The sequence below is a fragment of the Morus notabilis genome, unplaced genomic scaffold, assembly GCF_000414095.1.
Source record: "Morus notabilis unplaced genomic scaffold, ASM41409v2 Scaffold256, whole genome shotgun sequence".
Lineage (NCBI taxonomy): Eukaryota > Viridiplantae > Streptophyta > Magnoliopsida > Rosales > Moraceae > Morus > Morus notabilis.
Window position 1 is genome coordinate 324,589 of NW_010367627.1, and position 62,442 is coordinate 387,030.

At 32.4% G+C, this 62,442-nt stretch overlaps 6 protein-coding genes across 7 annotated transcripts; 1 reads left to right on the forward strand and 5 right to left on the reverse strand.

Annotated features, from left to right (window-relative positions):
* Positions 1-1,967: 1,967 nt before the first annotated feature.
* On the forward strand, positions 1,968-4,035 carry LOC21404164. The gene is made up of 3 exons (XM_024175465.1): positions 1,968-1,979; positions 2,114-2,269; positions 3,456-4,035. Exons 1-3 carry the CDS (start codon positions 1,968-1,970, stop codon positions 3,909-3,911), a joined length of 624 nt encoding a protein of 207 aa, XP_024031233.1. The 3' UTR covers positions 3,912-4,035.
* A 1,132-nt stretch (positions 4,036-5,167) lies between these two features.
* LOC21404165 (putative E3 ubiquitin-protein ligase XBAT31) lies at positions 5,168-9,361 on the reverse strand. Its single transcript, XM_010113179.2, has 8 exons — positions 9,006-9,361; positions 8,800-8,859; positions 8,340-8,411; positions 8,094-8,215; positions 7,309-7,449; positions 7,108-7,215; positions 6,576-6,834; positions 5,168-5,850 (listed from the first exon to the last, which is right to left on the reverse strand). Exons 1-8 carry the CDS (start codon positions 9,195-9,197, stop codon positions 5,461-5,463), a joined length of 1,344 nt encoding a protein of 447 aa, XP_010111481.1. The 5' UTR covers positions 9,198-9,361; the 3' UTR covers positions 5,168-5,460.
* Positions 9,362-27,572: 18,211 nt separating this feature from the next.
* Positions 27,573-29,061, reverse strand: LOC21404167 (dof zinc finger protein DOF5.1). Its single transcript, XM_010113181.2, has 2 exons — positions 28,973-29,061; positions 27,573-28,691 (listed from the first exon to the last, which is right to left on the reverse strand). Exons 1-2 carry the CDS (start codon positions 29,033-29,035, stop codon positions 27,621-27,623), a joined length of 1,134 nt encoding a protein of 377 aa, XP_010111483.1. The 5' UTR covers positions 29,036-29,061; the 3' UTR covers positions 27,573-27,620.
* A 7,330-nt stretch (positions 29,062-36,391) lies between these two features.
* LOC21404168 (transcription factor-like protein DPA) lies at positions 36,392-43,878 on the reverse strand. 2 transcript variants are annotated; one of them, XM_024175491.1, is made up of 10 exons: positions 43,731-43,878; positions 42,450-42,701; positions 42,289-42,356; positions 42,040-42,083; positions 41,842-41,907; positions 41,601-41,741; positions 41,415-41,483; positions 37,575-37,673; positions 36,933-37,003; positions 36,392-36,837 (listed from the first exon to the last, which is right to left on the reverse strand). In XM_024175491.1, exons 2-10 carry the CDS (start codon positions 42,623-42,625, stop codon positions 36,657-36,659), a joined length of 915 nt encoding a protein of 304 aa, XP_024031259.1. In that variant the 5' UTR covers positions 42,626-42,701; positions 43,731-43,878; the 3' UTR covers positions 36,392-36,656. The 2 variants fall into 2 exon arrangements, with proteins under 2 accessions (XP_024031259.1, XP_024031258.1); XM_024175490.1 differs by having other exon boundaries at positions 42,289-42,359.
* A 1,513-nt stretch (positions 43,879-45,391) lies between these two features.
* Positions 45,392-49,362, reverse strand: LOC21404169 (beta-glucuronosyltransferase GlcAT14C). The gene is made up of 4 exons (XM_024175479.1): positions 48,608-49,362; positions 46,947-47,022; positions 46,721-46,836; positions 45,392-46,204 (listed from the first exon to the last, which is right to left on the reverse strand). The coding sequence occupies exons 1-4, from the start codon at positions 49,161-49,163 to the stop codon at positions 45,690-45,692; spliced, it is 1,263 nt and encodes a 420-aa protein (XP_024031247.1). The 5' UTR covers positions 49,164-49,362; the 3' UTR covers positions 45,392-45,689.
* Positions 49,363-56,441: 7,079 nt separating this feature from the next.
* On the reverse strand, positions 56,442-57,398 carry LOC21404170 (RING-H2 finger protein ATL33). Its single transcript, XM_010113184.2, has one exon. It carries the CDS (start codon positions 57,236-57,238, stop codon positions 56,642-56,644), a length of 597 nt encoding a protein of 198 aa, XP_010111486.1. The 5' UTR covers positions 57,239-57,398; the 3' UTR covers positions 56,442-56,641.
* Positions 57,399-62,442: the final 5,044 nt, after the last annotated feature.

The following is a 62,442-nucleotide window of genomic DNA, read 5'->3' on the forward strand; positions in this document are numbered from 1 at the left end:
TCAAACACAAGAGAATTCGTTTTCTGATTTAGCTGATTGCATTCTTGACATCAAAATGTGGTTTGTTCAAAGCAAGTGCTTTAAATCAGTACTAGTTATACTATGCTAGGTATTCACAATTGCAATAAGGAAAGTGCCTAACTAGAAGACATAAAGATTACTGATGTGAACAAAATTTATCCGTTTAATTGAAATGTAAATTGCAAACAACATGATTTTTTCCCCCTTTTCTGGGTTGTAATAATTGCAATAAGTAGGCTGCCCGTAATCACATTTTGAAAGAGTTTAATAGGTGAAAATGATTTTTTTTAAAAAATTTAATTTGTTCTTTTGTTAGTTTGAATCATAACTCAAGTTTTTATTATAGTGGTTTGTCTCACAAAAATTTAAATTTAACTTTTTATGCTATAATATTTTTTCCTACTTGAATTCACTTTTTAGTTTAAATTTTTAACTTAAACAAGCGAAACGAACGAGATCGTAATAGAAGCTTGTAGTGTCTTATGAAAGAGCTATCTTAAGAAGTGAAATGAACGAGATTGTAATGGAAGCTTGTAGTGTCTTATGAAAGAGCTGTCTTAAGAAGCCGCATATTGTGGCTTTGGCCAAAAGCTCTTATAGTAAATCATCTAAACATTTTCAAAAGCATCTTTTGGATCTAGAAAGCCTAAATTAATTTCTGAGAGCATCTTCAATACAATGTTATAATTAATGTGCTAATTATACATTTAATATGTAAGTGTAAAAAAATACTCTTTAATATAGGAAAATAGTAGAAAATACGCCAATATGAAAAGTTTAAGAAAGTATATAGGCCAATTTTTAGTTATAGAAATTAATAGGCTATAACTTGTCAAGTTATGGTTTATGACCAGATAAGTTATGGACAAACTTGTCAAGTTATGGTTCATAGCCAGACAAGTTATGGACAATTATAGACAATAACTTGTCAAGTTATGGTTCATCACCAGACAAGTTATGGACGAAAACAGTAATTTGACATATTTATTAACTTATGTAAACTATTAACTTATTAATTTTAATTCATCTTAAATCTTGACCTATTTCTTTCTTTCTTCTTTTAATATAATACTATTTATTCTGTTAAATTTTTTGTATACTATACTTCTAATAAATTTCTCACCAAATATAAGCAGACACGGATGCACCTAAGGCCCAGTGGGGCACGTGCTCTCACCGGAAAGCAAGTAAACATGTTAAGAATTACATGTCATGATGATTATATGTAGGTTTTAAGAGGTGCCCCCACTGAATAGTGCTAATTAGTATGTTGTGCTCTTTAAAAGATTTGGGCTTTTCAGAGAGCACTGTTCTTTTCTTTTGGGCTTACCGGACTTATTTTAAGGCTAAATATAGCATTTCACTGAATTTAGGGAACATTTTGTAAATTCTCTGTTTTAATCTCATCACTAACTTCCATTGCTTCTCTGGTATGGACTAAAAAAAAATTGTTAGAAGTTGAGATACAATAAAAACCATGTTCTTATTATGGTTGTGAGGGGCATTATGGTCAATCCAAGGAAAGGAAGGAGCCTTCCTCTGGGGCCTCTGTTGTGTTTGGTGCAGTGTGCACTCTCTTAAATCTGACGTTTCTACAGAATTGTTCTCCTTTCTTCATCCTTACCATCTATTCTGTCTACAATACATGGTAATATGTCACTCTCAAATCTCTCTCTCTCTCTCATATTCTCATTCTCTCTCTATCTTTGTGTTTTGGACGTCTCATTGTGGCCCTAACGAGGCAATGCCAAGTTACACTCAATTGTTTTTTCAAAATCCAAACTTGTTTCTCCTTTTTGGTTTGTGTCTTTATTCAGCGTTTACCTTATTTTTGTTGGCTCTTTTTTGGTTCACAAGAATCTATAGCAAGGAGAGCATAAATATTGGTCACTTGTTCAACAATCTCAATAAAGCTTCTTCTTCTTCTTTGTACAAGTTTTTTAATCATGGCCCAACAGGTACTTACTTTCTCACTTGAGCAAATGCTCACTAGCATTATATAACTTTTTGACGAAGATATATAGATACACACACACACACACACATATATATATATATATATATTGTTGTAAGTTAATTTAAACGAGTGTAGGACGAAGGGTGGCCATTGGGACTGAGACCACTGAATGCAAGGCTTGGATTGATGAGAAGTCTGGATTTCTCTGTTGGATCAGTTTCCTTCAACACTTTGCTTACTGCTTCTCCTACTAACTCCTCAACCATCTCTTCATCAGATCTTGATACTCAGGTCTCTCTCTCTCTCATGTAGAAATGTACACAAACATTTGTTTCATCTATACAGAATTTTCACGTCTATTATTCTAGGCAATTTTATTTTCTGGGGCAATGCCTAATCATAGTTGCAGCCTCCTTGATTAGTAATATGACTCTTTACTTCTACTTGATAATGGGTTCAATTCTTGCACACAAGTATAAATATGATTTATATATATAGTGCATATTGTCTGTATATATGTGTAATGATATGTTTAAGGAGGTTACTATTTAGTGATTTCTCAAACTACTTGGTTCTCTCTTCCCCAGTCGGTGGTTTTCCTTCGTAGACTAATAAACAAGATTAACGAGTATCAAATGAATTACTTTCATTTTTTAATTGAATTTATAAGTAAATAACTTGGATATGTAAATATAAAGGAAGACTTCTTTTACAATAACAAAAATGCAAAGCAAATCCATGGCTCAAAATGCCTTTTAAAAAAATAAAAATAAAAATAAATTATCATAAATAATAATAATAATTTTTTTTTTAGAAAATAATAATAATATTAGGTGAGTGGAAATTTGGACTATGGATAACATTGGAGGTGAATCATTATGTCACAAGAAAAATGCTCCATTTCATTCTTGTGGTCCCCATCCCCATACTGATAATTTTCCTATCCATGCTCAATCATGCAAACTAAATCAAATGAAAAAACAAGTGCCATCAGTGATCATAGGACCAATTGAATCCACCATTAGTATATACAAAGTAGGTGTTCATTATTGCTGGAGGGACCCCATCAATTTTGTAGATAGAGAGTTCTTTGATTGCGTGAAAAAAAAAAAAAAGCTTATTTCAATTCTAGTAATAGAAACGGTCAATTTTTAAATGAAAATAAGGTAAAAAGTAAGGTTTTAAATAAAAGCAAAATAAATCAAAATACACTAACTAAATCAAAGTTCGTTCTTAAGACCTAATTATCAATTAAAAGATTTCGCTTGTATAAGTCGCTATTGGATTTTTGATATCAATAATGGCAGTCGATATTCATCAAATTTCATTAAATTTATGTATTGTTTTTTATTTTGATAATGATCTAACGGTCTGGAATTATGCAATGTCGGTAAGGTACTTATGTTTGTAATATTCTTTCCTCTTTGTTTCTATTGAGTTCTTTCTTTTGTATTAATGACTTGGTTTGGTTTTTCAGTCCACTGGGTCTTTGTTCCAAGACAGGAGCAAAACACTTGGCAGCCTCATAGGGGTTTCAAGCATTATGGAATTATCAAGAAAATCCTCAAGAAAAACACCATCATCATCATCAGAGAAGTGCTTGAGAGATGATGAGAAAAAGAGTTTTAAGTTGTTCTCTCTCTGCTCAAACTTGACCACTGATGCTGTAACTTCAGCCACCACCAAATCCAATAGTAATACTCCATCTCTTGCCCACTTTCTTGAGGCAGAGAGAAGAAGAAGAGCCACTACAAATACAAGCAGAAGGAATCAATATGGGCCCACCACTGATTACTCTTCTTGTGTTGATTATAATCTGACATTTTCAGAGTCAAATTCACTGTTTATCAATGGTCTAGTTGCTCCTCATCAATCACCTGCTGCTTCTGGCCGCCCTGGGGTTGCAAATAATAATAGAATTTTTCGAAGATGATGGGAATGGTTTTTTACTGTTTCCATGTTTGTGTGGTCAACTCATTAAGTGATGGTATGAAACAACTTCAAATTTTGGAACACCACACTTGTATTTGGGTGTCTGTGGCCAATTCAGATTCCAATTGTTTCAGGAGGGTCCATCTTAATTTGCTTTGACTATTTGGTGGGTGGTGGAGCTGGTTTTTTACTTTTGAGGCAAGTTTTCAGGTCAACTGGTGTGTTGTGTTACTAGTACATAACATTGTTAGTTTATCAACTCATGTGAAAAGCTTAAACTATTAAGAGGTGAGTCAACAATAGTTTTATACTTTAACACTCTCTCTCACGTGTGGACTGGACAGTGAATAATCGTGTAAATAAATTAATTAGAAAGCTAAATACGTGAATATATAAGCCCAAAATATATTAAAAACTTAACACACGATGACAATTTAAATAAGGATAAAGAGTGCAATTACAGAGATTTAAACTCAGGACCTCCCATTCTGATACCATTTTAGTTTACTAACTTATTTTAAAAACTTAAACTATTAGGAGGTGGGCTAACAATAATTTTATACTTTAACAAACATAGTATTGTATCATAACAGTATAGCTCCCAAGTTGTGCCTTCCAAAAGATTCCTTAAGGTTCTGTTTTCTACATTTTGTGTTGGGCTCACTCTCACACTACTCACCACACATATGTCGATCAGATGGCGAGAGAAAAAAAAAATTAAAAAAAAATAAAATAATAATAAACTGGATCCCACTTTGCTATGCATCAAATCATTGCATATGTGGTTATTACCATCACCAACAAATAACAGTGGGACATATTTTCTAAGTAACGTTGTTGAAATAACACCTAACTATCAGTATTGTACTTGAATCAGACAAGCAACAAGTCTGCATTGCAGATAAACCCAAGATGTAATTTAAGGTGAACATAACTCCTGACTTACAGTCGCAAAAGAAGATAAATAGAAAAGAAATTAAAGAATGAAAATATGTATGCCCACCAAGTTTTCTAGCAAAAAGAATTCAAACGCAACCTAGTTTATATTGTCCCAAGCCAGTTAGGCCTGTTGGGTTGTTTCAATTTTCAACTTCCTTCCCCCCAAAATATAAATTTGTAAAGCTCAAAAACTAAATCCCAAAAGTGAGCTGAAATTAGGTAACTGTTGCAGAATTATAGCACATCCGAAAATGAGATTTAAGAACTTAATAATTGAAGCTGTATTTCCCCAGTGATTGTGGGCTTGTTTACACAAGATATTGAATAGCCTTGTAAGGGATATTACCTTTATATAATGTGGAATATATCTGTATCTGGAAAGAGAGTTCTTGAAAAAGGGCTGCTGCCTCAATCTAACGAAAAAGAAAAAAAAAAAAACGCCGCGAAACAAAATGCCACGGCCCTCATATATGCTTAGCACATTGAGATCTTGCCTAAATTTTAAACTCAAGACATGTATTGACACCAGCGCGAGGATCCTGGCGTCTAAGGAAATTGGGGAGAGCTCCATCGGCTGAACCATCAACTTTTGATTGAAACAGAAAGACCGTTCATGGCTTGTCAACATCTTCACTGCACTCAGCAGCAACTTTTCCAGAATTGCGCCCGCCCATCCTACTGAATGAGCCCACAGCTGATAAGCTCTTAAAGCTACTGCTTCCCTCGCTAAAGTTTGACTTTCTCGATTTCCAAGGTTTTGAAGCACTAGTTTCTGCTGTTTCCATGTCATTATTGGTGTTGGCATTTGCAACGACTAGTTGGCTAATATTGCTTCGGCAAAAGGGACATAACGGGGACGTAGGACAGGTAGATCTCGAATTGGGCTTCTTGTGGCAGCACAGGGCTAGAATGCAGTGCGCACACATTTGATGACCGCACGGTCTGACCTCGATCGTGCACATCTGGTCGAAGCATATGCAGCACAACTCAACTTCGCTAGCCTGTTTTATTTAGAATACTTCACAAAGTTAATAAGCGAAGCCCATGAAAGGGTTCTAAAAAACATACAGCTCAAACACCTCACTGAAGCTCATAACTTATATATTCGTCCACATTAAATTCATCTTTTTAGCAAAAGCCAAAAGAAAAGGTCATTGCAAAGTGCTACAAGTTACTCTAGCACAAAATGGATGCGTCTCGCCAGGGCAAGAGAACGGTAGAAAATTCCTTATACTTTCCACTTCCAGAAACAAAATTAAAACGTACGACTTTGACATAAAAATTAAGTAAAATAAAATGCACAAACATGCAAACTCAAGCTTTCCCTCTTCTTCTATCCAAATAACAGTTTTGAGCTCAGATACAGGGACCACAAATTAGAAGAAATGAACTGTCGAAAAGGCTTCCTGAAGCGGGTTTATATAGCTTTAACAGTGGTATAAGAATGTATTACAAAATGGCAACAGTTCTTTTCTGGTGTTAATCTCAAAAAACGAGCTTCAGTGTATTACTCGAAAGTAAATGCCTCTTTTTTATATCACAATCCCCTGCCTGCAAGCAATGTTATCTAGGAAAAGACATGTATATTTTTCACATACCTTCCATTAAAAAAAAAAAAAAAAAAAAAGAGAAAAACCTAAGAGATACTTTTCAAGTGGTAGTAAATAGAATGAGTTGAAATGAAAATCAAAAGCCAACAGCGGGGGGAAAAAGTCCACATTATTACCTCAGAGGCATTATCATCAGCCTCAACATCAGAATTTATAGGAGATGGAGCTGAGTAGACTGTCTCCTTTAATATTGCCTTCTCCCTCTCCATGTTTGCCTCCATTAAAGCTCTCTCTAACAGAGCCTTTGCTTCTGGATTAAGCTCACTGATGAACTTCAAAGGTGATGGCCAGACAAGCAGCTCCGCAGCTGACAGGTTCAGCAAAGCTGCGCAAGCACAGTTTTTGTGCCTCATAGCAACTGTATATGGTATTCTCCTGCAACAGTCATTCTTTTACAAGTTAATAAGACCTTAAACTTAGTCTCCCCTTTACCAAACGCAGAATTCTTAATGATATTAGAGCGAAGAACGTTTATATGTTAAGAACTCAATTAGTACTTAATTTCCAATCAGGAACCTTATGCTTTTCTTCCATTTGAGCACATTATATGCAATGGCTCATGCAGTTCCACAAAAGAGAAGAAAAACTAACTACATAGATTAACTTGTCGCGCAAAATAATATCAAATATTCCATGCAATGGAGTTACCCATTCGAATCTAGTTGAAGCCTATCAGCTCCCCAAGCAAGCAACTCGCGGACGCATTCCAAGGAACCACCGCGAGCAGCCAAGTGAAGTGGTGTGCTCCCAGGATAGCTGCAAATGGAAGTGGAACAATTAGATCCTTAATTGGCAGATCATCACTACATAGCTCAAAAGAGCATTATGCACTGACATAAACAAAGTTACCTATATCCACCAGTAGAAGCACAAGCAAGAGCCCCGTGGTCTAAAAGAACATGAACACACTCAGGCCGCCTTTGACGGGCTGCTAAATGCAGTGGGGTGGCACCACCTCCATCTCTTATGTTCACAAATCTTGCAAATCCCCTGCCATTACCAATACCATGAATAAAAAAATCAACACTAGGCACATTCACAAAACGGTTTTGATGGTCGAGATGCAGAACAAAAAATAACACTAAGAGTAGAATTTGTGACTTTCTTCAACAAAAGCAATGCAAAATACCGGGAAAAACCAAAGGTAATCAAACCTCATTTTTTGGTTGGTTCAGTTTGCTTCATATTGTTTAGGATTCTTATTTGGCTTCAAAATTTATGTTGCTTAAAGGCCCACTTTTTAAATAATCTCATAATAAAACAATTTATGATAAGAAAAATAAAGGTAAAAACACAACACAATAAACAAACGAGTATAACAAAATTATGACAACCAAATCCAATCCAGAGATAGATTAAACTACGACAACTCTACAATCAATTACCAATAATAATGCACGACAATTTCTAGTAAGATATTAATAGATTCGGTTTGGTTTGGTTTCCTCAATTTTAAAAATGTACAAACCGCAAACCAAATCAAAAGTGCAACTTGCAAAAAATCAAACCAAACCAAGCCGCATGGATCAGGTTTGGTTTTGGTGGTTAATGCTTTTATCTATTTTGGTGGTTTTTCTTCACACCCCTAATCAAAAAATAACTTAAAAAAAAGCGAAAAGCGAGAGGGGACTAACCATGAATTTGCAACAGGGCTGGATCGAGCTGCGGAGAGAATGACTTGCAAGCAATCTGAATGACCATAGTAAGAAGCATAATGGAGGCAGGTTCTTCCATTTACAGAATCAAACATCAATATCTAATACATTCATACACACAACCCCATAAAACATGATCAGTGCCTGATCAATAATTTAATCACAAAAATTCAACTAGAAAAACCTTCATAGTTAACTAAAAGTGAAAAAGGAGAATTCACATACGTTAGCTCCTGCTTCTAAGAGCTTCTGCACACAAGCGCCATTCCCATGCATAGCAGCCAGCATCAATGGGGTCTAAAGTACCAAACCATAACATAACCAATTAGACATCACATAAAAGAACCATGAAAAAGAAAAAGAAAAAAGAAAATTGACATTAATAAAAACAAAACAGTTTCAAAATAAAGCACACAAACTGTGTACTTCTCACCTTCTAGATTAGATATACATATACATACATAATTAACATTGATATGTAAATTAATACAAATGAAACTAAAAACACACACACACACGCACACACACGCACACACACGCACACACACATATATATATATGCTTAACATTGATATGTAAATTGAAGAAAACTTAAAGCTATCTAACCATTTAAAAATTGTAAAATACTAGTATATCTAATCAGAATCATGTAAAGAGATGAATAGTATAAAATATTCAATTGTACCTGTTTGTGGCGATTCAGAACATCAGGGTTACCAAACCGATCCAAAAGCATGGAAAGTAGCTAAATCACACAAAACCCAGAAAAAACCCATCATCAATACGACAGATATTTTCCCAAGAAACAAACAAACAAAAAGAAAAAAGAACAGAAAATCAGTCCGAAGACAAGAGTAAAGTAAAGAGCAATGAAGAAAGGCCAAAACCGACCTCGATCCGACCATTAGCAGCAGCCACATGCAGAGCAGAGAGCTTCCCTCGACCAAAAGAAAGGGTCTGGAAGGACTGAGTCTGAGTCTGAGTCTGAGTTAACTCGGTTACGTCATCCACGTCGCCGTCTCTAAGAGCTCTCAAGAGAGCTCTTTCATGGCGGTCTCCTCCGCAACTCAGCCCCTGACCCATTTCCACCACCCCACGCGCCACCACCACGCGGCAGGGCGCGTTTGAGAAGTGGTGGAGTATGAGAGAGAGTGAGAGGTAGCCAATCTTCTTCTCTTCTTATTATCGAAAAAAAAAAAAATGTCAAGCGTTTTCTCTCTTCTGTCTCTGCCTCGGAATTTGGACCTGCCCGCCGAGATCTCGGGCAGCTCTTTTTCTTTTCCTCTAAATTCTACAAAGATATTTAGAAAATTTTTATATTTTTTTAAGGGAGATATTTAGACTGTATTTAGAGTTATTTTTATTTTTATTTTTTATGTTTTTTAAGAAAAAAAATGAAAACTGAAGAAAAATAGTTATGACATAATTAAAGATTAAATAAATAAAAATAATTTTTTAATTTAGCATAAAATATAAGAGAAATAAAAAATGATTTTTAATCATTTTTTATTTTTTATTTTTGTTTTTTTCTCTTGAGTAGAAAGAGAAAGGCCTTAATGAATTTTTTTATATTAAAAATAATTTCTCTCAAGTAAAGAGAAAAAGAGAAAGACATTAATAAATTTTTATATACTAAAAATAATCTCTTAATAAAATTATTAAACACATTTTTAAAAATAATTTATGTTTAAAATTAAAAATATTTTTATTTTTATTTTTATAAAAAAAAATAAAATTATTTTAAAATAAATTCTAAACGCGTCACAATTTTATATTAGTTTTGTAATATTTTAGTTGTACGGGCAATGTAAGACAATTTTTTCAGGGTTTAATTTTAATTTTTTGTTTTTTTAACAAGATCCGACTGAAACACCATAAAAAAGAGCAAGATTATTTAAAAAATAATAATGATGAGAGTACTAGAGTACTAGTCCTACAAAGTAACAGTGTGCTCATTAACAATGTTTTTTTTTTTTTTTTTTCTGATCCATCAACAACGTATTTATTCTATGTAATAATGGATTGTAAATATGTAATAATTAATCTTAAATAAACGGACTTCTTGTTATTATACTTTACTTAACTTATTATTATGTAATCCCATCTTGATTTCATTGGCGTTGGCGTGTGTATTAGACTATCTCCAAGTTATTACTCTATTTTAAAGTTGCTCTACGTTCAAAATAAATAAATATTACTAATAAAAAATAAATATTCCCTAGAGTTTACTCAATAAGTTCATCCCCAATCAATTACTCTAGAGTTTACTCTAAAAGAAATATTCCCTGTATATTCCTTTTTATATTTATTTTTTTTATAAATGTTATCATAAGTAATGATGTTGATTAAAACAATATAAATTAAATAAAATAATGAAACTAATAAAAAAGATACAAGAATAAGAAATTTTGTTGAATAACATGCAATTGGGGTAAAATATGAATTATATATATATGTTTCAGGTCAATTTTTATTATTAAACCTAAAAGAAAAAAAATTAATAAAAAAATTATACAGTGTTTCTGTTGTGCAAGAAGTTCTACGGTTGCCATTTAATTAGAGAATGAAAGTCAATTTCATGTTTATTTAAATTTTTTTTTTTTTTTTTACTCAAATGATCATTTTGGAGTTGTGTTTTTCTTGCTCCAATTTGGATGTTTACTTCAGTTTGGTGTGTGATTGGAGATGGATGATAAGGGCCTGGGTGCTGCAGTTGTATGGATTCTTGGCAAAATCACTCCTTATATGGGCGAGTGTATGGCGGTTAGAGAAGGAACCCGTTTTGTCAGAATTGGAGGATTTCATGATTCGATTCTTGAGTCGGATTCTATTAATGTCATTAATGTTGTTCTTTCTTTCGGGCTTAAGAGCCTTTAAAACTTTATATTTAGTTCGTTAATTTAAATTTTTAATTTGAATTGATATGTAATTTTATATGAAAATTTTTTACTGTAATAAAAAAATTAAATATAACTGTTTATAAGATCTTCAATTATTAATGATACTCGTGAAGCTATTTTTAAATGCACATAATGGATCAATTTGCTACATGGCTCGTCAAAAGAATTTGGCAGTCTAATGTTTATGTAATTTTATTTGTTCGTCTTCTACTAATTTTGTGTGTTTCACCTTATTTTATTAATTCTTTTGTACTTGCTGATGTTACCCTGAGTAGTAAAATTTCAGTTTTCTCTAAAAAAAAATTCTTGGTACACAAATTAATGGAATATTCAACTTTTTTTTTTTCATTCCACCCGGTATTCTATATATTCAGAATCTCTTTATATTAGGGTATTTAGTGATTGTATGTAATTTGGAAAACTGTTAGCCTAATAGAAATCTAACGATGTATCAATAGAGTATTTTTTATATATTATTTTTTAAAACTTATATTTTACATATTATTCATAGTCTAGAGTCTAGACAAGAGCATTCTTTTGTCAAAATTGGAGTTCACACATGGCTGGTCGTTTTCTATGCAAATTTTCAACGCCTACTTTGTTTTTTTTTTTTTTTTTTTTAAATTCTTTGTAGCCCCCATTACACCTTTTGTCTTCTATAATAGTTTTGTTTTGTTGGTAATGGAGTCACGTTATTTTTTTATTTGAATTTTTCTTAAAAATAAATAAATAAAAAATCACACGGTCACACTTAACTGTGTTTTTTTCTATATGATTTTAACAAAAAAATCTTATAAAATGATTTAAATAACACAAATTCAAAATTTAAAGAATAAAATGAGAGTTTTAAAATTTAAAGAACAAAAAATGAGAATGCTATCAAAATTTAAGAGCACCGGTGAGATCAATCCTTATTTTTTTTCTTTCGGTCTAAGCTGCGCCTATAATTATTACAGGCTAGTGAGATTATATTTTTATTGAAAGTTTTAAATGGGGTATTAAATTAATGCCCCTATAAAAAAACTGGCGACTAAAAGTGTCCTTTTATTCCTTGAAATAATAATATATTTTAAACTTTTCTATAGAAGCAGTAGAATTGAATAACACTACAAAAGAAGTGGTATTTTCTTAATTGACCCTTGCATACTGTGGTCTTCGTCGTTTAAAAAAGAAAAGAAAAGAAAAGAAAAGATCTTTTACACCTTTCCGTTTACTAGTATATACCTATTCTCAAATTTTCTTTAATCAATATCTAGTCTACTTTTAGGCTTTTTATATCTTACATCGCGCATTAGTAATCTTTTAGAGGGATTTGCTTAATGTACTTTTGATTAATCAAATATTAAAAGTTTTTTTTTTTTTTTTTGTTGAGGAAAAATATCAAAAACATCCTACAATACAGTTAACTAGGGTCTTGGAATATTCTATCATAAGTATATATATGGATGGGAGTTTAGTTTTGCCATAAAGAATGATTGTTTTTATAATTGTTGATATTTGAAATTATAAAATGATATATATATTTTTTTTAAGATCTTAATAAAACTTCACCAGTCAAAAAAATAATAATAATAAAACTTCAAAACTATGAAAAAGAGCTATAGTACTTTGAATGAGGTTTTAGTAATTACCAAGTAATATTGTTACAATACCGTCTTGTATATTGTATCACCGCTAGTTTAAAAATGTCGTCTTGTATATGTACTTTATATTATTGTCACTCAATTAACACGTTATATATACTATTAGATTAAATGTAATCCCATGGCGGAAAAAGTTGGATAAGTTCATGGTAAAATGAGCTCAATCGTGGAAGATTGTTGTTTTTTTTTTTTTTCATGCTTCTTTATTTATCTCTCAAACTTTGCTCGGAATTCCATAATTTGCACATGATATCGTTGCTCTATAGCAGTCGAATTAGTTATTTTAGTTACTTTTTTTCAAAAAAAGAAAATATATATATATAATTTGCTTAATTTAGTCATTAATTAACCGTGTAAATTATTCTTATCACTGAACATTCAAACTTATTTTTCAGTAGTTCTAAACTAAGAGAAACGGCTTAATTTCATTGAAGGACTTATGTATCAATTGTTTATGTATATATTTTTTTTAAAAAAAAAATTATCATGTTGAAAAAATCCAAAAAAAATATTGTCTTGAAATAAATTTTTGTAGTTTTTATATTTTTTTTCTCGATACTGTTATGGTTAGAGATAATTTTGTTTCCAAAATTTTCTTAAATCTAGAGTACAGTATTTTCACTGGAACTCCATGGGGTTCTCTTTTCAGCACTCTTAAAAACATTCTTTGCCTTCTCTCTATCAATTTACACTTTCGGTGGATTTGTCTTTTAACTTTCTTGATCATTATTGAGGAAAAAAAAAATCATCACTCTTGATCTTTTTTTCTTTTGGCCTTATAGAATTTTCCCCTTGTTTAGTGCAATTCTATTGCGTGTGTAAGTTTGAATCAGTGGAAAAGGCAGAATCGGTCCAAGAAAGAGTAGAACATATCGGCCAATTCAAGTTCGTGGAAATTTTCATGAGCAAAAAAAAAAAAAAAAAATGTAAATTTTGCGTTTAAAGAAACGAACATATAGATGTATTAGTCAGATTTCTAAATTATTTTGTTTTGCAGGAAAAAAAAAAAAAAACCTTAAAAAAATTCAATAATGTATTTTTAAATCATTTTCCATTTTCTTCCTTCGTTTTTGTTTTTTTGTTTTTATCAGATTCTTTTCTTTTTGTTGTTAACGCCCTTTCTTCCTTGAGGCTTTGTCTGTGGTTGTTTAATTGTCTCCATTTATCTTATCAATCATATGTTTGCTTTTTTGCTTTGGTCAATTAATTACAGCTCAACTAAAAAAAGTGAAAGGCAAACGAGAAAACAAGCCATGGAACAAAGGCTCCTTTCTACGCATTCGTTTGTTTCTTTTTTGCTTTGGTCAATTCGTAGGAATACGAACAATGTAATCTTAGTTTATTGTCTGATTTGGAGGCGAGATGGGAGTGGAGAAGCTCCCCATCCCCACTCCGTCCGATTACATATATTCTTACTTATGTTTAAGTTTAGATTTAATTTGTTATTGTTAGAAATTAGATTTGACATAAAGATTTTAATTTATTTTTATGAGATATTAGTAGTTATTTTGTTGAAATTAATTTAATAGAATTTTCTATTAGGCATGCATTTTCTATAAGGCATCCTTAATGGGTAAATAGGTGGGATGCAGATAGTTTTTCCAGTGGAGATTCTCATCCTCGACTTGTCTCAAATTTAGTGGGTATGAAGGCGGGTATGAGAGACAAAATAAGAGTAGAGTATGAGGGTGGGAGAATATCAACTCCTACCTCGCTTCATTGTTATCCCCACTCAGCAATGCGTCTACTCCATAATGCACTTATAAAGATTATAATTGAGTAAGTTACTAAAGATTGACGCAAATAAAGTCAGCAAAACTAATAAAAGTTTCACTGATTCAAGTTTTGTTACAGTAAAAAAACTTTTAAAATATTTGTAATGAAAAGAATCTCGATAATTAATCGGATTATTTTCATAATGTCTTCTAAAATATGTACTCTATTTTAAAGTGTTCTTAATTTTTTAAAACAGTTCAAAACACCTTTTGATATATATGAAACTGATCATAATGCCCTTTTCATCTCATTCCGTCTATAAACCTAACGTTTTTGCTGACATGGCAAACCATTAGAAGTTAACTAGAGGCATTAATTTCTAATTGGATCTATAAAAAAAGATTAAATATTAAAAAATCATCAAATAAACGTAAAAAAAAATATAAAAAAATAGTTGCACGACACTCCTCCGCACCTCAACGACCAGAGTTGCTATTCGTTTGAGTGGAGATGATGCAGATCTCGTTGGGAATCTTTGCAGATTGGAATTGGGTGAGATTTGAACCAAAAACAAAGGGATCTTGGTGGGCTCGTCTTGGGGGCGATGGTGTAGCGTTAGGAAACAATGGGCTCTTGCTCGTTAGGAAACAAACATGGCAATATATTGTGCCATATCTAAGGGATTTCCTATTTCTAGAATTAAGTAAAGCATATTTGTAGGAGTTAATTGATTTATTACCGTTGTAATTTTTTTTTTTTTTTTGGTATATATAGCCATGTCCATATACCTTGTTGGACATGAAAGAGTGAATAGAATCTCAATTTCAATTCATTGCTTTTATTCTTCTTTGTTTCTCTATTTCTTTCTAATGAAAGTTTTATCCCATGGCTAGTGGGTGGTTAAAGGGGCTTCATTCACAATGGAGGCAAGGCGAGCTTTGGCACCGTTGTCGGTAGAGAAAACCGTCACCGTCGAAGGAGGGGTGGAGCTTGGTCGCCACGGGTGTTGATGCAGAGGTGGTTTGTTTGATGTTATCCACATGAGGATTTTTTTTTTTGGGGATTTTCAGATGGGGATTTTTGTTCTTGTTCTTGTTTTTGTTTTTATTTTTTGTTTTGGTAAATAATTTCAAAAGCTTTTTTTTTATCTTTATATATCCTGAACCTTTATTATTTTTTAGTAATTAATTTTTTAACTTGGATTAAATTTTAATATTTTAAAAGTAGTGCCACATCAACAAATCCTAACGGATTATAGACAAAACTGGACAGAATGGGTGCTTTGATTAGTTTTCTATAGATCGAGGGATATTTTGAACTGTTTTGAAAAATCAAGTTACACATTGAAACGTGGTACATACTTTAAGGGTATTTATGAAAATAATCCTAATTTATTTTGTTAAAATTTTCAGCGTTAGTCCATGAACTCTTAAAAGAGTAGTAATCCAGTCCTAATTAGTAATTTCCATTGCAAATTTAACTGAACTGGTGCATGACTTATTTTTCAAAGCCAGTAAAGGAAATTTAAAAAGTAAATTGATTCCCAAGCATCATTAAACTCAAACATCAAACCTTCAAAAAAAAAAAACAACAAACTCACTGAGTCTGACAAACACCAAATTTCCTCTAAATTTGTCACTTGAAATAATACCCAAGAAAAAAAAAGGGAAATTGAAGGAATAAAAAACATACTATTTCTAAAAGCGCGACGAATTCTACCTGGAGCACTGGTTTATGAGTTTATCTAAGACTTGTTATATACATATGCAACGCTGAAGCCAAAAAGGAAGAAACAAAACGAGAGTTTTTGGTGGGAAGGAAGAACAAGAAAAACAAGGGAAAACTTTTGTCATATGGCCTAGGCTTGGAGCCCATATGTTATGGGTTATATATAGTTTAGCCTAAAGTGGACCAATCTTAGTGTCATGGGCTAGTAATCAAGCCCGTATACGAATATACTAGGGACAAAATAAAGATATTTAGTTTATAACTATGATTCATAACTATTATTATTTCATGTGTATTTTTTATGAGAGAAAAATATTGTAGAGAATCATGAATCATGATTCAAAATCAATGACGAATACAAGAAACAAACATCCCCTAGAATATTTGGGTCTGAATTTTTACCTTTTATTTTTAATTAATATTATTTTTAGTCAATTAATTATATTAGTCAAGAGTATTAATTAAGAGTAAAAGATAAAAATTTAGATTTATGCATCAACCATTTTCTCATACTATATTTTGGTGGAAAATTTTGTGAAATTTCTTTTTCACAAATTTTATGATAACGTCAAATTTTAGCATTTGTGTAACAAAACCATTCCGATGCAATACAATGCAATACTTAATATTAAATCTGGATATGTTAAAATCTGGCATTTGATTTGTATCTCGAGAATTTTCATGGACGTCAATTACAAGGTTCCTTCATCACACAGATAAATATATATATATATATATATATATATATATAGGGTAGATTTCATCAATAGCATATTGCCAACAGGAAAATAAATCCCGTCAAGGCTCAACATAGCTATCAATAAATATAAAGCCCGTTTAGTTCGCCGATTCGAGTTGAGATGTAACTTTATTTGAGAGTTTTTTACTGTAGCAAAAAAGTTAGATGTGATTGTTTCTGAGAGCTTTTTACTGTAATAAAACTTGAATTTTAAACTCAAATCGGTGAAATAAACGAGACCTTAGTTCACTGATTCGAATTAAGATGTGATTTTACGTAAGAGCTTTTTACTGTAGTAAAAAAATTAAATGTGCCTATTTTTAAAAATTTTTTACTGTAATAAAACTTAAATTAGTGAAATAAATAAGCCAAATATGCTCCTAATCATAAAAGTGCAAATCAACATCATTTAGAAAGAGAAACTGCCATTGTAGCTACCAGGGAATCTGTGGCCCATATAAGACATCTTTCGTTGTCATTCCAACGCGTTCAAAATCTAAACGAACCTCCTCCAAATCATCATGATTCTCCACTCCCCTTTGCTTACAGCTTAATTATATTTCTTTCTCCTCCCACTCATTAGAAAATATATATTATACATACTTACTTTGTAAGAAATACACAGTTTTCTACTTTTCTTAATTGTTTTGGCAATTGTTCTCTCTCTTTTTTTTTTTTTTCTGTACATCAACAGTTAAACTTCTGCAGGGACTGAATTAAGCTTGATACTTTATGGGAACGTAGCGTTTGATTGATGTATTCGTACCATGATTTGAATTATAGTTCGTGGTTCGTTACAGTATTTTCTCTCACAAAAAATACACGTAAATCGATAATGATTCTGAATCATAATTCTGAATCTATGAACTAAACGTCCACATAGATCCCACTAAGTCAGGTTTGATATTGCAGATGTTAATATAGTTTTTCTTAAGGAGAATTTTACGGTAGAATATGAAAAGAGGTAACAAATCAATGCATTGAAAATAGCTTCCTCCTTGAGATATGAGATTCTTGGGCTATTTTGCATACAAATAACCTTATTTTGTTAATAATGAAATTCTCCATTTATTTCACACTCTACCAGAAATTTTGTTACTTTTATATAAAATACTGCATATATTATATATCAATTGGTTATATTCACTTTATTTACTTTTCTACCAAAACAAAATAGCTATATTCATTTATGTATAAATAATATATTACATTTATCTAATTTACATACTATAAAAAACACCCCAAAAAAAAGAGGGAAAAAAAGCTCTAATCTCTCTTGAGTCTTGCTTATGCCTTTACTCATTTTCCCACTCACTCATCAACCTCATTCCAAGAGCTTTTCAAGTTGATATCTTTCTTTCATACTTCTTTCTAATTGCCAATTTTTATTATTGTTTGAAATTCACCGTTGCTATTTTGTTGGATAAATTTGATTGAAAAAAAAAATTATTAGATAAACCTGAATATAAAGATTTAATTAATAACTTTGCATCTCAAAGGATGAGAAATATACATTTAAAATAGATTTAATTGATGTTTTAATTTCCAAACCGCATTTGATTCGTAAATACTTTAAAAATGAGAATGAAAATAAAAAACAGTTAAAATAGTTTTTATTAAAAAAATTAAAAAATGATTGAGAGTTTTTGTCAAACACAATTTCACTTTTTTTATTATATCTAAAACAATCTCTTAAAAAAAATTACGGAAACACAATTATATAAACAATCTCAACTATCATTCTCAAAAAGTTCTCATTTCTATTTTTATATAAAAAATAAAAAAATTTTGAAAACACTACCAAACAAACCTACGTTTTCTCATTATATAAATTTTACGAATTATTCTCGTCATATAATACAAGTTCAAAAGATAAATAAACAAAACAATACAAAACAAAACAAAAATAAAACAAAAATGGGGGTGTGGTGGGTTCTGCCTGACAGATAGCGCGTATTCTCCGCGCGGTTTTGGACCAAACATTGATAAGAATTTTCCTTTTGCTTTTTTTTCTTAGTCGTTTTGTGTTCCACATCTGGATTTTGACAGTCGCTTTTTTGCCTCCTTATCAATTCATTTTTTTTCTCAGATAAACAATATATAAATTATAATATATATATATATATATATATGATGTACTAATGTTTCTCTCGCTTATTCCATTTCCGATGATGGGCCGTCTTAATATTCATCATTATGTCATTATTGGACACACACACACACACGTAGGGAACATAAGAAACAAACAGAAACAACAAAATTCACAAAATTAACTAATAATTAATTAAGATTGAGTGCTTCCTCACGCAAGCATCCATTCCATGCATGCACTGATATATTTGATTAGCTCGCATTAATTATACTAAAAAAAAATTTAAAAAAAATTAATCTTCATGTCCATCATCATCAATCAGTAATATTCACACAGGGTGCTAGCTAGCTCTAAATATAAAATATACGACATTATATGTGCATATGGAAATTTTGTGTTTTTTTTGTTTCTGAACATTAATTTCATATTTATATTATAATCATATTAATTAGATTAGACAGAAACAATATACACTTCAAAGAATATAATTTATATATATCTGCCAATTGAGAGCCTATCACACGTGCAATTGTAAGAATTCATCAATTACGATTGATTATTCATAAAATTCCTTGATAGATATATAATATATGACAAAGGAAATCCATATCATGCATGCAAGTAGATGTGTACTTTAAAAAGAAAAACCTGATTAATTCATTCTAATTAAGTAATGCATTCAGATCTTAATTAACTAGGTTTCATGATGAATGCCATATGGATCTCAGCCAAATCATGCATATTACCCATCCAGCTGAGTACTATATTATATTTTTTTAATTTATTATATAAACTCAGAGGGAGGGAACAACTTATTATATTAAAATTAATTGATACATCCCCAGTTAGGTTAGTACTTAGTACCCACTAATAAATAAGTATAATATATATGTGTGTGTGTGTGTATGAAATGGCCGTGAATGACAAAATTGTTGTTTAAAAACTTTTGAAAAGCGATCATCACTTCATAGGATACTTGCATATGCTCACCGAAAAGAAATGATCTGCTGTCAAAGTCCAAAGACTTCGTTTGGTCCACTTAATATATATATATATATATATATATATATATGTATGTATGTATATATATATAGACTACAGAACCATACGCATTGTAATTTGGGAATCTTTAGAAACATAGATATCCTATTTACATACGGCTATTGTTTGGAATCAATTTGGCACGTAAATCTTTCAAAAGCTGGCCAATATGTACTGAAGCTAATTTCATTTCCCGATTTACGAAACGATGTCACATACAGCCTAGCTAGTTCTTTAAATCTATATCGTTAATGGCCCCACAAGCACACAAAATTTTCAAAATGGCCAAGACCATTCAAGCAAATATACCAATATATATGTATATATATATATATATATTACATATTCATGAATTTATATTAATTTTGAGACACATATGAAGCGTACCATATATATGTAATTTCTAATATCACTACGTCAAATTAACATCATAGAGTAAGGTAGGGTATGGCCATATGAGTTTCAAAGCAGTGATGGAGGGGGAAAAAAATTCAAAGGACATGAAGATTCATATCATGATTCAAATCATGGTTCGTGGTTCGCAACAGTATTTTCTCTCACAAAAAACACACGTAAATCGAGAATAATTCTGAATCATAATTTTAAATTCATCAACCAAACGTCTACTTATTAACTCAAAATTTGAACTAAAAAGCAATGCAAGCCGGTTTTTTTAACTGTTGGTCTCTTTCTTTTTTTTTTTTTTTTTTGATCTATTTTTATCTTGTCTTTCTGCTTTCAAATGAAACGTGCCAAGCCTCCGATTGAGTTTAATGCATTTTGAATATTTTAAAAGTCTACAAACGAAAAACTTATATATATATATATATAATAGTGTTGTTAAATTTAAAATATGAGTACGTATAGTACTCTAAATTTTGTAATGTTTATGATATGATATTACGATATTGTTAGATGTATATATATGTGTATATACATAATACATATATACGCACGCAGTACTAATATTATATATAGGAGTATTAGAAGTAGGCAGTCCAATAATATGTCTCTATGATGATGAAGTGGGGTCAGGCATGCATGAAATTTCCGTAATAAAAATGGGGGAATCTAAAAATGAGGGACAATATTTTACGCATGATTGAGCACATGATCATGTGGGAGAACGTGAGAAGCCTCAGATCAATAAGGCTTCGAATCTCACTCTTCTTTCTCTCTTTGCTTTATAACTGTTCATGTATTAGAGAGACGGTCATATATATCTTCATAGACTTATATGGAGAGAAAAAGAATGTCGTCTAACAAGGACGTTTCAAAAGTGAAAGCTGCTAGCTAGGCTAGTGAGAGATATCACACTTATCCATGTGGCCATATCGATCACAGTACTTACTATATATATATATATATATTGATCATAGTGAATATAACATAAATGCTAGAGAGAAACAAGGATATATATATTATAGTTTTTTTATTTTTATTTTATCAAAAAAAATATGATTTATAATTCATGTTAAGTTTTTATTTTTAATTTTTCCCTTAGCTTTTGACTGTGTGAAGGACCTAAATATCGTTCACATTATCAAACTTTTAAATTTTTTTTCTTATTCATAATTTCATAAGAGCGTTTTTTTTTAATCAAAATTGCTCATTTGTCAATGTAGGAACTTAGCATAAATTTAAAATGTTAAAATATAAATCTGGTGGAGTTCAAAAATATATGAGTTAATTTGGTAAGTTCAAATATAAGGTACAATAAAAGAAAAATACTTGAAAACCGGAAATAGAAAGTGAATAGGATATGAAACCCATCTATGGACCTATCAGCTGGTACTCAACTTCCATTTGGGTGTAATATTCAATAGAAAAAGTTACATGATTTGCCATAATTTTGTGCAAGTTTATTATTTATGTAATTATTTCTATTGTGGTTTTCTTTTTCATTCTTCAATTGAATGGCAATTATTTAGAGTGATACAATTTTACTGCCTTAAGTGATATTTATGATTTTTTTTTTCCCTATTCGATAACATTGCCATCCTTTACAATTATTCATTAAAAAAATAATAACCACATTTTATGTGTATATGTTGATAGGGCTTTGATTTCCGAGCCCCTTGATTAAATCAAGATCTCCTTCTATTTCTCTTCTTTGATCGTACAGGATTTGCTTGACTTAGGCGTATCTTTTGAGATGATATACGATGTAGAAGAAGATGCCCGCATTTGAATATGAACAGCTTCGGGATCTTATTAGTTATATATCTCTTCTTGAGGACTGACTCATCATGACCCAAACTGATCAGAGAGAGAAGCGATTTTTTGACGGTTTTGAATGCTTTATTCGTTGTTGACAAGAAGCCTTGGTTCTCGCAAAAAGCAAATCTTAAGAACCTCAGATTCTTTTCTTTCAAGGTGACCAATCCCGGTTTGAACATACATGCATATAACGGATATTGCTATCTCCATATATATATATATATATATATACACATATACATATATATATTGCTCAATATATTACTATCTATATATATAATGCCTTATATATACACACATTCGTACACACTACATCATATATATATATATATATACATTGTTTTAATTGGTATTATGTAGTTCTATATATTCTTTATATATAAATTTGGCATATAAGCTGAGAACTAATAGATTATTGATATTCTTGAGCCATATGTAGGATGATCATTCTTGAGATATATATATATATATATAAGATAGTTATGGATCAAGGAACAACCTCAGTTTCGTTTCTCTTTTCTAAAGGAAAACAAAAAAAATGAATGACAAATAGAAATTTTCATTAGTATAAAAGAATAAGTGATAATCAACGTCGTAAATGGTGTTAAACAACAAATAATATCCGACATATATTGGCCTTAGTACGTATTTTACGTATATCTGATTATAAATAACCTTTTTTGGCGTAAAAGGTCATTAATTAGGAACCAATAACAACTTCAAGGAAAAGAAAATCAAAAGACACTAAGACACTATTCGTGACCCTAAATTTTGCTGTGTTATATAGTCAATTTAAAAGGCTAACTTTATGGCGCTTGAATAATTCACGAGATCGTTTTTTAGTATATTTTGCTATTAGAACTTTCAGATTACTTATTGAAATTTTCTTAAATTTTAACACATTTCACGATTCACTAAGGTCTCGTTTATTTCACCGATTCCAATTTTCAATTTTAGTTTTCTACAGTAAAAAACTCTCAAAAAATGTCACATCTAACTTTTTCTACTACGGTAAAAATCTCTCAGAAAATGTCACATCTCAACTCGAATTGAAAACTCGAATCCGCAAAATAAACGAGGCCTAAGTATATCGATTCTTGCACATGATTATTATCAATTTCACTATTATAACGTCTAATTTTAGGTACTTTATAGTAATTCTTACACACAATTTTATATTTAATCAGCTAGCATCCATACTGGAAAATTTCTTCACGACACTAGAACTTCTCATTTTGAAGTAGATTTTTTTTTTTTTTTTTATTGAGAAAAGGAATGTTGGTGTGGCAATATGATAAAAGCAGCAGTAAGTTCCACGCCGCATTGAGGCGCGTGCAGTTAAGAAGGAATTGGTGCGGCGGGTGACACATCAAGTCCTCAGAAACTGACAAAGCAGTACTCTGTCGGTTAGCAGTACGTGACCAGAACACGCTCTCACGCGCGTCAAACCTGCGAAACGGTCAGACATTAGACGTACGTTTGTTACTCTTAGTCGTGTATATATAGATGTGTATATATATATATATATATATATATGACTTTTACTGATTTTTTTTTAAATACCGGTATTTTTTATTTATTAAATTAGATTAATTGAGTAATACAGAATAGAGTATTGATAAACAAAGAATATAAGTAGTCGTTTGGTTTTATTCTCAGTTTATGTGTATTTTTTATGAAAAAAAATATTGTAATAAATTATAAATTCGAATTATGACACGAATTCACTAACCAAACGCACAATGTGTTTTAAAAAAAAATCAAAAAAATTCTCTATATATATTTGTTTCTCATAAAAACTCCAATATTTTTTTTTAAAGAAAAAGAATCTCCTACAACAATAACTATGCAAATCTTTACTCTGAAATTGTTTGATATGCAATGCAACAAAGTTCGAGAATTCACTCACTCTCTAAAATAATAAATTAAATAATGTGGAAAATACTTTTTTCTTTTTAAGTTTTTGAAGATCAAAAGAAGGGAATGGAATTTTTGGTGTGTGGAATTGAGTGGGCATTTTGGCGTCTTTTGAGAGACCTGTCCTTTCTATAATACTAATTTCATCAACCATATTATATTAATATTTTAATTATTAATTATTAATTTTAGGCCACATGACCAACCAAATCTGATGATATCTATCATCTCTCATCTCCAATTAATTTGCATCTCTCTCCTCACTCAGCCAGCAAACAATAAGTACATTCACATATTATTACAAAATCATTCCCTTTTCACTCTCTCACTACTCATTTACTATCAACAAATTACAAACCAATCACTACTTCTTTTATTCACTCTCTCATCAATTATTGGGAATAGAATTCTACGTACTATTACAAAAATACTGATAATATTCTCTTCCTCTAATGAATCATTTATTAGCTAGCTCATAATCTTATATAATATAGTTTTTTTGTTTGTTTAATATATGTTACTAAACAAACATGCATATCATGGTAATTAACACACATAACAAAAGATATATTTGATGATTTTCTTGGACAGTTGGAAGTCACTAAATTCTAAGGGGTGTGTGGTGAATATTAATATATATAATTAAAATCAAAGATAATGTGGGATCACTGAGATGTCCTTGTTTCTTCCATGAAAGATATATTATATACAGTTATTAATGGAGACATTCTTCCAAAAAAAAAAAACAAAAACAAAAAAAAAAAGGTATTGGAGACAACAGTTTCTATATATGTAAATACTGGAGCTTAAAATGATATATGCATCGAAGTTAGGAATGGCAGCACAAAGGAGAGAAGCTACCACAGAAGAAATAAAAAGAAATTAACATAAAAAGACGCTAATTTTGCCAAAATCTATGGCTTTTTCTATGAGATATATCAACTGTATGGACAAATTTGGCCTTTTTTGCTGGTAAATTTGGATGAAAAGCGAGCGACAGACAGAGATCACGACTGAGAGAAGTGATGTCTCTCTCCTCCCTACATTCTTTGACTAAAATTTTCAATATATATATATATGTAAGTATGTATGCTTGGAGCTCAAAAGATTAAATAATTAAATTATACTAGAGAGTATAGTATAGTACTTATTGCCTTTTTTTTTAATTTATCAAGATTCAGCTACATCAGCTCCCAGATATACCAATCTTCAGGATCAGATATATAGCATATAATATAATATATAGACGTATAGGTATATGTATGTATATGTTTATGTATGTATGCTGATCATACTGTGGAATTGATTGTTGAAGTTAATGAATCAAAGAGAAAAGCATGCAACATCTAAAAGACTAAAACCCACCATATCGGTTGTTGAAATAGAGACAGGATCTTGACAACTTACTAAGTACTACTATTTCCAGTACTAAACTACTATAAATTATATCATATATATATATATATATGTCTTCTTCTTCTTTTAATTTTAGTTTTTTTTTTATAAAGTGTTAGAGTAACTCAAACCATACTAGTCATTTCATAATCTTAGCCGATGGCTAATGATTTAGTTTTTCTTTAGCTTTTCTCTACTCTAACCATTAGCTAAATAGTTAGCTATTTTGGGTAATACCTTTCACACTAGCTAAATAGTACAGAGAGACTAGACATTTAATTTTTTGCATTATTTTATTCCTTCAACCGTAATAAATACAAACGTTCTTTTTTAAATTCATTAAAGTTATCTATATTTTAACTATATTCATAAAATATTTAAAATAATTTATATTTAGCTAAATAAGGAGTATGGTTGGAGTGAATCACCTAAATGCTAGCTAAAATAACTTTTTAGCTATTTTAGCTAAAATTTAACTAAAATTTAGAAAGTTCCCTTGGAAATGCTCTTAGTCATTTTGAGAGCGTTCAACATACTAATTAATATCAATTCTTACTTTTTTTTTTTTTACTTGGAAAGCTTCAGTTGATTTTCTTTTGAGTACATATGTCTATTCAAACAACATATACAAAGTTGACTTCTTACCAATTTTGTAGCCAGCATAGGAAAACTTCATGCACGTCTTAATTAATGCAATTCTTCCTTAGTACTAGTTTGCAAACTATATATATATATATATATCTGTCGTGTGTAACATACTAAAAATGATATGCAGAAAAAGAATTTAAGTTAATTAATTAGGAGACATACTAGCTTCACCAAGCTCAAACAGACTTATCAAAGGACAACTGTAAGAATAAGTTAAACGTGTAGCATTGGATTATTGTGTATGCATATATGTATGCATGTATGTGTGTGTATAAGTAAACACTGAAGCTGATCAAAAAAGATTTGACTTCACTCTTCTTGATTATGATCCAGCACTTAATTATTTTGATAGTTTAATTTCCTACAATATATTTAATTATACTGGCTGCAAAGAAGTGACTGAAGTAGTCTTGCTATCAGAAGAAAAAAAAAAAAAAAAAAAAAGGAATTCGGACGTTCACGTGGTTGTAACTCATAGCCATATACATGGTCAAAAAAAACATGAGATTTCTTAGTACATTACATCCCCAAGAATAAGGGAGGATGAAGAACATGATAATTAAAAAAAAAAAAAAAGTTGGAAAGAACCACATTGTCAAATGAAGTCATACTTCATTTCATTGTTTTACCAAAAACAATCATGATTAGACAAACACTAAATCAAAATGGATCAGTCTTGATCTATGAACCTATCAATACATTGATCTTAGAACCATACAATCTTTGAGAAAATATGCATATTGTATATACTGAAAATCGCAATTAGTGCCGACACAAAAGGAAGTTTAATTAATTGATCGATATATAAGATTTTGGTCAATACAAAACTTCAAAAAAATTGTAACAAAATAAGACAGTATTGATCAGCGTAGTAACTTTGGTAGATATAGCTTTTGATATTCATCATGATCAACATTAATACACGTCTGATCGAACTCAACTCAAAAGTACTACCACATATCAAACCTTTAACTCACTGTCGTAAGCATATTCATCATACATTTCACTTTGAATCTAATATAAAAGCAAGAGGAAAAAAAAGGCCCTAAACTAACAATTAAACCCCCCAAAAATTGTTTTAAAAAAAGAAAAAAAAAAAGAAAAGGAGATCAGCCTACCATTCCTCCTAGGGTTTACAGTTGATCATGAAGAAGAAACAAAGCCCAGTACATATATATCGAATAATAATAATATTCCTCAAACTTCTTCATCATCATCTCTTGGTCAAGATCTGGCTGTAAAGATGAGATACTTCATGCTTATGGAATATATATATATATATATATATATATATTGTATAAATTAATTAGTTGGGCAGAACTTGTTTTCTTCTTTTGATGATCAAGTTAATTTTGTTTTTGAAACTTTGAAGCCACACTAAGAAAAAAGAAAAAAAAAACTGAAGCTTCACACCATTAATTAATTAGCAGCAGTAGTAGTAATAGTACTAATCTTGATCACAGTGGATTATTGCTCGTAGTTTGAAGAAGAGCTAAAACCAGAAAGATCGGTCCAATTAGCACTAGTACTACTAGAATTTCCAGTACCAGTACTCCAATACTGATTATGATCATGGTGATCGTGTTGATGATGATTATTTATTCCCAACAACTGTCTTGACAAGTTCATCTCACCTTGATTATTATTAGTATCTTCCATTTTCACCGCAGCCATTTGGTGAGTGATGGAGCTCGACGGCGGCGGCTGCTTCCCCCGGACCGAAAACCCCGAAGCCATCTCGCCCTCGAACAACCCGGTCGCCGCCCCCGAATTAGGGTCCAGCCCTGCAGGCAAGAACGGGAATTGTAGAGGCGGCGGAGGCGGCGCCATCCGCCATTGCTCGACCCCACTACCGCCTACACCTGATAAGAGTGACGACGCGCCGCCGATGTGGAAGTTCAAGTCCGCCGCGCCGTAATTTAGCCCGTAGTTTAACCCTATGTCGCCCGAGAAGTCAGTGCTGCCGAGCGGGTGGTGATGCAGCGGAGCCATGAAGCGTAACGCGGCGGGGAGCTGCTGAGTGAGGCCTAATATTTCGGCGGCTGAGGCTGCTCCGGAATTGTTGGACGGAATTGCACCGGAAGAACCAGAGGCGGTTGCGGCAGAAGACTTTGAGGAGCTGCCGCCACCACCACCGCCACTGCTACTGCTAGTTCCCTTGCTGCGCTTGTTCCTCCGGCAGCCACCGCCGACGGGGACATTCCGCAGAGCACCGCCTCTGGTCCAGTACCTCCGGCAGGTCTTACAGAAATGTCTGGGCTGAGTGAGGCTGTAGTTGTTGAAGTAGCAGAACTTGGTGTTAGTTGACTCGCACCGCGGGCATTTCAGGGCCGTCTCCGGCATAGGAATGTTTGCCATCCGGGCTCGATCCGCCATCGAACCGGGCCTAATCGAGCCCGCTCCCCCGCTTCCATGAGGCTGCGAGGGTGGCGGCGGCAGCGAAGGAACCAGTGGCGAAAGAAGCTGTTGAGAAGTAATGACAGAAGCAGCAGCAGCGGTGGTAGTCGTACTGATTCCAGTTATTGGATGATTTGGTTGCTGTGTTAAAAGGAAAAAAATAAATAAAAATAAAAAATAAACACAAACAAAAAGATAGAGGAAAAAAAAAAGTAGAAATCAAATATCTGGTATATTCAAGGTGGTGATGAAGAAGATACAGATAAAGAATTCACAAACAAGTGAATTAAAGTAGTGGGAATATTTGGCTTTTGGGAAAATAAAAAAGACGAAGAAGAAGAAGAAAAAAAATTGTTTTAGCTTTTTTGAGAAAGAAAGAAAATTTTTGAAGAATTTAGTTTGGAAAGCCTTTGTTATATTACCTGTTGCCAGTTGGATGGATCATGATGATGATGATGATAAGCAGGAAGAGATGAAAAAACCATGGTTTGTGTGTGTGTGTGTTCCTTGTTGGTGGTGTTTTTATTTGTTGGTGTGTCTTTCTCTCTTTTGTAAAGTGTTTGATAGATAATATTGAAGGGTTGTTTTTTTTTAGAGAGAGAAAGAAAGAGATAATAGTGGAGAGAATCACATCAAATAGAGTTGCAGAGAGAGAGAGAGAGAAAGAAAAAGAGAAAGAGAGGTGGGGGTTGTGGAGGATGAAGAGCTAGCTAGCAAAAAGAAAGGATGGGCCTTTTGAGTATTTATATACTAATAATTTAGAGATTTATTTGTTGTCGTTTTTTACTACTACTATTACTACTTCTCTCTCTTTCTCTTTCTTTCTCTCTCTCTCTCTCTCATCACTGATCACTCACTACTGGCTAAGCTAAGACTCCTCTTTTTGTTTTATTGCTTTTTAGGGTTTTGAGAAGGCCATGTTTTTCTCATCAGTTTCTTAACCTATAAGCTTCTTTATCATTCTCTCTCTCTCTCTTTCTTCTCTCTCTTTATGTGGGAAGATGTGCTATGGAGGACCAAAAAGAGAGAGAGATTAGTGGCTCTCCTCTTGCATGGAAAAAGTTGGCCAAAGACAGACACATGATCAGTGCTGACCAGCTTCTTTAGTTACAATATTAATTAATGCGGTGCTAATTAATTAGATTTATAAAATTGTGGGAAATTCTCCATTAGTCTTTGATTGTAGTGAATATAATAATATGTGTATTATAGTGACTTAATGAATGCATGAATGATAAACTAAGGAATTAATTAAAAGGGGTTTTGTTAGTTAAACAAATTGAAGGAATATGCAAAAGAAAAAGGTGGTTCTTGTGCTTTGGTGGCTTAATTAATTAGAGACTCCGGAACAGCAGTACTTGTTCTGGTTGCCAGTGGTCAATGTCTTGACCATACACAACAAATATATCTCATATTTTCGAAATTTTTATTGAAATTTTCAAACGTTTTGGGTGTCAAAATATCTTTTTGGATGTAAAAGGAATTATGACAAAATTACTGGAGAGATCAACAAATATTGGGAAATGTACTTTCGGGGAGGTTATAGTTTTTTTTAAAAAATAGAATTTCTTCAAATGTTGGAGAAATATCTACAAAAATTAGAAGCTTTTGAAAAATTTATAAAAGTCTTTTTTTTTTTTTTTTTGGTTTCAATGCTTTATCGGTTAAATAATAGATTTTCAGCATGCTTGTATATTTGAATAAAATTTCTTGAATAACAATGAAATCTCAATCCTGTTTGAGTCTTATAAGACTTTTTTTAGGTATATATGGAGATTTCTATTTAATATGACCGTTTTTTTACGTAATTTTTTTTATTTATGTAACTTTCACAACCTTCATCATATCCTAAAATATGAAAAAGAAATATTATTTTAATAAATATCTATAAATTTTATTATTTTTTCCTGATATTTTCAGCGAAATCAATAGTTTCTAAATATTTTCTAATTTAGAGTATCAAAATTTCTACAGATACCAACATTTTCATCCTTATTCCTAACGGCCTATTGAACTTATTTTCATATATATACTAGTTGGAGCACTGTATTTTGTTGAAATTTGTTATATATAGCATGTTCAGTTGTTAAGGGTTTAGTTTCTTTTCTTAATCTATTATTCTATATTTGAGAGTTTCATAGAGCTATGTAATAATTAATCAATAAGATACAAGAATCTTAAAATAAACATGAAATGTTTATTAATGCATTGATTGTTAATTAACACGATTTTTTTTAACTTGTGTCAAAGAATTATTTGTACACGTCTCAACACATTTGTTATTTGTTTCTTAAGCACATAATTCTACAAATACAAATTAATGATAATAATCTCTACATAGCTTGCATAATAAGTGTAAGCATGAATTGGAATTAGTAAGATTTGAAGTAAGCAAGATTTAGAGTCAGAATAAGTTGTTTATTTATATTATAATATTTATAATTAGAGTCATTATGAATTTCATTTATGTTTTTACTTAACAGAATCAAATTAAAATGAATTGTTATAGATTTACTGATATACTCTTTGAGTAAATTTTGTGATATTAATTTAAAAGGCAAATTGTGTGCCCATTATAATAATGGTAATCATAAAAAAAATGATTAAGATAATAATATTACAATAAGATAATAAACATAAAGTTGTGTAATGATTTAAAAATAAAAAAATATTTTATTATAATAAAAAATTTAATGCTTATTGTACTGAAGTTGATAATAGCTAGAATAATTGTTATATTGCTAGGCAAATAAAACAATAAACATATGTTAAGGTTATTTTATTTTTGCATTTTTATGTAACATTTTGCATATTAAGAGTAATATAGTAATTTAATATTACTAATAGAAATGACAGTCCCAGTGAGAAAATGGGAACATGCGATTGTCAAGTCACAAATTTGTATGTAGCCGACCAATTTCACTTCAATTTTATGATAAAAATTAGTAAGTCAGTACATGAGCTTGACTCCTATTATCCACTCCTAATAAGTGCATATGAAGTGTAGAGAAATAAAGTATATGGTAAAAGAAAATAAATAAATTGTTGTTAGACTTAAAAACATAAAAGATAAAAAATAGGTAAAATAACTAATTAGATGTAAAACGAACATACTTTGAATTGAATGAAAATGTTTTCATAAAACTTTGCTTAATATCACTGGTATAGGTTTGAAATATCCACATTTCCCCCAATTGTTGTATAAAATATAAAACGTATAATCTCCTATATTATTAAAAATAGTACAAAAATATCTTAATGTATCACATTTTTAAAAGTAATCACACTATCATCATTAATATGTATTAAGTACATTAAATTATATTTGAGGGTAAGAACGCTACTTTACATATATTTTGAGGTTGAAATTTAGATATTTCAGGCATTTTCAGAAAATTTAACCTTCGAAAAAAAAAAAAAAAAAAAAAAAAACTCTATTAATAACGGAGTTCTTGAAGAAGGGGGAGGTGGCGACGGTTAATTTGTCATGGGGTCGGGACCTTGGGTTTCAATGTAATCATTTCTTTATTTAATATATATTATTGACTTGAAAAGGTGTAACAGCTAGTATGCAGACATTTTGAAAGTTACCGGTGTAAAAATATAGAACTTTTACTTTTATACGTGTCGAATTTACTAGTTAATGATCGTTAGATGAAACGACACGTGGCACGATAGATTGACTGTGATGAAACTTAAAATTTAAGAATGTAAAGTATGTTTTTAAATAAGTGTTATAAAGAGTGTTATAACACTTTTTATTACATTAATGATTAATTATAACGTTATGTTCTATTTGGTTCAATATTACTTTAAGAAAAAGGAGATCGAACATTTAAAAAAAAAAAAACATGGAAGGATCAGCAGCTTATATAATTGGCAATCATAAACATAAAAAACAAAAAAAAATAAAAATGGGCCCTTGAATTCTGTGGGTTACTCGGTCCCACACGCTTTTGGGGGTCATGCGGGTTACTCAATGTAGATGTTTTGTTTCATTTTTAATCAACCATAAATTCCTTTAATTTTATCTCTTTTCATTTTCTTTATGAGGAGGGGAGGCAAATGAAGCACAAATTGGCTGACATTTGGGCCCAGAGAACGACACTGTTCCTTTGAGAGAATAAGGAACAATACAAAAATGATTTATTGCTTATTAAAAAAAAGGAAAAAAGAAAAAGACATTAAGAATTTTCCTGTATAATCAATCTCCTTCAATAATAAAAAGGTCAGGAGATATTAGTAATACTGCAATACGGTCATTTTTTATTTATTATTGTTGCATCCCAATGTTGATTTAGCACTTGTCTCTTATAAGAAAGCCCTCACATTTTCGGAAATACTAATAAGCCCAACGTCTAACTTTTCTTTTCTTTCCTTTTTTTTAAAAAAAAAATATAAAATTTATTTTTAGAGTGTATGAGTCTAGATATTTACTCCTTATTTTTGATAAATATCATTTTATTAGTGTAATTATTTGACTAAAAAAGTTATGAATCAAGAATAAAAGATAAAAATTCTAACTACACACTTTCAATGAGTATTTGTCAATATTGTCCTTTTTTTTTTTGTAAGCCCTCTTTCGTCTCTTTTTGATTCATATGTTCAAGTATGTGCTTATTTTATTATCATGCTAATATACTTTTTTTTATTACTTTTCTTGATTATTTGTTTAAAGGACCCCCGACGCCTAAAAATTAAAAAGAAAATTATTGAACTTACTTTTAAAGTGTATATGTCTAGATTTTTACGTTTTATTCTTAATTAATACCCTCTTAACTAATATAGATATTTGACTAAAAATAATATTAATTTAGAATAAAAGTAAAAATACAGACTTATACATTTTAAGAGACATTTATCTCTTTTCCTCAAAACTAAATGGGTCAAGTTGTAAGTTTAAAGCTCCTGATAATTTAAATCATCCTTTCTCTTTTTGTTTTATGGAGTTCTTTCTCTTTTTAGAATTTAGGAAGAACTCTTGTATTTATTTAATTTCTTGCAAATTCCTGCCCTAAGCGTGAAGATTGGGGAAAATTCACATCAATACACATGTACGTGTTAATCTGTGTTCCCACATTGTGAACTGTGGATGTCAAAGTTTTGATGTTGTTTTCGGATTTCAAAGATTGTTGTAGTACTGCATCTTGGAAAAATATCAACACATTTAAGTGGGGATTAATGTGTTAATATTTTACTCATTTTTTCCCTATGATCATAAGCTCAAGGAGGAACTCAATTAATAAGTTTAAATTCAAAGAGATTTTTCTAAATTTTTAAGAACAAAAAGAGTTTTCGTATTCATAAACGGTCTGAGACCGTTTGGTTTCATAGCACTAGGGATCAATGAGATCAGACTTTATTATTATAAGAAGGTTACGGATTCGATCCCTTCGTGTATATTTAAAATATATTTAATATATATATATATATATTTTTATATATATATCCGTGAAAGAAAATATCAAATCTAGGAAAGGATTTGAGATTAACCCAAAAGAGACATAAGTAGCCTTAATATGACATGATTGCTCGTTATGGACGTTTCCAAGAAGTCTCGGAGTCTCTTCTTTCTTAAATAATACATGCAAAAACAGTGAGAGCAAATGCGATGTAACGTGGACACCAAAAACAATCAATCAGGCGTTGATTATCACAAGTGATGGGCAATTAAGAGGTGAAATTTGGCTCTCCTTTGCCTTTCTGCTTTCACAAAATTTAACGTCACGCACAACTAACGCACTGTTTGAAAATTCTCCATGTCCACAAAAAAGGATCATTTTTTCTGGGCCACATTCCATGGTTGATGCTGTCAAATCCAACGCAAAACTACAAATGAACTTTTTCTTCTGTCTTAATTAATTTGTTATTCATATTGTTAAGAAAAGCTACATAAAAGGATAGATTCCTTAACGTAATCTGCACGAAGGATACATAAACAACCTAGTTGTTAGCATTATAGGATAGGCAAGTGGTGTAAGCCAAAAAGAGCTACACCCAAAAAGAACAAAACTTAAACTGATAGGGAAATTACTTTAAATGGATTGTATTTAATTGATCTATTAATGATCTTAGGAGATTTATATATATAGTCTTTACTATTCTTTCCTTTTCATGTAAAGCTTGAGTTTGTATGATTCTCTCTAGGCATGATATGATATGGTATCAGAGTTTTTTAGGTCCGACGAGTGGTAACTCCTAGTCACTACTGCAATGATTGTCGTCCCTTTCATGCGCCCTTGCGTCCTCGACGATCATCGCCGAACGAAAAACTATCTCCAATACACTTAGTCACATTTGGTTCAATGAAATTGTAACGGAATTACAGTTCTTATAAGTTATAACATAGTAATAATGTTTGTTTGAGCAAAAACACTTACAATCAAGTATTCATAGAAAACAGAATGGCTATTCCATTAAACGGATTTCTGATGTGTTGAGAAAAATAATGCCCGGATATTGGTGCATGGAGATAAAATGTTTTATGAAAATTATAAAAGCAAAGATAATTAGATATGCAAAGTAGACGGACACAGTAGCAAAATCGGAAATGAGTATGCGTAAGGACTGAGGAGCAATACAATTATGAACGTAGAACGGTGGAACACAAGGCCACAAAAAAGTGTAAAACATTCTGTGGAAGCCACATTGAACATGCTAAAATGGGGAGGGAAAAAAAAAATAAGTTGCAGAAGTAATCACACAATGAGAGGCTGCGAACATAATAGTGAATGTATGATACAAAGGGCGCGTTTGGAACTCGTTCCAAAATAATTTTATATTTTGTATCAAAATGAAAATAAAAACATTTTCAATTTCAGACAGAAATTATTTTTGAAAATGCATTTAGTAGTTTTATCAAGATATTGTTTTCAGTGTAAAAAAACTCATTAATATCTCTCTTTCTCTCTATGCTTGAGAGAGGAGAAAACGAAAACAAAAAATTGAAAAACGATTAAAAATTATTTTTCATTTCTCTCTCATTTTACACTAAACTAAAAAATGGTTTTCATTTCCATTTTTTGTCTTTATTGCGCCAAACGCCGTTTTAGAAACATTTTCATTTTTTCTCGAAAAACGTAAAAAATAAAAATGGGATCAATTCCAAACAAGACCATATTCCAACATCGATGCTATGAATTACACCCCAACACGATGTAACTATATATTCCACGGAATTGTGTCAGTATGTTGTGGCCTTAGTGTTACATGTTACTTGCTCTCAATAAATTATAGAGGTTTTGGCAAAATGAGCTTTATGTATGTTTGATTATTGGTGTACCGAGGAATTTTCCTGTTATCAAGTCTCAATTTATGTCTTCCTTGAAGTTCATCAAATTTTACTGATGGATCCTGTCTTAGTTGAGGGTTTTATCTCGCTTGGTATGGGGTTATTCTTATCGGTGTTTGAATCTTTTATGTAGTTAAATACAATCTCGCTTAAAAATAATTTTTCTATTCTAAAATCTAATATCATCTAAATCTCACCTCGACTGAAGAGGAAATAAAATAGTAAGAAATATTTGTTAAAAAGAAAAAAAAAAAAAAAAAGAAACTAGTAAGAAATAGCATCTAACCAGGGTGAGAAAAATAGAGAGTATGTTCATTTGTACAACTCAAGTCATGACTTGAATTGTGTATGAGATAGAAAAATATTGTAATAAAAAAGTTGAATTTTAATTTTTGTGAGAAAAAATACTTACAATTATGACTGGAGTTATAAAATGAACAAGTTCTAAGGTTCCTTAAAAGATTTGAATCACTCTCCCAATCCAATCCCTCTCGTCTCTCTTGCGAAACAACCATGGGTATCAAACGAGCCATAAATTACCCTCCCCACAATCTCATATGAAAGGACACTAAAAAAATTAAGCTAAAATTTTCAAGTTGCTATTCCCATATATAGTTTACAGATACAGGGCATTACAAAAAGATCAAGAGTGCCGCTCCCGCATCAACCTACAAAAAGTAGTATTACTCCACAACAAAGTTGTAAACAATGTTTTTATAGTGGAGATATAAATGTGTTCTAACACATTACCACGGCATGGAAATATCTATACATGTATGGATGCCAAAAATCTGCTCCTACATCACTGTATGTCTTCATCTCTGAGCATGTTTTTCAGAGTTCCAAGAGAAGGGCTTGGTAGCTCTAGAGACAATACCGGAGCTTGAAGACGAGAGAGCCGAAGAAGAGCTTCGGGATACGGGTCTAATTACCGGCAGCTGGTGGCGCCTCAGTAACTTCAGAATGTAAGCATCATCATGCAAGGAGAAGGGTGTGCTGCCATTGCCAAGGACAACATTGGGAGACTAGTTGTGTTAGTAGACTTACATTTTAATGTTTGTTAAGAGTAAGGCAAAGTACTTGTATTGTACCTATTAAAGTCGAAGTGCACCAACTGCATGTCTTCAGAAATCTCAATCTCAACTGTGGCATGGGAGCTTGTCTGGAGAAAATATCGCAACCAAAGTTACGTGGGGTCACTGAAATATGATGGATCTTTCGTTTGTTCCAAGTTCTTTCAAGAAATTTGACACTAGATTTTCATCAGCCTCGTACAAAAACATCCTTAATTTTGCTATATAAATTCCAAAGGGGGAAAAACTTTTACAAGTTAGCTTTGGACTTGCAGAATGGGATAAGATACTCAATTTGCTTTTAATCTATCTATCCAAAAACTATTGTTTTGTGTATTTATTTTATGATGAAAAAATCTCACATTGGCAGAAAGTGTCATAAATTGAATTTAAGCAATAAATGTTTGCCGATCCAAGTAATGCTTTCATACTGCACTAAAAAACTTCTCTTTTCCGGCAAATATGCTCCATGGGTGCAAACAAAAAATACATGACTCTCTAATAACGGCCTGTTACAACCTTGTGAGTGAGTCATGTGTCCCGTTGACCCCAACACACAGCATCACTCAAATGCAAAACTAAATGACAATGTATTTCAACGTATGTAATAATTAAAAAACATGTGATACAATCAACAAAAGACGATGAAAGGTCACTTACTTGAACCAGTAAAAATGGCAAAGAAAATCCTTCCACAGGAGAGTTTCCACAATTGAGCAGCTGCTTATTTCGTGATATCAAACATTGGAGACCTGCAATCTTCACAAGTTTTTCCAAAAAATAGAGTGCATTAAAACGTAGCCAACTTAAGCACTGCATTCAACAATAAACTACAAGCTATTAGCAAAGAAAATCATAGTAACCAAACAACTTCTATATACTATCTATGTCCTGCCAATTTATCTTTTGTTTTTCCTTTTTTTCTTTTTTTTTTTTCTAGATGCAGAACCACAGAACTAATCCCCTTTTCCCTGGGGCAATCCATGCATTTCGCAAAGTATATATCCACAAAAACCGGTAAAAGTGTATGATGAAATCACATAAATGCAACAATATTTTCAAGGGTAATCTTGTGATTTAAACTTCCCTGAGTCATTTTTTTCCTGCACAGGCACATTCTACTTGGCTCCTTTCTAAGCGTATAAATAATCATGTGATGTCACAAACACCTAAAGATGGGCAGAAAAGCCTTAATATGATAATCTTTCATGACATTCGCGGGTTCATTGTGTCCAAACTAATAATAATGATGAAAGAGACGACATTGCTTTATACGTTTTTCACAATAATCAGATTTTCTTCGAGACATAATCAAAGGCTCAATGCGCGCTCAAAGGCGTAAAATGGCCATGGAAAAAGCTAGAATTCTGCGTGCTCAAAGGAGTAAAATGGCTATGGAAAAAGCTAGAATTTACAATTTCAGACTTAAGAGAAAAAAATCAATTTCAGACTATTAAGAGAAAAAATCAAAAGATTAAAGGGAGGAGGAGGAGGAGAAGGAGGAGAAGGAGAAGAAGGAGAAGGAGGAGAAAGAGAAGAAGGAGAAGGAGGAGAAGAAGAAGAAAAAGAAGAAGGAGAAGAAGAAGAAGAAGAATGATAGGATTATATTAGTAATTAGTAATCAATATAATAAGTGGTTAGTGGTCTGTTATTAGGGTTGATTTGTTATGTTTGTTAAGCTAGTTAGTAGTAATATATAAGGAATAGAAAGAGACTAAACGGAAGGATGGATCAGAGTAAATTGGAAAAACCCTTGAGAGAGCTAGCAGACCTCTCAAACGTTTGCCAATCTATCTTGTAATCTCTTTCAATTACTTCATCAATATAATTTTGCTTTTCCATTCAATTCCTCAATTCAAGTTTGGTTCTTATCAAATTGGTATAAGAGCATGCCCCACCTCAGGCCCACGTTGCGGAAGGGGTGACCTGGGGAGGGGCGACCTGGAAAGGCCAAAGTGGGCCGCCGTGGATGTCAGTGTCTGAAGCGTGGTGGTATGTTAAGATCCTGGTTGAGTCCCACATTGTTAAAGTATGAGCTTAGCATGTGGGTTTATAACCACGTAGGCACTAGGGCCGACAATATGGGTCACGACACGACGACACGAATTTTGCGGGTTAGGGTTGAGAAAAAAGATGTTCGGGTCAGAATTGGGTCGATCTGAAATTGACACGAAAAACACGGGTCAATTTCGGGTTGGACCCGCCTAACCCGAACACAACACGAAACTCGTAAAAAACTAAAAATACATATATTTTTCATTTCATATTTTAAATTTTATTATGAACTTGTGATATCATGATAGCTATACTCAAAATCTTATACTATTATTTGCTTAATTTTAATGGATGTTATTGTAATTTAGTGTCTTATGAATTTTACGTTATTTTTAATATGTAAAAAACTAAATAAAAGTATACAATTTTCGTGTCAATTTCGGGTTCACGGGTCAATTTCGTGTCACGGGTCATTTTCGGGTCGTGTCGTGTTAACTCGTAAGAAGAAAAACACGGCTTCGCATCCTTTGCTCTCCTCGGTGTTGTGTGAAGTCACTTTGGAAATTGCTTTCTCCCAGTCAGTTCTTCTCACTCGTAAAGTGGTCGTGTCGTGTTCGTGTTGCGATTTTTAAAAAATTTCGTGTCACGGGTCGTGTTCGGGTTGACTGTAAATTTAAAAAGAAACGATCAAAACACGACACGTGACACGAATTGCCACCCCTAGTAGGCACCCTCTCCCTGCAAGCTAGAAGAAGAAGAAGAAGAAGAAGGAGAAGGAGGAGAATAAGGTGATAAGAACCAAGAAAAGATTATTATTGAAAATAAGAACTAGACTCGATTACAAGATAGATTTACAGACTTTCGAGAGATCTGCTAGCCCCCCCCCCAAATGCTAGTACCTCTTTTTATATTACTAATACTCCTCTAATAAACTGCTGGCAGCTAGTAATACTAATACTCATCTAACAAACTAACTGCTAACAGCTATTACTACACTATAATAACTTTTACTATTAAACTAACTACTCAAGATCATCATTAACGAGTCCTATCATTACTCCCCCGGCAAAAAACACCTTGTCCTCAAGGTGTTGATTAGGTAATTGCACTTGAATGATGTCATCTTCTTCCCATTTCAATGCACGTGAACCTTGGAACGTCAAAGGTAGCAGCAATTCCAAGTCTGCCCTTTGTGAAATTTCCAATTCCAATTCCTATCACGCCAATTCCTTTCAACCCCCCTTCTACCACCCCACTTTTTGTAGATCCAACCCCAATCGGACCGAAATAAGAAGACCCAGTCCAAATGTCACTAGAATTGTCCTTAATCGCGTTGGAAGTGGGCAGCCCAACTTTAACAGCATCAAAACCAACCCAAATCACGCCGGATTTGAGAAACCTAGCCCTTGGCTTGCCGGACTATGCCCTAATCGCACCATAATCACGAAGCCCAGGCCCAATTGAGCGGAAATCAGCCCCAATCGCGCCAGAATCACAGCACCCAGTCCAAATCCGGCCGGTATTTCGGAAGCCAGCCCAAATCTTGCTGGAACTCACGCCGCAAATCCCTGACCCAGCCCCAGTCACGCTAGAATTCCAAGACCCAATCCTAATTGCTCCGAAATCATCCCTCGTGACACTTGGATTCCAAGTCCCAACCCTCCCATCGAGAGACCCAGCCCCCAAATCGCCAGAATTGATCTTAATCGCGTCGGAATTGCAAATCTCAGCCTTCATGGCGTCAGGACTATCCCCAAGTACACCGGAATCGTGAATCTCATCGCTGACAGTGCTTGATTCCATCCAAACTCCACGTAAATCTTCTGGGTCAGTCATTGGATCGTTGTTTTCCCCCTCCGCTGATGAACACAGACACGAATTCAGCTTCTTGAGTTGTTGCCCACTCAGATCTAATCACAGATTGTCACACAGACCAGTTCGCAGATCGTCCTATCAGAAGGAGGAGAAGAAGAAGAAGATGAAGAAGAAGGAGAAGAAGAAAGAGAAGAAGAAGGAGAAGCACAAGAAAAAGCACAAGAAGAAGGAGAAGCAGAAGAAGAAGGAGAAGGAGAAGAAAAAGCAGAAGAAGAAGAAGCGGAAAAAGAAGAAGAAGAAGGAGAAGGAGAGGAAGGAGAAGAAGGAGAAGGAGGAGAAGGAGAAGGAGAAGAAGGAGAAGGAGAAGGAGAAGAAGGATAATAAGAAGAAGAAGAAGAATGAGAAAGAAGGAAAAGGAGAAAGAAGGGAGAAGGAGAATGAAGGGAGAATCTGCACGAAGGAATTATTACTAGAGAAAGGACTATTAGAACAGAACTCGAATTTGACATGCGTTGCGTCGGATGTCAGTACGTCCTTTGCTAATTAAAAAGCGTGCACTTTACTGATATGGAGTTAGGTTGTTCAATGCTAAATATGGATAATTTGAGCATATATTGTAACGAAGTTTTAAAATATAAAAAGATGAAAAATGGCGTTATTCCTAAAGAGGAAGATGAGAAATAGCATTACTTGCTCTTCTAAATCATTCAAGTAAGCAGCTTTCTTTCTAATCATATTCACCAGTTTCACACGTACTGCCTGCAGGATCAAAAATAAAATCAGCCTAATCTGGTTTATATATCTTAAATTACAAAATGAGAGAGAACAAGATGTATTGTTGGTCATTTCATAACGAAATGTGAAGAAATTCACTACCTTAAGCTCTTCCAGTTCCTTAATATCTGTACTTGGAAGCCCCTTCCACTGGATTTCCTTTTTGTCTCTAGTGATGATTTCCAATGCCATAAGGACATTTAGTGCATCATATACCCGCCGACGTATGTTCTTTTCATCAAACTGCTAATTCAAATTATTCAATTATTCAAATTATTCAATTAAGAAACTACCATCAAAAGTAAATTTGAACCAGATGTTAAAATATTGGGCTAAACCATACCTCATCTAGAGAAACTGTGGTGTCATTACGCATTCCATTCAACTCTGAAATAATTTCATCTGCGACCTGGACCTCACGAATGAAATGACTTAGACATTTGTGAACAGACATTAGCATTACATGATCAAAGAAATAAAAACAAACTACAAAATATTTTCCTTTTGAATGCCTCTTCGCCAAAACAAACATTAAGAATACCTCACTGTATGTCGTTCTTCCTTTACTCTCCAGCTTCTTACAAACTGAAAATAATTTAAAAAAAAAAAAAAAATCAAATGTTACACAAGAAAACAATCCATAAATCGAATGTTACACAAGAAAACAATCCATAAATCGAATGTTACACAAGAAAACAATGCATAAATGGAATTGTTTACCATATTAATCCAATAGACTGCCGATAAGAAAACAAAGCAGATATTTTCTATACAAGCACTACTTACTGACCCATAACGCTGAATTGCCGAAGTCCTCCACCATTTATCCTCGAAGCCCTTTTCTTCTTTGCTGCATTACTACTTCAAATAGAAGTTTAGAGAGAAGATAACTAAAGAGTTAGATTATCAATTCCAAATGAAGAGGATGATACATTAGCAATTTTATCCCACCTTTCAACAACCGCAGAGTCAGCATTATCGCGAGAAGCCTTGTGTTTCGGTGTCTTCTCATTCTCACAAGCAGTTGAAAGGTTACCAGAGTCAAAAAGAAGAGTCAAAGAACTCTCTGCAGTAGAATGCTTCTCACCAAGTCCATTGAAACTCTCTTTCAAGTACTCTTCGCCCATAATGCTCCAATTGCTATCCTTTGCAGTGATCTTCAAGTTCCCAAGTAGTATTTTTACTAGCAAAGGATGTCTGCGACTTGTATCATAGAAAGCAGAAACCACAAAAATAACAATGATGATGAGACAACAAAGCAAAATGAATACTTTATGGAGCCAATACTTCTCAGCTATCAGAAAAAAATTTTTTTTTTTTTTTTTTTTATATCCAAAATGCCCCGAACTCACTTTGTGAGCCAGAGTTTGAAACTAGAGCCTTCCCTCAAACTCCGAAAATTAATTTATTAAAACCAGTAATGAAATGTTTGAATGATTTCGGGAAATTGCAGATTTTTAGGGTGAATTAGAAAAATGACTGACTTTTTCATGCTGTAGAAAAAATACCGATTTAGTAGATATCATATTCATTGAGTGTATCTCATATTTACTGACAAAAATAATTAGTAAACCTCACATTTTCTGAGTAAATTCGGCTATTTTCTTCATTAGCAGTGAATTTTGCCACAAAAAAGGGGTTATTTACTACAATTTCTCATCTCTAACATCATGATTCCCAACTGAAGATTGATTGGCAGAACATGAAAATAACCTGGCTTTCACTTTTCATATGAATCAGGATACTATAAATCAACATGTAAACAAAGAACTCACTCTCCAGATTTATCAAAAAAAAAAAATAACCTCAAAAAGAAGGAGGGGTTTTGGGATTTTTGGACTTTTGGACTAACTCTCAGAAACAGAAGATGAATTATCAATACAACTTACAAGGACAGACTAATTAATGTCTTTGAAATAGCAATGTGATTATTTAATTCTTTACCTCAAAAACCAGATTAATTAGGTTCATAAGAGCCATTAAATCTAAATTCTAAACCACCTTCTTAAAAAACAAAAACAAAAAAAAAAAAAGAGGGGGAAATTAACCATAAAACGAAAGACGATGATTCACTGTAGCGGAACCTAAACAGAACTCCATATCTCAATCCCATTCACAAAAATTAAATAATAATAATAATAATAAAAGGCAGACTTTGGGTACAAAGTTAAGATATAACAGAATGCAAATCCATAAGAAGAAATTTGGAGGAGGAAAACAAAAAGAGTTTACCTGAAGATCAGATCGATGTGGTTCCAGAACAAGGTTAAGGAGTTTCTGAGCTTCCCGCTAGCCGCGATTACAAAATACTGAATAGGAATCTGCGAAAATGGCACCAAAATGCACCCTTTTGCGGACTTCTTATTTTTATTTCACCAAATTCTCCTTCAACTTTTTTTTTTTTTTTTTTTTTTTGAATATTGATACCGGGAACTTTTTTGTTTTGAATGAGCTGCCCTAAACTTTGGTCAATTACCAGAATGCCACTTGACTTCAACTTTTTTAAATGTATTGTCCTGTACTTTTTTATTTTAATTTTTTTTAGAATTTTTATGATAGACAAGGATATTTTACTCTATTGTTGGGAACTATTATTTTTAACCGCAGTTGAATTACCCTTTTAATGATCTACATGTTCACATTTAAAAATTTACACTATAACTGTTCTTTCTACATATCAGATTATTAAAAAAACTAATATAACAGTTAAAACTAAAAATCCTCTAATAGTAGAGCAAAATACTCTCTTTTACCATAAATGCACCCTTATGCGCCATAAACTTTTGTTAATTGATCGGGTTCCACTTGATGGCAATATACTTCTTAAAGGCATAAATTTAAGATTAATTTCAAAGGGTTAATTACATAAACATACCTCATAATTTTATTTTTTATTTTTTTTTATTTTTTAACAACTTCTCCCTTGAAAATTACAAAGGGTTGGTGAAGGGATCATTGTATGAGTTTCGCTAGACATCATCTCCCAAAATTGGCAATATCAAGACTTTAGTGGTGACACCGCCCCATCTAATTTCAACCATTAACCTTCACAGATCACAGTAAACTGTATTAGATTGATGCATTGGCAATCATACTGTGAAGAATTTTTCTTTTCTTTTTTAATTAGTTTGGAGTGTTATTGTTAGATACATCTAGCTTATTATCTTTTTTCAAGAGCTAAATTATGCCATTTGTATATAGAAGCTAATAAAACTATCTATTTTTTTGGCTATTTATACTCTTATTACAGATAATAGACTAATTTAGTTGGAGTAATCTCATCCTCTTATAGAATTTGTTATTGCATCTTATGCTTATATTTATAAGGGATAAAAGCATTTTGGTGCTCTGTATTATAGCGAAACATACTATTAGTATCTTGTGTTTTCAATAATATTAAAATGGTATCTCAAAGTTTTTAAAAATATCTTTTTAGTACTCTGAAACTGATTTTTGAAATGTAAAATAACCTTAGTACCTTTCTATTTAATTAACCAAAAATTAATCAATCTAGGAAAAAAAATGATGAACTTTTTTATGTTGTTGTTTTCTTTAAATATTTTAATGTTTTAAAATATTTTCAATTTTTTTAAAATATATATTGATTTCTATTTAAATAATAAGAATAGTAGTTTAAACATTACATGTTTTAAAAATAAGCTTCAGGGTATAAAAAGATATTTTTAAAAACGTTAAAATATTATTTTAATATTATTAAAAACACATGTTACCAATAGCATATTTTTCACTATAACAAGAAGGTGCCAAAATAATTGTATCCCTATTTATAATAACATCTTCTAATTTAGTTGGAGTAATCTCCTCTTATAGGCAGCTAGTGAATTCTTTTCAACGATATATATATATATATATCAGATGCTAATTACCTCCAACATATGCTTGTACGTCATTTACATAACCTGAAACCTACTACGTACATTTACTGTTCAACAACAATACAACATTTTAGACTTTTGCAGATGTCAAAATGTCCTATTCAAAATCAGAAAAACAATTGTTAAGGGAAAATTTTTCTTTTTCTCTTTTTTTCCCCCTCATATGCTACAGAATTCTTTCCACAATTTAGAATGTGAAGCTGTAACTCATACTGCGGGATGAAAATTTTACAAAATGAATGAATTAAATCAATTTGGAAATGAGGAAAGGGAGAAAAAAAATTATAGAAAAAGACTATTTACACTGCTTAACCCTGAAATTTTCATTATCAAGAAGCTTCACAATGAGTTTCTCCAGCCTCTTTGAGTTTAGAGTTGGTTTGACGAGATTCGGATTCCCATGAAGCAAACACGGGTCTTTATGCGAACCAGGCTTCCCTACGCACCAACCTCCTGGAGTAAAATGGTGTCTTGGTCTCCTCAAAAGCTCCTTGTCTATTTTATCAAGAACCGGATCATCCTTGGCAAAAGTGTGAGCGAAAGGAGTGCCGCTTAGGACCATGTCGTTGAAATGCTCCAACGTTAGAGAAATTGGATGTTGCTTTGGAGGATTATCCCACCTTATGTAACGCAAGTCATGATTAACGGTCGTGTTCTGGTAATCCCTGTGGTTGCACGCGACTGTGTGGAAGTATCCTTCGGTGGACGACAGAAAGTTCGTGTAGTACATGAGGAGAGTGCGGGGAAGGTTATCCCATCCCCAAACACAGAATTCAAGGAATGGTTTTGACAGCATCACCCATGAGGATCCTGTAAGAAAATGATTTTTTAGGTCTGTGATGTACACTGTAACCATCAACTGTATATGGAGCATCTTAACTAATACAGAATTCCACATTTAAATCGATGATCAACTATCATCTGCCCGCATCAACATAAACTCTTATGTTCTAGACATAGCCGGGCAGAATAGTTGTGGTAGCAATAACTAATGTAACACCCCACTTTAAAATTTTCACAAGTAGGATTCCGATCTAATGGTATGCAACGAAATATATATATATATATAAATATATATATATATATATATATATATATAGAGAGAGAGAGAGAGAGAGAGAGAGAGAGATCAGTAGGAGAAAGCTGCATAAAAACCAAAAAAAGCAAGAAAGGAAATACAAGAAAAACCATATGCAAAGATTTTTACTGATATTTTTCTTATTCTACACAACTGCTGATTCCTTAAATTTAAGCCAAACCGTGCAAAAGGTTTGGATGGGAATTTTGGAATAAAAATTGAAGAGGCAGTAAAGTCAGAGGTAGTACCCATGAATAACTTGAAAGAAGCGGGCGTAGACCTTCTCTCTTTGGCCCAAAATACTCCAGATTTCTTTGAGTGGTACAAGCCAGAATCTATAATAATAGGTCGTGCTCTTTGATTCCTGGGAAGATGAAACAAGAGTGACAAATTGGTTAGAATATAAAGGGTTTACTACTACTAGATCTAAATGCCATTAGAAGAAAACTTCCACAAAAACGGATTTTTGCTCCCTCTTCCCAGCCGATATTACTTGTGTGCTCGAGGAAGTTCAAGTCCCTTGGCAAGTATGAGAAAATATGCAAGATATCTGGCAGACTAGAAAAAATCTAATCAGCGAGTTATTAAAATTATGGTCTCCAAAGAAATAAAAGTTGAAGAGGGTTCTGGCAATCTTAATGGATATCCTTGTCAAGAGATTCAAAATGCCAAAACTTATGAAAATTAATGTTCTGCATTCAAAAGTACAGCTCAGTCAAAAATGAGAGTTTCATATTCCAGTTTGTATCCTTCAGAACAAGCTAAGAAATTCTATATCCATTTTGGATAAGTACAAAGTCTGAAATCTACTAATTTGAGCACACTTGTTGGCGATAACAATACAACCTCTAAAACAGAACATGTATACTCAAATTCAAATCTGTAGATAAGCACACCATCTATAGGATGAAGAACACCATCAACAATAACAAATCTCTCCAAGGTGTAATAACAGTTAACAGACAAAATATCGGCTACTAGCCTTAGGTTTACAAATTTGACAAGATTAACAAACCAAAACCAAAAGTGTTTAGGTCCACATCCTTTAAACACTAAAACATGAACTCAGTGACATTAAGTCGGAAGCTTTTCTAAACCAACCATTTGTTTTTATGAAACAGTACAATCAAGAGTCACATCTTCTAAGGAACAACAAATGTAAATCGACAATGTACACCGTTATTCAGTATTATGAACAACAATATCAGTTAGAAATGCTCATAACCTATGATCATGATTTTATTTTTAAGTAGCACAAAAATCTCTCTGATGCTTAAGAAAAAATATTAACAAAAGCAGAATGGATTATTCATCAGTACCATAAGAACTACAAAACAGAACAACACAGATCCCAACACCATATACTAGAAAAAGCAATTAGGCCCATATCTAGAAGCTAAAAACCTAAACCAAACGCCATCAAGTCTGAAGTTCTCCTAAACCAATAGTACCCGTTTTTAACTTCGAAATGAAACAGTACAGCGCAGAGTCAACACTATAATACCCTACAGTCAACAAAAAGTCTACCCCTGCTAATAGCAACACAATGCAAATCAACAATGTACATCATCATTCAGTAAACCAAAATCAATATCAACTAGAAATGCTCATAAAAAGTGATCAAACATTAAAAACAGCTAAATTCCTCCAATGTGTAAGAAAAAAACAACTTAACAAATGTGGAATGTATTATTCAATAACCCATTTGAACTATATAACAGAACAACACAGAGTCCCAAATCCTCTAGAAGCTAAAAACTTGAACCAAGGCATCAAGGACGTAGTTTCCCTAAACAAATAAAATCCGTTGAACTATCAAAAAAAGAGTCAACTTTATGATACTTTATCGGTCAATGCAGAGTCAAACCTTGTAGAGAAAAACACAACATAAATCGACAATGTACGTCATTATTCAATATTACCAATCTAGAAATGCTCATAAATTGTGATCGAGATTTCACCTTTAAGTAGTGGCAATAAGAAGGAACCAAATTAAAAAGTCCATCCGATTTGAATTACGAAACAGAATAGCACAGAATCCAACACTAAATTCTCTATTATATCAGAGACTAGAAAAGCAAAGCAAATCAACAAAATCATAAGGTGGCAAGGACCATAAAGAGCAGAGAAATCACCATCTTGAGGCATGAGAGGGTAATCGGAGGCACTGAGATTGATGAACCAATCCCAATCGGAGGCCTTCTTCAGCAAAATCGCAACCGCATGGAGCGTAGAAGCGATCATCGTCGGACCCTTGGGAGTCACGAGATTGGCCTTCCCGACCACCATCACATTCCCAAACTCTCCGATCACGCTCTCCTCCGACTTCAAGAACTTCGCCAGCTCCAGCCTCTCGTCGTCGGAAGCTTCCAGATCGAGATGGAGGAGATAGTAATTCCTCGGATGGTAAACAGCCTGAAGAATCCGCCTCAAGCGCGAGCCGTCCCCTCTCGAACCCGACACCATGTACGCCAGCCGCGGGAGCTTCGGGAGGCCGAGGCGAGCGTTTCCGTCGCCGCGGAGATCAAGTTCGGCGGTGTAAAAGTCGCCGGCGCTGGAGGAATCGGAGTATCTTCCGTGGCCGAGGGTGAGGGTGAAGATCAGAAGCAGAAAGAGAGCGGAAGCGACGAGCAGGAGAAGAGGCGATGGCCATTTGTGATCGGAGTAGTGAGGAAGGTGATTTCTTTTCATTGAGCTGAGATTTTTGGGCTGTTTGGATGGCTAGATTTTGGGAAGGAAAATCTTTCTCGGCGTCGGATGAGAAAAAGGGCAACACCAACAACAACAACCAAAAAAAAGGAGTTGTTGCAGAAGTGGTGTCGGCGTGAAGTTTTTTTTTTTTTCTTTAATTATTTATTAGTATTATTTTTTGTTGTAGTGGTTGAAGAGGGAATTCATGGGCATGGCCTGTTTAAATTAGATTTGAAATGTCCAAATGGGTTCCACATTGATCTTGTATTTTTTCTTTTTTCTTTTTTTGGGTAGGAATGTTTTCATGGACACCGCTCATTACTTATTCCTTGACAGAGCGTTTACTTATCACTATGTGAAGAGCACCCCTATTCTATTCATTCCCATGAGTTAAAACTAATGATTTATAGTAAGTCATATTAATGTTATGTTTGGTAGGATTGATAGAAAAGAGGAAGAAAAGAGAAGTAAAATACTTAGGTGAAAGAAGTAAAATGATTTTTTCTCATGTTGTTTGGTTAAAGAAAAAAAAATTAAAATAAAATGTTAAATTTAAGACATTTTACAATAATACTCTAATACAAATAAAAATACGATGAATGGTGAATGTTAAAATTGTTATTTTACATCTCATTTTTTTGTTAAACTTTTTTCCTCCTCTTTTCTTTCTAAAGTTGGAAGGATTAAAAATTAGTGAGCCTCGTGGATTTTCATTTTCCTTCCTTCCTCATTTCCTCTCTATCAAACAACCAAAAATTTCATTTTCCTCTACAAAATCATTCATCTATTTTCTTTCCTCTCTCTTTTCCACCCTACCAAACACATTGTAAGTGAGTAAGTAGATAGAGAGAGTGAGAAGGTCCTTGGAGAGCAGAGGTTGGCGGAGCTCCGGCACTGCCGGCCATGAAATTTGGTCCTTCGACTCATCTCGTCATGGGCTTCTCATTGGTGGTGGTGGTGTATGGTGTGGTGACCCCGTTTAGACAGATCTGAATCGGTTAAGAGCTTAAAAGCCGAATGGACGATCTCCTTTCTTAGGGGAGTTGTCTGCTTAGTGGTTGAGATATCTTCACTGGCTATCTTCCTCGATGGTCCTTTAGCCTGACACCCCCTTCATTGGAGGTTTCTACTAGCGGTGATCGGAGGTTTTATCTTTTTGTAATTTTTGTGTTTGTAATAAGGTTAGTTGTTTCCCCACTTGACCCTCATCTAGTTTGTTATTTTTTTATTAGATTTAGGTGTTTGGCTTAATGCCGATATGGTGGTATTGGTCCGGTTAGAATTTTTCTATGCCGTGTAGATGTCCCCTTTATGTGGGTTTTGATGATCTGCTCCTCCAACACTCAATAGCTTATGTTAAAGAGAGGAGGTTTTCTCTAATCAAGCTTTCAGTTCGCTCATTGTTAGTGAGCCAAGGTATTTTTCTGATTTCGGGCCTCAAGCGTGCATATGCCCCTCTGATGGGTTAGCATTGTACCAAGACGACTGTTTATTAGTATTTTAATGAAATGCAATTTTTCCTTTTAAAAAAATCATAGATTTGGGACATAAATATCATTTTTCAAACGTCAAATATACTATTGTTTCATGCATTCAAACCAATTATTTTTATTCATCTACAGTGTTTTTCTTCACAAAAAATTTAAATTTTGAAAAACAGAATCAAGAATAATTAGTTTAAACGCATGAACCAAATAGGTCTTAATCTAATACTACATTCTTATTCTTTTTGGTATCCTTATCACACCATTTCTCATGGTTTTAATTCTTTTTGTTTTTGTTTTTGCTTCTTTTTCATGTCCTTGAGCTTGGTATAGCAAAATTAAAATATTGTGGGCCATCAAGAGGTCTAAATGATGAGTTGGTTGAATGTGAGACCAAATTAACATCTTCAGTTTGATCAAATAACATATAGGGCTTATTCATTTACACCTAAACTTAAAAAAAAATTAAACTTAAATTACAACTTTATTCAAATTCATATTCTTTTGTAAAATTTGAGTTTTAACTTGAGTTTGAGGCTAAAATTTGAGTTCAAGTTCCCTCTTCAACACAAGTTTCTAAACTCAAACTCAAGTTAATGAACAATATTTTTTCTATTTTTAAAAACGTCGGGCTTGTTCTTTTGGATCAAAACTCAAAAAAAATTTGAACTCAAGTTACAACTTTATTCAAGTTCATATTCTTTTGTAAAATTTGAGTTTGAACTTGAGTTTAAACTCGAGTTTTAACAACTTAAGTTCAAACTTGAGTTAATCTGAGTTCAAGTTTTCTCTTCAACTCAAGTTTTTATATTCAAAGTCAAGTTAATGAACAATATATTTTCTATTATTAAAAATACCATAACTTTTTCATTTTAATTCAAACTGAGATAATTTTTTTTCTATGCGTTCACAACGAAGAGACGAATAAAACATCATCCATATACACTATTAAAATTTTTCATCACCATTGAGTTTTTATTAAAATACTATCTAAATACAAATTCAAGTTTTGACCCACTCAAATACAAAGTCAAATAGATTCTCAATTCAAACTATAACTCAAATGTGCACATTCAAACACAAACTCAAGTTACAACTTCAACTCTTATACTCAAATTCAACTCAAGATTTACACTCAAGTCATCATAACTCAAAAATGTAACCGAACAAGCCCGTCATAACTTTTTCGTTTTAATTCCGATTGGGATGATTTTTTTCTATGCGTTCACAACGAAGAGACGAATAAAATTTCACCTATATACCATATTAAAATTTTACATCACCATTGAGTTTTTATTAAAATACTACATGAATACAAATTTAAATTTTAACCCACCCAAACATAAACTCAAATAAATTATTAATTCAAACCATATCTCAAAATATGCACATCTAAATACAAAATTAAATTAGAGTCACAACTTAAATTATATTTAAAGAAACTTTAATTTAAATTAATATTTAAATTTAAATCACTCTAACTCAAAAAAAAAATATAAATGAATAAATTCGTATATATGATATGTGATACTAAAAAAAAAAAAAAAAAAAAAAAGAGAGAAACATTATACCTTCTGAAGCACTCAACTTTTAAGGATTTTTTTGGTACACTTCTTTTTGGAACTATCGGTAGGGTAGGCCTGTTTTGAATTGATCGTTTGAATATAATCTTGTGATGAAAAGCCAATATCGTTCCTGCACAATCAATTTGCTTGCACACAAAGAGTAAGTGAAAAACCCATCCTACGTGGATATATCAATGAGTGGGTCTCACTGTTATGGATTGTGATTAAAATTATTTTTAAATTATGTGTATTTTTTATAATAAAAAAACACTATAAAATTATAATTTAAAGCATAATTTAAATCTTCCCACCAAACATCTCCTCTCTTCCTCCTCGCATCGGTACAGCAATTGCCTTCTCCTCCTCCAATTTTTCCGTTCTCTGCAACAAGTGAGAAGCTTTCCACCCCTGCCTTCAACATTCATCTCTCCTCAAATTAGAAGATGAGCAAAATTTTTGGACTACTAATTATAATAAAAAATATATATATCCACATATATTTATATATATTCCTTATAATTTCTTTGAAACCCTTCCAGTTCAGTAGGAAAAAAAAATTTCAAGCTTCAGCAATTACAAAATTTTCCCAACTCAGTTTCTCTCGGCAACAAAAACCCAAACCCAAATTCAATTTCAAAGGAAAACGACATTGTCCTCGTCTTCCTAGTTGCATGAGCTGAAATCACGAGTCTTCCCTTCGACGGCGGCGCGAACCTGTCCTTCCTCCGATGGCAGAGTGAATCCACCTCTCACGGGGAACATCCCCCAACGACGATGTAATCTCCTCCCCACAGGCGTCAGCTCTTTCACCGCCATCTCCCATCTCCTCCTTCCTGTGAATCTTGGCTTCAATAGAGGTAAGGGCAAAAATTTCGAGAAAAAAATATTTCATATTAACAACGTTGGAATCAAATCACCGTCTCTCAGGGTGGGATCAAGTAATGCTATGCTACAAGGCGGTCCACATCATAATATGCACCCCCAGTCTCAAACCCAATGAAACTGGAGTCAAACTCTATTTTTACAAGACCTACCGGTAGGTCTAAATGGGGAGGCGCATAGGAGAAGATCCCTAACTTTTATTGAATTCTTTCTCTAAAATTAGCAGTTTCTTTTCTTTGTAACTTTTTCACTTCGTTTTTTTCGCTAATTTGAGTTTTCTCAGAAATATTTATATTTAACTTTTTTATTACAGTAAAAAATTCACACAATATTACGTCTCAATTCGAATTAACAAACCGAACGGGCCCAATTTACCTCAGCATCACTCATCTACAAGACTACAACCAATTATTTCCTCTTACCCTTTTTTTTTTCCCCTTTTTTTGCCCACATCCTCCCTCCTTAAAGTGTTGTATTACAAGGGATTAATGACCAAAACTCACTCGTGAGAACCGATTTGTAAAATACTAAAATACACTTTATCATTTTACAATTTTGATGAAACTCCATTAAATTTACATACTATTTGATTATGATATCATATTTTTATATTAATCTGACAGTTCAAATATACACAATACAAATAGATTACAGATATACGTGACAATAAAAGTAAGGATAAGTAACCCAAATAGGCAAAAAACAAAGAATCAAAAACAAAAAAAGGAATCAAGAGGCACCCACTAATGGTAATGGGCATGTTTGATGTTTCCATTTCAAAGGCCCATGGAAGCAATGACAAAAAGAGCAATGTAGAACTGCGTGGTGAGAATCTAATCCGATCCATATGAGGTACAAGAATCTTCAAAGTAACGAAAAGGACATTATAAGTCACATGAGAAATGAAGGGGAAAAAAAAAGAGAGTACATAAAATAAAATTAAAAAATGGAAATATATAGTTGTCATTTAGAACCAGACAACCACAAGGCTTACGTATATGTGTGGACCAAATTACTGATGATACATGTGTGGGTGTGTGGACTAAATGATAAAGGATGAAATTCATTAACATTTGTTCTTTTTTGTTTAGCCCGATCAAATATAGTCCTCTTGAAATATGAAGTGATGATTTTTTGTTTCTCTTTTATTTGCTCTGGGAAAGAACTGATGAACCTGATATCGAATCATGAAATTATATATGCGACACATCATAGAGGAAGTTTGGTATGCAATAATTAGTGAGAATCATATTATTAGGAGAGCGATAGAAAGTAATATAATTCTTAAAATATATGTATTAACACGTTTGGTTACATAAAATAATTTTTTTAAAATTTCTAAGAATATCATTTTACCTTGTTTTGTACACATTGGTGTAATACAATTATTTTATAAAATTAAATATTTTAAAACTAAAATCAATAATTTTACAAATTTTAAAACTACCATCTCAACAAAAAAAAAAAAAAAAAAAAAAAAAAAAACTAAAACTAAAAGAAAACGTATTAAAAGAAGAGACCCCAGATATGATGGTTGCACGAAGTATGTACACCTGAAAGGCTGAAACGGCCGCCGAATAACACCATTTTTTCACAATCTCCGTTGAAAGGGTGGCTAGATGCACATGCTCACCTCATCATTACACCTTTAGATTTGAAATCAAAACTACTCCCATTGAGTCATTGAACAAACTCACCCTCCCTTCCTTTTTTGATAGACTAAGGATTACCATATTATTAATTATTGTTACTAATTATTAATTTATTATCATCATCATCATTTGCTCATCCTCTCGTCCTTAATTGAAAGACCATTTATTTGATGACACAAAGCGAGGACCTAATTTTATCAGTAAATTTGCTAAAAGTTGGGTCATTTGAGGTAATGACGAGCCTAGGAATTAATATAGGCAGTATAATTAGGTGATAATGTGGACCCACATTTGTGATACCGAGAAATAACCGCGTAATTAGTGGGTCACTAGGAGTGAGGACAAACTTCATCCTTTTTAGTTGTTGATGATAATTGGAGGTAATCGCTAGTAAAGAGCCTACACCTGTAGTTTTCCCAAGGAAGCAGATTCAATCCCACAATTTTGAAATTAATTGAAGGGGTTTGGTAAGTTGTCAACCATCACATATTCCTTTTCTTTTTTTTTTTTTGGCCACTTAGCACTTTATCAGAAGATTTTTTTTTTTTTTTTTTTTTTTGGCTACTTAGCACTTTATCATAAGGTTTTGTGACCGGAACCATGACCTTAACTCTATCCCTTGAAACGAGAATTTCCCAATTTGAAAGTGATATCAAAATAGTTTTGTTCGCGGTAAAAATAAAAATGTAATTTTAAAAAACTGATCATGTTATAATAATTGTGATCTCTTAAAATTTTTATAAACAATTACTAAATTTTTATAAACAGTTACTCCTTAGATTTTTCTTTTGTCGCATCTTTAACCTATGGTCATAAAAATTTGATGATGGAGTTTTCAACTCTTGGTGATAACTTTGAAATTTTATTTGAACAAACGAATAAGACATACAATATTCTCTTCAATACCTTCAAGGCATTTGAAAATTTGAGTATTTTGTAGTACTATTTTTATAAAACTTCAAGTTATTACACAACAAACACGTGACTTTCTACTGCAAGAACGGTGGAAAACATTTTTTAAAACAATATTAATAACAATTAAAGGTTATAGAAAGTTGATTTTGTGTACTAGATACAGCTGCAATGCTGAGAGCAAAATGGTTTTAATCCACAAACTTCTTACTATGGGTAGTCTCAAATGGAATATTTGTTGTAATAAATAAATTTCATCAATTACTAATTGTACTGATGTAATGGTTTTTATTTATTTGTCAACTGAAATATCTTGTAGTATGATTTTTAAAAGTCGGTTTAAGAAACTTTTTTTTAAGAGATTTTCTAATATGTCGGTGTAACTTTTTTTTTTTTTTTTTTTTTTTTTTTCAAGGAACTATTTCTATTCTCAAGTACTAGAAACAAGTGGGGAAAATTTTTCTTTTTTATTTTTTTTGACGAAAACAAAATAATAAAAGCAGAAAAAAGCCACGTGTCCTGTCTAGTGTCTAAAATTGATTATTATGCAGAAAAAAAAGAAAAGAAAAAGAGACATTATGTGCAGGACAAGATAAAGCATGTGGTATTCGGACAATAATTAGATCGTTAAGGTGAATTTGAAGCTAGCTAACCTTCAAAATCCTTATCCACCAAAAAAAAAAAAAAAAAAAAAAAACCGTTTAGAATTCTTTTTTATATGGAGAGATATACAACTAACTAGAAAGAAAAAGAAAGAATTAATATACATAAAATTTCCTTCAAATTCTATTTATCTAATTTCTACTCTTTTTTTCTTCAATCCTCACTCTCTCTCTCTGCAAACATTAACAACGACCCTAATTAATTGATATCTAATTACTTCCTCTTTCCTATTCAAACAAAAAAAGCAAAAAAAAGAGCGAATTATTCTGTGTAGCATTCCCCACCGTAATCCCATCATCAAACGGAGTAAACAAAAACAATCAAACCAAATTGGCAGCATCGGGCAAACCTTGATGCAAATCATCATTTCTACTGCGAGACAACCCCCGGTTGTTGGAATTATTACCACCACTGCCACTGCCACTTCCGCCACCGCTCGGCCGGTTCTTATTATCGTCAACGTTAACGGCGACGGAGGCCCGACAAACGGGGCAATTCGGGTGAGAGCTCAGCCAGGTGTCTATACACGCGCGGTGGAAAGCGTGGTCGCACGCGCTCATCTTCTTGATTTCGTCACCCTCCGCGAACGCCGACAGACAAATCGGACACTCGCCCTTGCCGTGCGTGTCCTTGCTGTACTTCACCTCCGATGTCTCCGCCGCCGCAGCCGCCGGAGGCTCCGGGATTTCCGGAGGGTTGTCGGAGGAGGTTTGGCGGCGGTGGCGGCGGAGGGGATCGGGAGGGCATTTGACGGCGAAGAAGAAGGTGTAGATGAGGGCGGGAATGGCTATGACGGCGATGATGCCGAGAATGAATTCGAGGGCGGAGAGGTCGACGGAGCGAGGCGGTGCCGGGAAAGGCGGTGGCGGACGGATGATTAGGGTGGGAGTGGAGGCCGTCGGTGAGATCGTGTCCATTTAGAGAGAGAGAGAGAGGGAGAGAGAAAGTTAGAGAGAGAAAGAGAGAGGATGTGACTTTGAGCTGGGTTGCCTTTGGCATAACTGCCTAAGCACTGCGGTGGGTGGGTTTGACAGACTCTGTGTGAGAGTGTGAGAGAGATATGAGCTTTTTTCTTTAGTTTTTATTTTCTTTATGAAAGCCGATCAATAATTGAGTTGCAAAAATAGGGTTAATCTTTAGAAATGATACGTAAAGCTTGTTGTCAATCCTATTGTAAATTCTAATTTTTAAAACGTCTCAAACTCAACTTAGAAAGTCCGTTTAATTTGTTGATTTGAGTTTTTAATTTGAGTTGAGATGTGATTTTATGTGAGAATTTTTTTTACTGTAATAAAAAAATTAAATGTGACTGTTTCTAAGAGTTTTTTACTGTAACAAAACTCGAATTCTAAACTCAAATCGGTGAAATGAACGGGACCTAAGATATAATTTATTTCAATTTTAGTCCACTTTCTTTAATCATGTATTAAAATAAAAATAAAATATATATGATATTCAATTAGCTTAGACTCATAGTGTTATATTTTCCCATTTTCGTGTCAAAATTACATCAATATTTTGTGTTTTATGAGCATAATATAATTTTCTATCAACATCACCATGCATATTTCATCCTCTTTTTAACATCTAAATAATGAAACTGACTAAAACTGAAATAAATTAATAAATTGAGATTAATTTAAGAACGTTTTAAAAGTTATGAACCGATATAAAATTGAGAATAAAATTCGAATAATACTTGTTTAATGAAAAAACAAATATGCTAATAATTGGACTCGGTTTTTTACACAAATAAATTATACAAAACTTTTACCTCTCATATTAAATTAAAGCTACAGAAATTTTTGGGTTTTGATTTCAATTCTTTTATAATTCTCTTTTTGATTTCGTTCATTTTACTAATTTGAGTTTTCTTCGAAATTATTTATATATTATTAAATCAAATCAGTAATATATATTTTTTTAGCTAACTAGAATCCATTTCTTAATTTTTCTTGAAAACCATTTATAGGTTTCAGATCTAAGATGAAAAAAAAAAAAAATTTGTTGGAAATTCTTGCAATTAGTTAGCTATGGAATTTGAGTTCTCCCTTCTTGCCTTTCTTCTTCTTGTTTTCCCCCTTTTCATTTTCTACTTTCAAGAAATTTCCAGGATGAGAAATTCTAATGTTGGCTCTATTATAAACCATTTTCCCTAATAAATTTTGGTATAAAAGTAAAAATAAAAGAAAACAAAAGATGCGAATATCTATGGTCATCTATCAAATGTCGTTTGTGTGAACTTCCTGTGAGTTTCGTTGTTTCTATGCTACTTTCCATTTCAATTGATTTCGACGGCTATTATTTGATGGTCAGATTTGTCTAATGATACCAATGCACCCAAGAAAGATTATTTAATGGCTATTATCTTTTTATTATACTCGACTGCGAAGACTTGGAGATAGGGAGGAAACGAGGGAGTGACTTCTTTTGTTCTTAAAAGTTTTTAGTTGATATTATCACACTAATAATATGTTAATTACTTACTTAAAAAAAGTTAATTACAATTGGTAGTTGATTATAGCTTAATATGAGATTTCTAAATGGCACAATAAATAGGGAGGAGGGTCTTGACATGATACGTTTAGGGGCGTTTTGTTATTGTGTTCCGAAATACACATGCATTTCGTGCATTTATACGTATTTGTATTTTATTGAAATACATATATATATATATATTTCATATAATGTTTACTTGTTTTATTATTTCATTGCATGTTTATTTCTATTTCTAATCATAATGTCTTCCAATGCGGGTGAGCAAATTAACCATAATATCAAGGGGCATGAATCATCAGAAAGGTCAGCTCTTTAAGGGGGTATTCCTCAAGTTTACTACTATTATTTTTTTATTTTATTTTTTTCTAGTATTTGTCAAACGACTCTATAAGATGGACATCAGATACGTAAGAGTGTTATTGGGCCCTTGGAGAAAGGTTATGTTGGGCCACTGGCCCAGCTAAATATAGAACAGGGAAGCCACTTCTTCCTTTGATATGAAATTTTGGGTAGAATACTTCAAAAATTCTAGCAATCAACGATAATCTGCGGTCAAGCGTCGGCATCAAACCATTGTACTTAAAGATGACGTTTGGTTTATGGATTCAGAATTATAATTCATGATTTTGATTTTTTAAATTTAAATTTTTTATGAGGGAAAAACACTGTAATAAACTTAGAACTATGATTCAGAATTAGATCAAAACCCTCAAAATAAACGGAGCATAAAAGTTCCACAATTATTTAAAAAAAAAATACTAGTATTCTACCATCATACTTAGAGATATCTAGGATGATATTGATAATTTCGACAACTGACAATGGCCGACCTTCGAGGATTGGAGTCCTATTATGATACTAGTGAGACGTTTGGTTCATAGATTAGAATTATTTTTGATTTACGTGTATTTTTTGTGAGAAAAAATACTGTAGCGAACTATGAACCATGATTCGAATCGGGGTACAAATCTCCCAACCAAACAACCCCTAGATCATCTCTTGGCAAGGTACTGAATTCTGCTAGTATTAATTCTAGTTTTTGGATAGAATACTTCAAAAATGAAAGCGAAGGAAAACTAGAAAACAGAAAACTAATACCTTAAGTCCTACCTAACCTATCATACCTTTTTTTTTTTAAAAAAAAATTTATTAATTTGAAGACATTTGCTTTTCCTACCAAATGGTGACACGAGGAATCATATTATCAAGTATCAACACATTTGATTCAGATAGTAGCAGATTATCATGACCTGAATATATAATAATAATATTATTATTATTATTATTATGGAATAAGACTATTCATGGCACTAGCAATTATTGCTTAATTTCTCATATTTTTGAAACGATGCTAATTGTTACGAATAAAGTGTGGTTATCATGATTGCGAACTTATGGGTTGTTCGAAGTGCATACATGTGAGTGTTGTTGGAGCAAATTCGACTAAAATAATAACCAATAAGACCCCGGCCATTTGGCATTTTTTTTTTTTTTTATAAAAAACTTTTCAATGCCACTTGATGAATCAAAAATGCGCACTTGGCGGGTTTTGATTGCGCCAACTAATAAGTCTCCTTTATTATTTTATTTTATTTTATTTTATTTTATTTTTGTGTGTGTCTCCAAAAGACTTTCTAAACAAAGCATGTGGATGCTACAAGTTATGCTTCCCACCAACTCATGTTGATATTGGCTTGTGATGTTGTTCTTTTTTCTTTCTTTTTTTTCCATGTTTATTAATTAATATAAATGATTTGCACTTTTTCCTTTCTGTGAAGTCGAGTAGGATTCCAAATGCTACCAATCTTTGTCAACCCCAGATCTCTACTCTTCTGTACAAGTTGTTTCAATAATTGAGTTATTTTCTATCATCTACAACAATTTTATATTCCTTCACTTACTAAACCCACTTCCTTTTCGTCATAAGAGGAAATAATAATGCTACTAAATTTTGTTTATTTAAATGCCACTTTTGGCATATCCTTTACTCTCTCTCTCTCTCTCTCTCTCTCTCTCTCTCTCTCTCTCTCTCTCCTTCTTCTTCTTCTTCTTCTTCTTCTTTTTGTTAGTTTCTGTCATTTCATTATAAATAAAGATATATGTTTTTTAGATCTCAACTTATAGGACCAGTAAATTTGCTATACTTAAACTTCAATTTAGTTGTTTTTTTTTTGTTTAGTTTTGTCATTTTTGAGTATTTTACGGAGTTTGTTTTTGGATTTGTAACGTTTTCAACGAGAAGAACCTCTATTATAGTTGTAGCGTATCTTAAAAGGAAAAAGAGGTATTTCTTGTAAAACTTGAGAATTACATGCACGTTAACTGGAAAAAATGCACGGAAATGGCGCCTTCATATTTTAAAGTTTTTCTTTTTTTATAGTTAAAATGAAGTGTACGAATCTATCCAAAAAATATTATATGAATCACTATTCATTTAATTTAGGCCCGTTGATTCGAGTTAAGATGTGATTTTATGTGTGAATTTTTTACTATAACAAAAAAATTAGATGTGACTGTTTCTGAGATTTTTTTACTGTAGTAAAACTCAAATTCTAACTTAAATCGGTAAAATGAGCTTTTTTTTTAGAGCTTTATGAACCATAACTATCATTTTCAACGAGAAGAACCTCTATTATAATTGTCAGCATCGGGTGACAATTCAAATGCACTTCAGTCCGTCTAATGTTGGTTGTTTTACTAATTTTTACATTTAAACCAATCCAATTTTGACAAAAAAAATCACTACCACTTTTTTTATATATAAAGAAAAAACCCCAATTTTTAGGCATAACTAGTACGTGTCTTCAATTTTGAAATCTAGTTATTCACGTGCACTACTTTTATCTATCAACTATATTTATGTTTTTCATCAAAATATATTTGAATACCAATTCTCTAATCCACCTTAATATTTATCCACACTATTATTCGTCTAACCTAAATATTGACAGTCTTTCTATGGTTGTTTTACTGTATTTATGTCAATTTACATGTCTATTTTTACAACTTTAACGTTTAAAGTTTACAAATACATCTTCCAAATATGTAATGCAATAAGTTATCTCATAACTTTTGATATTCACAAATCTATCATGATATATACAACTGCAACGTTTAAAATTTATAAATTCTAATATAAACTGTGCAAATTATCATATTCTCACCTCTCATATGCTTCTCTCCATACTGTAAAAGTTTTTAATAGTACAATAATGATGTCAATGCTACTTTGACCTCGTTCGCTTCGCAGATTTAAATTTTCAATTTGAGTTGAGATATGATATTTTTTTAGGGGTTTTATTTGTAGCAGAAAGAGTTAGATGTTATATTTTCTGAGAGCTTTTAACTATAGAAACTTAAAACTTGAATCGGTAAAATGAACGAGACCTTTATATAGTATTAAAAAAAATGACATTAATTTATGGACAGCAATAAAAATAAATAAATCAATAAATTGGACACTCATGTGGGTCAGCCAGCTTCCCATGTTGTCCTCGTACTAACGTGGAACAGGGAACTACTTGGGGAGTTTCTTCTATCTCACCTGAACAAGGCTGCATTTTAAGTGATATCTGAGGCAAAATCATTCAATGGACATTATATATATATATATATATATATA

Bases quoted from the DNA above. Each gene is read 5' to 3' on its own strand.
- LOC21404164 (XM_024175465.1), top strand. The intron at 2,270-3,455 runs GTCTCTCTCTCT...TTGGTTTTTCAG, and splicing joins CATCAGATCTTGATACTCAG to TCCACTGGGTCTTTGTTCCA.
- LOC21404165 (XM_010113179.2), bottom strand. From the start codon at position 9,197: ATGGGTCAGGGGCTGAGTTGCGGAGGAGACCGCCATGAAAGAGCTCTC. The intron at 8,412-8,799 runs GTACAATTGAAT...TTGGTACTTTAG, and splicing joins TTCTGAATCGCCACAAACAG to ACCCCATTGATGCTGGCTGC. The intron at 6,835-7,107 runs GTAACTCCATTG...TGACTGTTGCAG, and splicing joins CTTCAACTAGATTCGAATGG to GAGAATACCATATACAGTTG.
- LOC21404167 (XM_010113181.2), bottom strand. From the start codon at position 29,035: ATGGTTTTTTCATCTCTTCCTGCTTATCATCATCATCATCATGATCCA. The intron at 28,692-28,972 runs GTAATATAACAA...CTTTTAACACAG, and splicing joins ATCCATCCAACTGGCAACAG to CAACCAAATCATCCAATAAC.
- LOC21404168 (XM_024175490.1), bottom strand. From the start codon at position 42,625: ATGGGCGAAGAGTACTTGAAAGAGAGTTTCAATGGACTTGGTGAGAAG. The intron at 41,742-41,841 runs GTATGGTTTAGC...TTGAATTAGCAG, and splicing joins CCACAGTTTCTCTAGATGAG to TTTGATGAAAAGAACATACG. The intron at 36,838-36,932 runs GTACAATACAAG...TGGCAATGGCAG, and splicing joins GTGCACTTCGACTTTAATAG to CACACCCTTCTCCTTGCATG.
- LOC21404169 (XM_024175479.1), bottom strand. From the start codon at position 49,163: ATGAAAAGAAATCACCTTCCTCACTACTCCGATCACAAATGGCCATCG. The intron at 47,023-48,607 runs GTGATTTCTCTG...CTAGTCTGCCAG, and splicing joins CCCTCTCATGCCTCAAGATG to ATATCTTGCATATTTTCTCA. The intron at 46,837-46,946 runs GGGAGCAAAAAT...TCATCTTCCCAG, and splicing joins AGTAATATCGGCTGGGAAGA to GAATCAAAGAGCACGACCTA.
- LOC21404170 (XM_010113184.2), bottom strand. From the start codon at position 57,238: ATGGACACGATCTCACCGACGGCCTCCACTCCCACCCTAATCATCCGT.